This window comes from Pogona vitticeps, chromosome 5 (genome assembly GCF_051106095.1).
Source record: "Pogona vitticeps strain Pit_001003342236 chromosome 5, PviZW2.1, whole genome shotgun sequence".
NCBI lineage: Eukaryota > Metazoa > Chordata > Lepidosauria > Squamata > Agamidae > Pogona > Pogona vitticeps.
Window position 1 is genome coordinate 30231615 of NC_135787.1, and position 72089 is coordinate 30303703.

Genomic DNA, 72089 nt, shown 5'->3' on the forward strand with positions numbered 1-72089 from the left:
AGAGAGCACTCTTGTAGCCAGAGAATCGGTTTGGAACCATTATCCTCCTCTGATTTCCTCAGGTAAAGGATTGCAGGCCCAGTGGCCCTTTCCCATTTTATTCAAAAAGGAACAAACAAAAAGGTTCACACACTGAAGTGCTTTTCAGGCAGGCTTTGCTTGAGGAAAGTTGGCTTTTGTATGCTTGTTTCTGATTGTATTTATAACAAATCAGTGAGGGCCTGAATAAATAAATTTACCTGAACTACGAGAGTGGGGGCAGCACTTGCCTTTAGCCAGTGTAAATAGACCTCTCAGCCCTAAAATCTGTTTACAGTGTTGGAATTTTGACATATATGAAGCATATTTTTAAATGGCCTTATAATTCCTTGTTTCAGTGGGCCTAGCTCCTTACATACCAATTGAAGGTACTGTATCTCCACTTCCTCCCTATGAGTTCATGAAGGATATTTGTCAGCTATCCAACAACAGATTATATATAAACAATGCCTAATAATGTATATACAGCAGGATTCCCCCCCCCCCTTCTATATTGTTCGAAGAGGCCTTCAGAAACATCTTACTCCTTTGACAGATGGACAGGATAGAAATGTAACTAATAAAATAAACATATGACTAAACTATTTGAAAAACAAAACATGTATGAACAGAATTGATCATCAGAGTAAAGGAAGTGAGAAATGTAACAACAGAGACTTGAAGGAGAATCTAAGCGTGGTAATAAGGAACCTCACACAGCCTTTAATTTAGACCTCATTAGGTCCTTTTTTGGGCAGTTGTTAATGATGGCATTAAGAAAGACAGGAAAAAAAAATAAGTAATTTAATCCTCTCCTAGTTCTCTTGGTGTAATCTCAGACAGGATGAAGAACTGGCTGCAAGCTGGCTTTTTATGGCTGATCTGAGGAAATTACACAGGATTTCTGAATACATGTCCAGGCATCAGAGATTATAGAGGAGATGGTGCTGAGAAAAAATCCAGATTGTTAGGGATTTTGATTGCATAAGGTCCCTTTTCTCAAGAGAGTTTTAAAGAAGGCCCACTAAGCTTCAGCTCATTTTACCTCAGGAAAGAATTATATATATATAATATACGTACACACATATATATACCTAGTTATTTCTCTTATTCTGATGATGGTTTGTGCTTTAAAGGTTTCGCGTTTCCCTGTAATATCTTTTCTAGCTGTATTGAGGAACCTGTTTTTGAATTAAAAAGAAAAAAAGTTTCTGGTAACATTATACGTATACTATCAGGTCACTTCTGGGTTATGGCAACCCTGTGAACTAATCCCTCCACCACAAAAAGTTCCTATCATTAACAGTCCCTCTCAGCTGTTCCAAAATCAAGGTTGTGAGTTCCTTTATTGAGTCAGTCCATCTCATCCGGTCTTCATCTTGCCTTAACTTTTTCCAGCATTATTGTCCTTTCCAGTGTGATAGAGTATGATAGCCTCCATTTTGTCATTTTTGCTTTTAGAGAAAGTTTTGGTATGAATTTAAGCTAAAGCACTCTTATTTTGAATTCAATAGAATTTTTAAAAATATGAATCCAGAAAGTGTAGTTAGTTTTAGAAGTGGCATGGGAACCTGTAATTGCACAGGTGTAGTAATCACTCATGTTTACAATTTAGTTCAAGGCCAGCTGCAGCTGCTTAGGCATATTGACTGAAACCTGTATCTTTATCAGTTAAAACCAGTAGTTTTCTTGCCACGATCAGACTGAAATGCTTGATTTACAATTTAAGTAACTCTAAGTCTTAAGGCAAAGTCCTAGGCAGGATATATGTGACTCAATGTTTAGCATTTTTAGGAGAGGTAGCCTGTTAGTCTGTGCTAGCATATCAGGCAAAAACAAAAGACAAATAAAAAATAAAGAAGACAAAAATGTTGACTCACCTTAAAGACTAACTCCTGTATTTTAATGTGATCATGGACAAGTCCACTTCCTCAATGTTTAGTATTGTTTTCTATGAAGTTTGTGCAAGATCACACATATGAAATAGGGAGCGATAGGAAGTGTTAGTTTATACAGGTGACAATACGCTTTTATATTTTATGTGTGTGACAATGTGTATGTATTTGATGTTATGGGCAGAATGAGTTAGGCTGCAGTCCAGTGCATAATTACCTGGGAATAAATCTCGTTAAACTCAAAAAGGTTACAAATTGGATAGACGTTGATGAGATTGTACTGTTAACGGTCTCTATTTTGTTGCTTCTTACAAGACAGATGGATTTGACAGGAAAGTAAGGGAACTAAGAGTTGAAAAACAGCCAACAGTGTACTGATGACACCCAGCTCCATCTGGTTTTTAAAATCTTCTAGGAGGCCCTTCTCTCAGGCTCTTGCCCAATCATAATTTATAGTTTTGAGGTAAGTTTGGTGGTAGATGCATGCCTCCAGTAGTAAAGATCCTTGGGCAGGCTTCTTTGCAAGAAATGTGGTCTCCTTTTCAACTGAAATAGAACTTACAGAATATTTAGCTGATAGAACAGACTTAATTGAACTAATCCATAAATGTTACTGACTTGTTGATTCATCGAAGGCTGTGCTTTTTCTATGTTCTTTCCTGCAACTATAGCCTAGGAGATGGCAACTGGCAGTGATAACAGTGCCTTGTGGATTGATTGCAGTTCGATTCCATGCTCTGAAGTGGAGCAGCTAATGCCAAGCCAAAATCTAGTGACAGAACAGTCACGGGCCACTTCTTCCTCCCTCAGTGCTTCAGAATGGCCATTGAAACGTTATGGCAGATTCATGCCTGGAGGACTGGGCCCTACCTCAGGTTCCTGGAAGGTAAGCTTAGTTTACAGAGCCTTGAGGAAGCTGGCAATGGGGCATTGAATTGCCACAAGATTTGTCTTATCCAAGAAGTAAACTTGCTTGCATAAGAGTTCTTCAAAGCTCAGTATTAGAGATAGGGTATTCGTATTCATATACGAATATGAATATCCCCACATGGGTGGCATTAACGAGATCCTCACCGAGCCGACGCGGACATGGATGGCGTGATTTTACCAATTGCTCTGTAGCATGTGATCCACTCACCACTCCTGGCAGGAGGCGGGAGGACAAGCGTTGTTAGGTTGAAGAGTGGCGAGCGGATAGTGCACTGCAGAGCCATTGGTAGAATCGCGCCATCCGCATCCGTGGTGGATCGGTGAGTGGACCATCCAACCCAATGGAGCTGGACCCTCATTAATACCATCTGTGTGGTGATATTCGTATACGAATACCCCCATCTCTACTCAGGATAAAACTGATTTTATTTTAAAATTCAGTCCTCCCTCCCAATTGTCATCTTTCTATAATAATATATGCTGTCAAGCCAATTCCAATTTGTGGTGAGCCTTCCCATGGTTTTCTAGTTAGAAAATACACAAAAGTAGCTTACCATTCTTTTCTTCTGAGCGCACCCTGGGACTCTGAAGCTTATCAAATTGTACACAGGCTGGCTGTTTTCCTAGGAGACACCTAAAGCACTGAGCTATCCAGCTAGCTGTCCTTCATGCAGGGAGAAGATTAAAATAAACTATTTGGTTTAAATCTCTCCTGCTTATGTTCAATAGTTACAGTCTGAATCATGAGTTATAAGTCATTATTTAAGTGCAGAAACAAAACTCATCTAAACACCACAAAGTGGCCACAGTCCTACAGTATAAGCACTGTGATGTACATTGCAACACCTAATGGATGCTAATTAATGAATTACCACTTGTATGCCTTATCACTCACCAGGTCATGCAATTAGTATGTGACAGGTTACAAAAGGAGTGGCTCAAGTGGTAATTCACTGCTACAGTTTATACTTACCAACATAAACAACTAACAGGATTCTGGCCTATGGGTAGGATGTCACTCATGATCTGGGCTGTGGAACACGCATGAGTTTCTTTAAACATGTGTTCAGTTTTTGAACAGTGCAAGGCTATTTTTACTGTTTGCCTATAGCAGATGTAAATAGTTGTAATAACTGAATAGGAGAAGGGCTGCATAACATTCCTTTCTTACCCATAATAAGGAATGCAGTTGTTATGGACAATATCTCATTGAATACTACACATGTAGAACTCCACCTGTCGAAGCTGCCATGGTGATCTGATGAGCTGCTGGGCACATCCATTCATGTCCTGATTGCATGGCTGATTTATGCCATTATGGCATACAGATTATGCAAGAAACAATTACTGACTTATTCCATCATGGCAGTTTTCACAAAGTTCCATGGGCAGAAATATTTAACAGGGCACTGGCCTACAATTATAATAGGCATCAACAAACTGTACTTTTTTATATATTCATTACTGAGTTTTAATGAAAGATGATTATGGATTTGCCATCTGTAAAGTTTTTTTTATATATTATTGCTATAATATATTATTGCTATAATATTCCTTAAATGGATTTCTCTCTCTCTTTTAATTACAAAAAAAGGTTTTGGAGTCAGATAAAGAATCTGGCTTTCTTGTTCTCACCATAGTTATTTCAGGCCATTTCTTCATTTCCAGAGGAAAGGAAGTGCTGGTATGTGTTCATTTTCATACATTTTATGTGTTTTGAACAATACTATCTCTCTATCTCTCTTTATAAATTTGGTCTTGTTTACTGAAAAAAATGATAAAGTGATTATCTAGGTACTGCTTAAATTTATAGTGGTTCATAAGGAATGTGGTAGACATTTTTCAGTTTGTGCAGTTAAACAATCCATCAGTCAGCTGCCAGTGGGCTATAAGATGTTGAGGAATTGCTGTTGTGCTGTCAGGGGAACACCTAACACCCTGTGGAGGAGATCCAAGTAGGTTAGTTAAAAGCAGGTGTACCAACAGCCTCAGTAGGGGGTGAAAAGGGGCCTTCTGGGGATAGGTTGGGGATGTCTTGCATTCACTAGGGGGGGAAAAACTACCCTAGCCCAGAAACTGGCAGAGTGATTTTCTATCCCATTGACAGCAATGTGATACAGCAATGCAGATAAACGTAAAACAGAATTGGTGCAGGGGTAACACATTTACTAGGCCCTGCTGCTTCGTGCCAGCCACAGAAGAAGCTGAGGCTCTCTTCCTTCCTGCTATTAAGTTTTACAAGGCATGTTTATCCTTATATTGAACCTGTGGAATGGAAAAACACTATGTGAGCTCCAGGGTTCCTTTACCCCACCCTGCCCCTTTGGGGAAATGTGTATGCTTTGGGTGCCCCTTCCCCAACCCCCAAGACACTACCAGCACACTAATGCTGGGAACATTTCCTGTGAGTATACTGGGAGCTTCTCTCAAAGCATAAATGCCACTCCACTGGGAGAATTTGGAAAGTTACTTTCAAAAAGAATGAGTGTAATTAGATGATGAAAGTATACATTATTCAGTAGCAGTAGCACTAGCATGTCATAATATGCTCACCATGTCATAACGTTTTTTTCTCATGAAAAGTAACTTTCCAAGGTCCCTCTAGGAGTAGACTTCCTTTCTGCTAGCAGAGAGGCACTTCAGCAGCATCCTGTAATCTGTCAGCAGCCAGCCTAAACATCAGAATGCAGCAATGAATAATCTTCAATATAAACTTCTAATACTCATCATTGTTCAGGCCACATGGCTTTTATTATGAACTCTTATATATTGTTTCAACATTGTTATTGTTACTGTTCCTATGTATAATTTACCAAATATGATATGTCTTATTTCCATAGGGAAATGAAATAAAGATTCTCCAGTTTTGGCAATTCAGATCTAGTTCTCAGTTAGCAAGCAATTTTTTAAGAATCCAGTTTGTTAGCAAGCATATATCTGAGCTTTTTTATACCAAAGTATTATATAAAATATTCTATGAATCAGTACCAGTTATGAAGTGTATATAAGAAATAGAAGAGTTAACTATTTAGGACAGTCATTTGCTTATTTTACATTTGCAGTCACAATTTTTTAAATGGTCAATATATATAATAAATAATGTTACTGGAACTTTAAAAACTATAAATACAAAAATACTTTCAAATCACTCAAATGACCTCCAAGGACAACAAATCCATGGAACTTGGGCAGTTGACTCACTAAATCCTCATTGATTCAGTGGGTCTGCTATAATGCAACTTCCTACATCAAACAACAGGATTCCAGCCACTGTAGTTTTACCTAGTGATATGGCAGTGAAGTGAATTAAGAGGATTCAAATTTTTGTGTTGTATTATTTTTTCTGAGGTTCACTTAAATTATGTATGCTCTACTTCACAGATTTTTCAGTAGATACATTAAACAGTGTTTTTGCCTTTGTTTCAGGAAGGTTTTTCGTTAATTGATGCTTCTCAGTGGTTGAAGATAGTAAGAAATGCAGATAGTATGCTATTCGGTTCAAAGGCAAAGGTATGCTGTTTCAACAACAAATACTTTTCTGCAAGCATACTTTTCTTTATATTTCTGTTTGCAGACTTACTAAAACAGGTGACCAGATGGATTTTTCTACTTCATTTTGCCCTTGAATTCTTTTCGTACACTAAACCATGGGTAGTTCAAGGCATGCATGTGCCTTTCCTATATCTAGAAGGTCTAAATATCTGGTATAGAGTGCAAATGAAAGAAATAATTTCAGTCTGTTTCCTCTTATGAAAATATAGAGCAGTACTTTCTCACCACTCATAATACTTGGCAAGTTGTACACATATCAGGGAACTAATGTTGTATACTTGGATTAACAAAACCACGTTTCTCAAAAATTCTACATATCTTGCTGAATATATCTTGAGGAAATACAGGTAGATGACATGCAGAATGTTGTTTTTGTTCGTAAGTTTTTAGAAGTCTCTAATTTTTAATTTTGCATTGCTGTTTCTATAACTCTTATCTCACTGGAAAAAAGTTTAAAACAAATATGGAAATAATCATGATATACCTTGCAACAGGAGTTAGTTAACAAGCTTATGTTGCTTTTGAGGTGGCAAATTACAAGTGAAATGGTATTTTAATACAGTGGCTAATTTAATACACTGTAGGTTACTTAAATGTCCACAAGTCGACTTGCAAACACTGCCATGCCTGACTAGGTGCTGGGCTCAAACAATTAATTTTTCTTGGACATTGTAAACATCCAACAGGATTCTGGTCACTCTTTTGCAGCTTGCCAAAGAGTTCATATCTGTCATCTGGTGATTATGTGCATTTTTACTCAGTAATATGCATTTTCAAGGAGAAAGGTGGGGTAAAAATATTTTAAATAAATAAATATATAATAAATAAATTTCTCAAATTTTAAAATATTTACTGAGACCCTTATTTCCATGTATTTAAAGGACTCACTGAGAAAGCATACTAGCTGCAAGAATTATAGGACAAAGTTTGGTAATTTAGCATTGTAAAATGCACTAGAGTAGGCCCATTGAATCAAGGAGGACTTGGTGAGTCAACTCCTTCATGTTCCATTAATTCAAATAGGCATACTCTCACTGCAACTTAGTAAGCTTCAGTTAGATTGGGCCTATTTGAATAAATGGAATTTACAGAGGAGTTGATTTGTTAAATCCCCATTGATTTGCTATGCTAGGCAACAGGATTTTGGCCAGCAACTCATACCATATTTTTGTTCATATACTTGCATAGTAAGGAATATTCTCTCTGACAAAATGAACATGTCAGCCAAATCAGCCCAAAATGTCTAACAATGGTCTTAAAAGCTACATTGATATGAAGGGGAAGAGCAGCTCCTTTCCTATGTCTCAGACAGTCTCACGGTTAGATCTGAAAGACATTAATCACAGTTTAATCTCTAAAAAATGAATGTGAAATATTAATCACCCTGCCTTACACAAATATATGATCTCAGTTCTCTGGAAAACCAAATGATTTACAGATATTTTGAAAAGGGGGTATGCATATGCTGAGAAACACCACATTTTACAGAAGTACAAAACACTTTAGGAAGATAACTGAAGTGGGAAGGATACATAAAGCAGAACAGTGTGCATACTTGGTGATCACAGAATTCCAAGGAGAGGGTCAGGAAATATTGGAAGAGACAGAATGGAGTATGTTGGAGAAGGTTCTAGCTAACTAGAACAATGAAGAGGAACGTCCAGGACTACATCGTTTTGTTGCAACTCTCATTTGCTATTAATTTATCACATATTTATTACAGTGGGATCTAAGTATCACTAACTTTTTCTGCATCTAATCCATTATTATTTGTTACAATTTCTCATCTGTACCTTATTGCCAATGATCCAGAGTGATCATCTGGATCTCTTGTGAAACAGAGTGGTCAGTAGAACTCTTGTGAAAATTCTACAGCAGGCCAAGGTGATCCTATAACACCAGAATGTATATGTAAATGTGCATTACATTATCTGGCTTTCTGGGGAATGCATTTAATCTATTGAAAAAAGAATTTGCATAAAAAGTGAGCGTAACAAGTATTAGACATGCAAGTTATTTCTAGCATCTGTTCAGAATCTGTTAGAAAAGATAGCTGCATAATATCACAGCTGTTGAAATATATGCGGGGTAACAATTTTTAAAACGTACAGTATGTGTGATATATAAGTGTGACTTTAAAAAGGCATGTAAAATAAACATGGAACATTTAGCATAAATCAAACTAAATGAAAGTTAAATATCATTTTTTGTTTGTGGTTTTGAAACAGGACAAACACCGTATGTTTCGTGTTCAGTTTATGGGAGACTCCAAATCACAGGCAGAGGAGCACTGCCATAACTGTGTGCAGAAGCTTGCTGATTATGTTCCTGTTCAAGTAATAGATCCAGCAAGACAGGAGCCATCTCAGAGTCACCGCCTACTTCCTGATGATGAAGCACAGATGCCAGATGCTGAGCAAAATACAGCAATGCCACATACTGTAAGCTGATGTCATATTAGAGGGTACATTGTCAAGGAAGAGGGAAGAGTAATGCTCCAACATTGATTCACAGTTATAAAATAAGATTCAGCTGTTGGTCCAATAGGCTTCTATTTGCAGACTCAGCAGGAAGAACCATCTTTTGCTTTGCCTCAGGAAACAAAATATCTAGGTTTTGATCTGACCTGAATGCAGTAACATTTCATTTTCACGTCATCACCCTTGCATGTATAATTTTATAAAAAATGTTCAAATATTAGTCAGTGCTAACATTCATATATTTGGACTGACAGTTCTACACAGAGTTTATGCTTAGCAGCATTCAATGCCATAAATACATGCTTACTAGATATATATGGGTAAATACTAATAGCTTCATTTTGTTGTCCATCAGCATTCACTAGTGTACTTCTGAAATTCAGGATATTTGCTAAAGCATGTTTGGAATTAGCTTTCATATCCATATCAACATTTATCAACCATAATATGTAACTTGCCTAAGCTTATTGCATATACTATATCTGGGTGAATGGAAAAGTCTTTTCAGATCATCACTTAGGATACACTCCATATTTAGACAGCCTAGTTGGAGTAATATACATTCTTCATGGTCTCTGTGAATCACACAGGCAAAGGCAGGAAAGAGCCACTCTGATAATATCATTTGAGGAGAATCTTCCCTTTATCTGTCCTTTTCCGCTCTTGCTGTTCCTCCATTATGACTGAGTATACTAGTGATTCTTACACATGTACACACAAGCTGACACTTCTATTTCCAAGCCATAGAACAAGAGATATTGTTTTAGATGACGACACTTTGGAGCAGTGGTGTCGAACTGTGGCCCTCCAGATGTTCTTGGCCTTCAACTCCCAGAAATCCTGGCCAGCAGAGGTGGTGGTGAAGGCTTCTGGGAGTTGAAGTCCAAGAACATCTGGAGGGCCACAGTTCGACACCACTGCTTTGGAGCATTCAAGCAGAGAAAAATAATCCTTTCAATTCATACTTTGCATTCGTTGTATTGTCTTGGCTTTTTAAAAAGAATTTATATTTATATCTTACAGGTTACAGTTCTTCCACCACCACAAGGAAGAGTATCTGTGGCAAAGCTAGCACAGGTAAATAGCTAGCATGAGGGAGTTTATGTGTGTGGAACAGAAAGTTTGGCATGTTCTGTATAAAAGTAGTATTTTTAAGAAACAATACACTTTTTTTACTCTCAAGGTATTATTGGTGCATTAAGTGATGAACTTAGATCTGTGAAGTGTAATTGAAGCAATATTTCCGAATAACAAACATAGAGCCAAACACATTCCTTTTCTAAACACATTGGTTCCCATGTACTGTTCTTTTGCCATGTCAGCTCAATGTCACTTTCCAAATAGCTACTTTAAGGTCCATAACAAGGTCCTTTGGTAGGTTGGCTATTGTAGAAGGAAGAAGGAGTTACATAGGAAGATAGCAGAAACTGGCTATATAAATAAGTTCCAGTGTATATCTAAGACCTTCAGTAGAGCTCTAGACTTCTTATACTAATAATCATGTACTGTCAAGTCAATTCTGACATGGCAACCATTTTCAGGGTTTTCCAGGTAGAGAATACACAGAAGTGGTTTACCATTCCCTTCTTCTGGAGGTGCCCTGGGACTGTGCAGCTTGCCCAAGGCACACAGGCTGACTGTACTTGCAGGAGGCAAAGTCAATCAAACTCCCAACCTCTGACTCCACAGCCTAAACCACTGAACCATCCAGCCTGCTAGACCTAGCACATTATGTATAATAACAACTCAGCTTTCTGTAACATCTTGTGAATATAAAGTAGTTATATTCCTTGACTCTGACCTCTGTCCCTTAAAAACATCATAACATTCTTTTGATAGTCAAGTCTGTCTATCACCTGAGCTAGAACATGCTAGTTAACAACTTGATAATAATATGCTAATGAAGTATTGTCAGTTTGGCTGTGACTACATGGACAAATACCATGGGATTTGCTCCACTTACAAAATAGCTGAATTCAAAATATTTTTTTACTGACTACATAATGCAATGGCTGATTTGAATTGATCCAGCCCTTTTTGCTCCCAAAGTGGCTTCCCCCTCCCTCTGTTGCTGGGTGGTTTCTACTTTTTCAAGCCAGACCAATTCATAAGAGCTTTTCCCTGTGTAAAGATGGGAGGATGTGTCTATAAGTAGTGTTACTTACATATGTGAGATTAGTGCTAGATCACCCTATCATCTTACCTCTGGGTCATAATTTACACCCTATAAAATAATGCAGAGGTGAGATCAGAGGAAGGAAGGGAAGAAGCTGGTCTCTGGATTGGAATGTGAATTGCATCACATCCAGTATGAATGCTGAACTGCTAAATCAGTCTACAGCTCCTGTGTGAGCACTGATTTCAAATGTATTATAGGCTGTAAATCAAATTGCATTCAGAAATTAAATTTCCAGTGTAGCCACACCCCAAGTCTGTTATTTGCAATCCCAGCTAGCTATGAATCAAATAGCCATGGGATTAAATACAGATGACATGTATTTGGATTCTATGTTTGAAGAGTTAGTTTTGATCCACAAAAGCTCACACTTCAATAAAACTGTTGGCTTTTAAAGTGTTACAATATTTTCCCTTTCCCCCCGTTTTCTTTTGCCAACATGTTGAGACAGACTAGCACAGCTACTTCTTTGGATTCTAAAAATATTAGTCTGTTAAATATGCCATGACGTCTAGAAAGAAACTGACCTACCTGTTTACTCCTGCAGTATGTATTGACATCAAATATTGAACTTCCTCTTGCATATGGACACTCTGGGTGGAATGCTGAAGATTTAAGCAGTTTCATTCGCTTGTGTCTGTTGGATCAAAGCTTTCCAGCTTTTGTCGGAGAAGTAGAGAAGCAGCTGAAAAAAATTGCAGATAGTTAGGAAGCAAAGTATTAAAATGGAAATAATAGTATTACAAATAAATAATTTCAGTATAGATCATTGAAAACAGAGTCCCCAAATCATTATTTTTCTTAAAGATGAATCTGCCTTTTATATATTGTCATGCTTACAAAAGTATATACAAATTAATGTATACAGAGAAAGAACTCATATAATGTGTGATAAATCTAGTGTTAGTTCCAGCTAGCAGGCCCACTGAAATAAATGGGATTTGCTTAAGTCCTTTTGCTTTCAGTGGATCTATTTCAACATTGGACTAACATTGGAGTGATACATTTTTCTTTACATCTACATGAAAAACAAAATCAATTGCATACAATAATATGCTGCAGTATTGAAATAATTCAGAAGAAGAAAGTAGATAGTAGAATTTTGACTGATGTGAATGTACAAAAATGAGCACATGAGAAGACAATTTTGGAAACCTATGAGTTAACCAAGAAATCAACATTTTTAATTTTAATATTTATATAAATATTTATAAAACTACACATTTTACTGCAGTTCCTTATCATAAATCAAAATCATACCAACTGTAAAGTGAAAATATTTGAGGTGAAAGAGTGTGCCTGCCTGAAAATAATGCATCTTAGGACTTTTTGCTGAAGCAGGAATTAGGCTTGCTTTATAAATGACAAAACAGAGAATTTGGGATGAAGAATAAATATAAAGATGGTCCAGTATGATAAAAATATAAACAACTGATAAATAGAACTATTGCTGCAATTCCCTTGCCTCATCACTTGTCCTTCCTGTCTCCTGCAATTGTCCACTTTAATTTATTTTCCTCTCTCATGTGTGTGGGTTCCTTCCTGTGCCCTGGTAACCAGCCAGACTCATTCTACTCTGTTCTACCTGATCATTTGCATGTGAGGCTAATGATGAGGAGAAGGAGCTAGTGATGAGGAGAAATACAGGAGATGAGAAAGAGAAGTAGAAATCCATGGCTTTGAAAGCTAGAGAAGAACAATTGAGAATAAAATATTGGTTCTTTTATTTATTTATTTTATTGGATTTCTACCCTGCCCATCTAGACCAAAGGTCTACTCTGGGCGGCATTACAAATTTAAAAACAGTTAAACCAATAAACATGCACTATAAATCCAAGATGGTAAGGTGTAAATTTAAGATACAGTGGGAGGGAAAGCCTGTCCAAATAGCCAGGTCTTCAGTTTGCTTCTGAAGACACCCAGAGAGGGAGCCAGGTGGATTCCATGGGCAAGTTGTTCCAGAGGTAAGGGGCCACTGCCGAGAAGGCCCGGTTCCTTGTTCTTTCTTTGTGGACCTCCCTCGGTGTTAGGCCCCTCAGCCGCGTGGCCTGGCTGGAATGAGTGACTCTGGCGGAACTGGGTGGGAGAAGGAGCTCTGCCAGATATCGAGGTCCTAAACCATTTAGGGCTTTATATGTAATCGTACGAACTTTGAAATCAACGCAGAAATGAATGGGCGGCCAATGGAAGGTGGCCAGCATGCGGAAAATGTGTTGGTAACCTTTCACCCCTGTAAGAAGTCTAGCCACCGCATTTTGTACCATCTGAAGTTTCCGCGTCAGTCTCAAAGGCAGCCCCACGTAGAGTGCATTACAGTAGTCTAATCTTGAGGCTACGAACACATGGACCAAAGTGGTGAGCGTCCCCACATCAAGATATGGAGCTGGGCAATCCGCAGGTGGAAATGTGCAGAATGGACAACTGACAACACCTGGGTCTCCATCGTGAGCACCAGGTCCAGATGTACATCCAAGCTGCAACTTCACTCATGGTGGTAAGAGTCACCCTCCCTCCTAAGGAGAGGGAGTTTCTCAGACCACTGATGTCTGGGACACCCACCCGAAGGACCTCTGTCTTGCCCAGATTCAGCCTCATTCCGTTCACCTGCATCCATTGCTGAACAGCCCCAGGCAGTGCTCAAGGGACAAAACAGCATCCACTGTTGTTGGAAAAAAGGAGATGTAGAGCTGAGTATCATCAGCGTACTGATGACACAAAGCCCCTCAACCCCTGATGACCCCTCCTAGCAGCCTCATATACATATTAAATAGCATTGGAGAGATAATCGAGTCCTGTGGAACCCCACAATTGAGGTTCCATGGGGCTGAGAAACTCTCTGCAATCTGCACTCTCTGGGGACGGTCCTCCAAGAAGGAACAGAGCCAGGCTAGAGCCAGGCCACCGATTCCCAACTCAGAGAGCCTCCCCAGGAGAATAACGTGGTCAACAGTATCAAAGGCAGCTGAGATATCAAGGAGGACCAGCAGAGACATTTTGCCCCTGTTGCCTACATCAGCAAGTCATCAAACAGGGTGACCTATGCTGTTTCCGTGCCGTGGTGTGGCCTGAAGCACGACTGGAGTGGATCCAGGGCATTGATTTCATCCAGAAGAGCCTGCAGCTGATCGGCCACCACCTTCTCGACTACCTTGCTGAGGAAAAACATTGGCAACGGGCCTATAATTACCAATATCATCTGCCGCCAAGCTCAGTTTCTTCCTAATGGGCCTAATAAGTGTCTTCTTGAGGGCAAGGGGAACCTTGCTCTCCTGGAGAGACCCATTAATTATTTCTGCAGCCCATTCAGATGTTATAGGCCTGGCTGCTTTGATTAGCCAGACTGGGCAAGGGTCAAGGGAGGAGGTGGTGGCACGACAGCGGTCAAGCACTTTGTCCACCATGTCTGATGTCACAGCCTGAAAGTGGTTAAGTCTCATTGGGCAAGACGGGGAGCTGGACGTCTCAGCCCAATCCACTGTTTTCAAAGAGAAGGCAAGATCCCAGTAGATGGCCTCCACTTCTGATTTATAAAAGGTTGCAAATAGGTCAGGTGAGATGCTAGTAAGAGGCCAGTCACTATGACCAACTCTGGCTAGATCGCAAACTATATGGAAACGATGGTTGTTGTGGGTTTTTCAGGCTCTTTGGCCATGTTCTGAAGGTTGTTCTTCCTAACATTTCGCCAGTCTCTGTGGCTGGCATCTTCAGAGGCTGGTTGGAGGCTTCGCTTATCCAGACAGCAAAGTAAGATCGACTAGCAGCCTTCACCTTAGATTAGTAGAGGTTAGTCACGATCCTGACACCTATTTGATAATTTTTGTCGGGTTCCGCCTCCATATGTGCTCTAGCCTTCTTCTATTATGCTTCATTGATCACAGCTCTGGATTAAACCAGGGCGAAGGGCAATCTCTGCGCCGGAGAGGGCATTTAGGTTCGATCGTGTCAACAGCCCTGGTGGCGGCCGCCAGCCACCTATCAACCAGAGCATTGACAGGAGCGCCAGTCAAATCGGCCGGAATCCCTCTCATGTTGTCCTGCAATCCTATAGGATCCAGTAACCTTCGAGGGTGAGCCATTAAAACAGGTCGGTGCAGGGGAGGAGGGCCACTGCAAGGTTGCATTTAATTAGGCAATGATCCGACCATGACAAGGGGACAGTCACTAGGTCAGTCACCATCGGAACACACTCACTCTGCTCAGTGGAAAACACCAGGTCCAGTGTGTGGCCACCCATGTGGGTAGGGCCTTGACATGTTGGGACATGTCCAAGGGGGCCATGGCCTCCAAGAACTCAAGAGCTAGACCAGAAACTTCCGCCTCTGCATGCACGTTGAACTCGCCCAAGACCAAAAGCCTTGGGGACCCCAACAGTGCCATGGAGACAAAGTCTACCAGCTCTGGTAATGAAATGGCTGGGTTGTGGGGAACGTGTTAACCCAGCAACATCCCTATACCATTCCTGGCCCCAAGTGACACGTGGAGGGCCTCTAGACCCGGCATCACCAGAGAGAGCACCTAGCAACCTGAAGGGTGTTTTTGTAGACAGTGGCTACTCCTCCACCCCGCCTCTGCAGTCTACCCTGATGTTGGACTGCATAACCGGGAGGGCGGGCAAGAGTCAGGAGAATGCCCCCTTCCCTGCCCATCCATGTTTTGGTAATGCATGCCAGATCTGCATCCTCCTCCAGAATCAGATCTTGTATAATCTGAGACTTATTTGATACAACAACACCAGGTTTAGAGCCCTGGTCCCAGTGTTGATAATGAATTCGGAGCCAGCTAAAGCAGAGCAAAGTAACCATGATGGGTCCGGCAATGACAATGTACAAGATCTGCAACAACGAAGCCCTGAATGCTTCAGCCTGGTCTCAGTGTCAGCAAACACTGCACAGAGCAGGGGTGTGTGGAAACAAGCAGCAAGGCAGAAAAGACTCCAAAAACATGGGGAAGCTCCAACAAGAAGGACACTGGGCGGCTCCAGTGGGAAGCAACGGCCAGGCAAGTAAGCAGAGCCAGTTAGACAGAAAAGTACAAAAAGCTCACTATATTCCAGCCTGACTGCCCGTTTTCCTCAAGGGCAACAGCTGCAACGACATTGTTATTCTTTTCTCCAATGTTGTTGTTCTTTCTTGCTGGTGATAGCAGCTGTGTCAAGGAGGGAGGCAAGTAACAAAGAAAAAACAAAGCAAAAGACAAGAGACCAAAAAGAAAAGGGAAAAGCCAACGCAGCAGGAGGAAAAAAACACACTTGCTATCCGGTCGCCATCTTGGATTCCCATTCCAATTTTCATCCCTGCCTCTCTCTGAGAAGCTGGAAGTGTACCTAAAGGATTCTGTTTTTTAAAAACAACTCTTCTAGTTTGTGTAATCTGCTAACATTAAGCATTATGCATTCCAGATAAAACATACCACACATCAGAACACAGTGCTGTAGTATAGATTGGGTAGAAACCTAGGTTAAATTTGAGCCAGGCTCACCAAAACATATTTTTGGAATGTGTGCCTGTGCAATAGTTCATCTCCAAAATGTGAAAATAACATGGACGTATTTGTAGAGTATCTGCAGAGTGTCATTCTCATCACTACTCACAGCTAGCTGCCACACATCTAGAGTTGGTGGAGATGAGCACAGTCTGCCAGAACACATGCTCCAACTGGAACCTATCATTAGAAATTAAAAATAGCCAGTAGCATTTATTTATTTATTTATTTATTTATTTATTTATTTATTTATTTATTTATTTATTTATTTATTTATTTATTTATTTGATTTATATCCCTCCCATCTGGTCTATTCGACCACTCTCCAAGGTGGGTGAAATGCTTGAGTGCCAGTCTGCAAAATCAACCCTTTTAAGAATAGAAAACATGCTAACATGCTTATGAAATGTAATATTTGCAGGTTGCCTTACAACTTACAAAGTTAAGAAGAGAGTTTGATTAGAACACCAGCTGTTTCAACTACTGTATTTGGAAACCATTCATTCATTTGCTTTAAGCTGTTTCCAAAAGATACAACTAATATCCAGGGTCATGTTCTCATTCATAAGAAATCTTCCCAAATCATAGTATGATCATTAGCAGGGATCTCAAATCATCTGGACACTCATATACTTATCTGCCATTCCTGTCTTGCTCTGTCTTTACCCAGTCCCAACAGTCGGTGCTTTTAGTTGTCAAATATTCTTTGAGCATTTGAGGTGTGATTTGTAACAGACAGGCTGCTGTATCTTGAAAGTCTCTTTCTGAAAAAAGAGATTGTGTCCTTTACATGAAACAGAACGTGCTTCAACTAGAACTCTTGAAGAAACACTCCAGATGAACTTCCATAAGAGAGCTAAATTCCAGGCTTTCTTGGTGGAGTGATTTGCCTGGCTTAGGTAGTTCTAAAATATACCACAAGAGGATTTTTAAGAGATCTGTGAGAGATGGTTTATCTGTGTTCTGACAGTTTCAGGCATGTATATTCATCATTTGAGGACTGCAGTATATCATGAAGTCATGACCTGCATCTGTGAAACAACTAGATGAGATCAAATGTTGTGGACCAAGCTTTCAAATCACCTGACATCACCTCAAACACAATCATTTTCAATAGAGGAAGTTTGCATATATAGCTGTGAATTGCCAAGTGATGAGAGATCAAGTGATGTATGTCAATGTATGAATCTCCCTAAGCTCTGGAATTTGGGCTTGAACTCTTTTCATTTCCATAATTCTGATGTGTTTTGGTCTCTCTGTTCATGGGCCCAGCCTCTCTGATTTAAAAACAGCTTATCTGCCTGAACTGCCAGCTAGCCTGCTTGTAGAGACTTTACATCCCCAGAAGCATTTTATATGTCCGGCATTCAAAATCTCTAAGCCAAGTGCTTGAATCATTGTTTGCTTTATGTTGCGAAAACTGATATTTCTTACAATTTCCTCCTTGGGGTGGATTCCAACTTTCAACTCTCTGACCAGTCATTTGTCTTTCTAAAAATATATATAACAATATCATTATTTAATTCTAGCTAAAGGGCAGTTTTCTATTTTAGATGCCATCTATATCTTACCCAAAATATTTTTTTGCCAATAGAAATTGCATTCCAAATGTTATTCAATCCACTAAGAGTAAATAATGAAAAAGGAAAGGATAAGAAGTTGCATTTTAAAAAAATCAAATCTCCATCTGATTAAAGATAAAATGGCTTCTGTATTGACAATCACCAGTGCAGGTTAGAATTTATATACAGTGGTGCCTTGCAAGACAAATGTAATTCATTCTGCGAGAAGCGCTGTCTTGCAAAAAAATCGTCTTGCGAGGTTCCCATAGGGAACCTTGCAAGACAAATGAGATTTATTTGTCTTGCAAGGCATCGGTCCCGGGGGGGGGGGACTGTCTTGCGAAGCATGGCCATAGAAGAAACTGTCTTGCGAGGCACCATAGCGATCGGAAAAACCAATTGTCTTGCAGGGTTTTTGTCCCGCGTGGCATTCGTCTTGCGAGGCACCACTGTATATTGATTCACATACATTGAAATTGTGAAAATATCTAAACTATTGGTCTTCTGTTGTTTTTAAACATACCCTAATGGGCTGTAGTAACTCTGCAGCAAAGAAATCAGAAGACTGATGTGTGGAAGGGCAGCTATGAAAGAACGACAAAATATCAATAAGGATAAGAAGGCATCATGGGCGCCATGGCCCAGAACATTCTGTTTAAGATGGGGGAAAAATAGTCTCTGCCTTGAAGAGAGTTATAATCAAAAAGACAGATGTAGGAAAAGCAGGAAACACATTCTGCCAAGGGATGCCAAAGCAGTGGATTCTGTATGTACTTGGAAGATATATTTAGAATTTCTATTTTTAGAATAAATTATAAATATGTTCTTGATCACTGCTCCCAAAAGTGCTGAAAGGTTAAACTTTCAAGCCAATCTAGTGTAAATGTTCTTCTTTTCCTTCCAGTTTGCCGATAGAGAGTTTAATGAGATTTGTCTATGGGGACAGTTAGGGAACCTGGGTAGAATTAGATCAATGGAAACTATTAAATTTAAGTAAACAAAAAAATACAGTCTTTGGAAATACAGGCTAGTCCTTCATCCAGGATTGTCTTCAAATATATTTGGGTATTATTTTAGCAGCATAAAACTTGAAACTTGATTGCACTAGGGCATTGTATTTTAATTTGTATATTTATTTAATAAATACTTCCACATTATGTCTGGATGAATTTCAGATTGTTTTATTGCACCTATGGAACTGACAAACAACTTTGTAATTTCCACAAAGTACAAGTATTAGTTTTCTTTTTCCTTACATGAGGTGTATGTGTGAGAGAGGCTCCATTGATCTATTGGATATAATAGAGATTTACTTTTGGGTGATAACAGCTCCAGTTTCTGGTATAGAATTAAAAAGGTGGAGAATATTGCTAATAAGAGGTACACATATATTTAATTCATCATACAATACATGGAAGAGTTATAGCTGCTTTATAATTTTATGAGGGGAAATGAATTTAGTATTGAAATTGTGAAGTGAATGAAGTTGTATGTTGTGGCCTACATCCAACATTGTATGAATGGAAACCTGCTAGTATGCCAAAATTTTGTATTCATCTCTTCTCTACCTCCCTGCAGCCCTCCATAATCCTAAAATCCTGCTCTGAAGGGTTTCCCAGAAGGGTATATGGAGGGCATACGGAGTGCCGCAAGAGAAGGAAACTTGACAAAAACAGATCTTTCAGTGGATCAACCACTTGATATCCCACCCTGTCGATAAAACTTAAAATTATACTTCAATGTGTCTTCTTGCAACATACAAAAATACTTTTGCTGGTAAGACAAGTATTTTATTTATTTATTTATTTATTTATTTATTTATTTATTTATTTATTTATTTATTTATTTATTTATTTATTTATTTATTTATTTATTTAATTTTTATACCTGCCATATGGAAAAATCCACTCCGGGCGGTTTAAAATCATATGCATCAGAGCCAGGATATGGCATAGTAGCCACAACCTTTCACCTTTAATGTTTGCAAACCATCAGAACAGATCCTGGAACTGTACTTACAACCATGTAGCAGAATTCTTCAGGCAACTATACAGTATAATAAATTTGTGAGGGATATATAAATGTGTGTCTGATATGTCTACTATAATGCATAATTTTTTCAAAGCAGTGAGCAGATAACAAGTATACACATCAATAATACCACACCTCAAAAACATTACTTATCAATCAGTAATAAATCAGTGCAATAAAAAGAATAAAAAAATTAAAATCAAATGATCTCTATAAAATGAACAAACCACAGAACATACAATGGCCTCTTAATCTTTTTTGCTTTTGCTTTTTATTATAAACTCACGATTTTAAATTTTATATTTTAAGTGCTTCATGCATGATCAGTAATAAATAATAATAATAGTAATAATAACAACAATAACAATCAAATAACAAGTTATAGATTTGCTTTAATGTGCCCATTATGCAACTAATCCTACACACACAATGTGGTGATGAGAATTACTGATTTAAACAGAGAATGTTAGCAAACCAGTGCGCTTCATTGAAGCTTGAGTCAAATTTGATACATAAAAGTTTGGTTGGGTTACCTGTGTTTATTCAGTGCGAAAGCTGAAAAAACAAATGGCAGTAACATGTTCTGAAAACACGAAACAAGTGTTTTTGCAAATAATTTTAAGCCTGTTTTCATAGATCTAGATTGGAAATTTAAAAGAAATGAGAGATATGTAAGTACATGCTGATGTGTTCTCTTGAAATCGGAGGGACTTAGAAATACTTAACTTTGGCTTCATCATACCTAATAATTTTTAAATGAGACTTTCAGTATTATATGGCAATCTTTTTTAAAACACTTTTTAATATAATGTGCTTGAAGATGTGTTGGGTTTAACAGGCATAATAAAATACGTTTTATTCTACATTAATCATATTGAAAGGAAACTTGAGATGGTGCACTATGAAATCAATAGTTTTTTAAAAATTGCACATTAGAAGAAGAAAAAAAGCTGTTAGGGCTAGATTTTAATTTTCATTATTTTTCACAGCTTCAATATATTTTTCATACAAACTTCTGTTACTTAAAATTGGCTTATATTCTTTTGCCATTAATTTCTGAAACTAGAAATTATTTTCAGTGTAGTAGAGTGCATTAACTTTACAAACCTTTGCAAAAATTATTGCATGTTACAGGGATTATCCAATTATTGACTGTAGGTAGGTCTAATGCAATAAACATTATTCTCCAAGAAGCCACTAATCAGCAAACCATACAGGTTTGGCTGTTATTTATGACTCATGTCCTGCAATTTTATGGTAATAGGCTGCAGGAAGCAATCATTTTATTATTCTTGTCCCCAAATAATACTTCACATATTATTTATAACTGTCATCCTGTATATAGAAGAGTGTATAATGTAACAAGAAAGAAAGAAAGAAAGAAAGAAAGATCAACTATGCTAGTCTTGGGAAATTATTGCAAATACATATTTTTGTGTGAATAGGTAATAAAGATATTTCATAGATCATCTTCTCCCATCTCAGCCTGCTTCTGCATTAATGTAATCAGAGGAAACTCTTCTCTAAGAGAACTGTAGCTATCAGCTACAAAAGAGGGTGAATTTTCTGTAGTGATACCTTAATTCAAATGCTCAAGTTCAAACTTTTATTTGTACAGACAATTTTTAAAAATCATCAGTTGAGATCCTGTTGCTTAGTATAGTAAGCACTAGAGTAGGTCCACTGGATCTGTAGGGAATTGATGAATCAACTGCTCCACAAGTTCCATTTACTGAAATCCATTTTGCACAACTGTGCTGTGTAAATGGTGATGATGCCATCACTAAGCTCAATTAATCTTTATTTTAATTTACTTTAAAACTTCCCACCCCTCTCCTTTCAGGTTTCAAGATTCCCTAGTGATCCCTTTTGCCCTAGTTAAGTGTTTGAGGGTTTTTGGGATGGGAAAGAGCCTTTAAAATTGGAAAATTGCATCTGGATCACTAGTAGTGGTGCCAGTTGGCCAGCAGGACACCACTGCTGGTGATTTTTTCCAATTTTAAAGGGATCCCCCTGTCCCAAGGCTCCAAAAGGCTTCCCCAGGGCAAAAAAGATCTTTAGGGAGTCTTGAAAACTGAAGGATGCATGGAAAGTTGTAAGGTAAATTGCAATAAAGATTGGTGCTGGATGATTATAAAATCACCATTTATGTGATATAGTTGTGCCAGTTGGATTTCAGCCACTGATTTAAATGGTCTTGCTTACACCAAGATAAGTCACAGCTAGAGTAGGCCCATTTGAATCAATGAAACTTACTGAAGAATTGATTCACCAAATCCCCACTGATTCAATGGACCTTTTCTAGTGCAACTTACTACATTAAGCAGCAGGATTTCAGCCACTAATTTATATTTTAAAAGGCTAAATCCGTATGCTAAAGTAAATCTGATTTAAAAGTGTATAATGCCTCTTTTATTTACTGTTTTATGTTTTATTGTTACTGTTTTATGTTTATGTTTATTTATTTATTTAACTTATATGCCGCCCACCCTACCCAAAGGTCCATTGAAAGCTGCACTTTCCCCTCTGATATGCCTAATATGATTCATCTATTTATTATAAATATGTGCTGCATCTTCATCTCACTGAGAATATCATGGTGACATTCCTAAAAATTAAACATTCAATACAATTAAAGCAGTCCACACTACCCAAAAGTCCTTTGGGTAGTGTGGGATGTTTTAATTGTATTGAATGTTTAATTTTAAGAGTGCCACCATGAAACTCTCAGTGAGATGAAAATGCAGCATTTATTTATAATAAATAGATGGATCATATTAGGCATATCAGAGGGGAAAGTGCAGCTTTCAGTTCTCCAAGGGAGATCCCCTTGGATTTATACCAGGGAAAGAAAGGCAACAGAACAGGAAGGCAACAGTCCAGGACTGAAAGAAAGAAGGTGCCTCAGGGCTGAACTATTAAGATCCAGTGTTTTTGATGCTTAAAGCCCTTTCTTCAAAGTCCATGAAGTTGCACTATTAATCCATTTAACATGAAACATCTACTCAAACTGGCAGTGATCTTAGGCAGAATTGAGCAAAAGTGAAAATTTTCCCATCTTTCATCTCACTGTTCATTTTGGATATGTAAGGGATCTCTTAATCTTCCAATTGAGTAATCCTGAAATAATGGTGTTCACACTGTCCCTCTGCTAACTGGGTTGAGTGTGTTTGGTAAGAGTGTTCTTGTGAGCGTCTCATGAGAAAAGGCATTCCCCTCAAACTGAGAGGGTTACTGGTTCTTACTCTACTCCTTTTTCCTTAGCATGTAGCAGTGTCTAACTTGTACGACATAGGTAAAAGTAAAGGTTCCCCTTGACAGTTTGTCCAGTCGTGTCCAACTCTAGGGGGTGGTGCTCATCTCCGTTTCCAACCCATAGAGCTAGTGTTTGTCTGAAGACAATCTTCCGTGGTCACATGGCCAGCGGGACTAGACACAGAATGCTGTTACCTTCCCACTGTGGTGGTACCTATTTATCTATTTGCATTTTGCATTTTGCATGCTTTCAAACCGCTAGGTTGGCGGGAGCTGGGACAAGCACGTGGATTCAATCTTACGACTGCAGGTCTTCTGACCTTGCAGCACAGAGGCTTCTGCGGTTTAACCTGCAGCGCCACCACGTCCCTGTACCCAACTCATTTTCATTATAAAATATGTTTTCGACATTTAAAAAAATGGGGATTTCATTTTTTATGGTTGCCATTTTAAAAAGGCTATTTTGGTTTACTGTTCAAGGTTTCTGTACATTTTAATTCTCCTGTCAATACTTGACTTTATTTTTACTATAATTTTCTGTTTTTCCATCTTGAGCACTACTAACCATTACTAATTACTGTTGTTTATAATTGTTTTAATTGTTTTTAGCTGTTTTAGCTTATAATGTTTGATGGAACCCTCCCGGAGAAGACTTTGTCTAAAAGGGTGGGATAGAAATCAATCAATCAAATAACCAACCAAACAAAAACACCAAAACCCTTGCAAATGTGCACTTTTCTGAAGCAAATTTCACTTTGCATCACAGTGAGCCCTGGGAAGTGTGATATGGATATATCCATTAGAGAATCCTGATTCCAATTCAATTATTTTGCAGTCCCATATAATTAAATAGCTAAATATATTTTCTTAGAACTGAGACAGTTTTAATGATCACTAAGAATGAGAAAACAATGTGACCTGTGGGGAAACTCAGAAGAGTTTAAAGTTTGTATGTTGGGACATTAATTATTTATATTATATTGAGAGATTTCAGGGCATGGTGCAGGCAATAGAATGGCTTGAAGATTATTTTTAAAACCAAAATAATTCCACAATGTAAACAACCTAGGGAAATCCCCAGTCTAGGTGCCAACGTCAGGTCACTAGATCCAAAAAGCTTGGGTGAAGAGCAAAGTTGTAACTCCCCACGAAAAGAAAAGTAGTGTTGGGTGCCAGCTGGGCTTCAAAAGGGAGGGGTTTTTGTAACTTCAGAGCTACAGAAAAGGAAGCCCTTGCAGGGTTTTCGTTTTGCTTATAAATATTTTACTTATTTAGGATATTTATTTGTAGCCAGGAATATAACGTTTTTGCTTTAACAATAGGAATGCAGGAATTTCAGTCGTGACTATTTTTAAAAGTATTTCAGTATTTGAGCTAATAATAAGTGTGGGTTACTAATTACAAAGCAAGACTCCACTTCTATGAAAAGAAACCAGAAAGCTATTTTTAAAAGGTGTACCTTAATAATTGTTCAGCAGATGGCACTAGTGCACTACACTACAGAGTATTTGTAATAACCTTGGATTTTGAAGAAGTTGGTAAAGCTTAGCAAATGAGATTAGAATGTACCAATGTAAGTGAGAATATGAAGTTCCAGAAATATTTGTTTTACACTTTGCAGCGATAGAAAATTTTAATGGACTCTCAGTTCATTCTGTACTGTTGAAAAATACAGTGAATGGCTTGGGGGGGAAAAGTACGATCATGTAGGTGGTGAATGTTAAATATGTACTAGTGAAGCTACCTTTCCTTATACTAGCTATTTGCTTCTAATTCAATATAAAAACAAAAACATAAACTGTTGTACAGAGTTATATTTTCTAATACATTGCCCTATAACTTTCTCTCACTTTCTATAAACTATTGGTTGAGAGACTGAGCTATGGATGATGAAAATGCTGTTTCAGTCTTATTTTCATCATGAACTCAATAGATGACCTTGTCCCTCCATCAGAGGCTCATCAACATCTGGGCTTGGTAAATTTGCTTTTTTGCACTGCAACTCCTAGAATCAAATTTAGTTCCCTTTAAAACTGGGAATCAGATTAGCTTTACTAATTTTAGTGTATGGAATGTTACAACAGCGTCCATAGCTATCAATCTGTTTCTGGGCACAATTCAAAGTGCTGGTTTTAACTCATGAAACCCTAAACAACTTGGGTCAAGATTATTTGCAGGACTGCATCTCTCCACACCAGCCTCCATAGGCTTTAAGATCTTCGGGGGAGGTTTGTTTCTGAGTCCCACCAACCCCAAAGGTATGCTTTGCCAGACACAGGAGAGGGTATTTTCAGAGTTTCCTTGGCTATGAAACTCTTTTCCACCAGAGACCAGGCTAACCCCTTTCTTTCTCTTCTGCTGGAAGGCAAAGACTTTTCTCTTCAGGCAGGCTTTTAATATGTGAACTGCTGCTGAGGAATGGATTTTAAGGGAAGAATTGTTCTTTCATCTGTTTAAAATGTGTTTTTCTTAACTTTTTTAAATAATATGATTTTTATATTTGTAACTGATTTAATTTTTGTTTTTTAAAACCATTTCTCAGCTGCCTTGAGTCCCTTTACAGAAGATGAGGGTAGAAAAGAAGGGGAGGAGTATAACACTAAATATGTATAGGAGAGAATGAACTCCATATCTTGTCAGTTTAAGCTCTGATTACATTTGATAGATGATACCCAAAGACTATGATCTGTATTTTGATATAAATGACATTTTTTTCTGCTCACAAAACACCCTCAATAAATGATTATATCTAATTTTATTCTAGGCTACACAAACCATTATAATCTAAACCAAATCCCTTATGAATACACGGTGGAAGTGAAGAACAGTTTTAAGGAATTAGATTTGTGGGACAGAGTGCATGAAGAACTACAGTATGGATGGAGGCTCGTAACATTGTACGGAAGGCAGCAACAAAAACCATCCCAAAGAAAAGGAAATGCAAGAAAGCAACGTGGCAGTCCAACGAGGCTTTACAAATAGCAAAGAAGAGAAACAAAATGCAAGGGAGATAGGGAAAATTACAGAAAATTGAGTACAGACTTCCAAAGAATAGCAAGAGGGCCTTCTTAAATGAACAATGCAAAGAAATAGAGGAAAATAATAGAGATCTGTTCAAGAAAACTGGAGATATTAAATGAATCTTTTGTGCAAAGATAGACATGATAAAGGACAAAAATGGGAGGGACCTCACAGAAGCATAAGACATCAAGAAGAGGTGGCAAGAATACACAGAGGAATTATACCAGAAATACCTGGATGTCCTGGACAACCCAGATAGTGTGGTTGCTGACCTTGAGCCAGACATCCTGGAGAGTGAAGTCAAGTGGGCCTTAAAAAGCCTGACTAACAACAAGGCCAGTGGAGGTGATGGCATTCTAGTTAAACTATTTAAAATCTTAAAAGATGACACTGTTAAGGTGCTACACTCAATGTGCCAGCAAGTTTGGAAAACTCAGCAGTGGAAAAGATCAGTCTACATCCCAATCCAAAAGAAGGGCAGTGCCCAAGAATGCTCCAACTGCCATACAATTGCACTCATTTCACATGCTAGCAAGGTTATGCTCAAAATCCTCCAAGGTAGGCTTCAGCAGTATGTGGACTGAGAATACCCAGAAGTACAAGCTGGATTTCGAAGGGGCAGAGGAACTAGAGACCAGATTGCTAACAATGGGCTGGATTATGGAGAAAGCCAGAGAGTTCCAGAAAAACATCTACTACTGCTTCATTGACTACGCAAAAGCCTTTGTCTATGTGGACCACAACAAACCATGGCAAGTTCTTAAGTATGAGTGCCTGATCACCTTATCCATCTCCTGAGAAATCTATATGTGGGACAGGAAGCAACAGTTAGAACTGGATATGGAACAACTGATTGGTTCAAAATTGGGAAAGGAGTACGACAAGGCTGTATATTGTCTCCCTGTGCAGAATACATCATACGAAAGACTGGACTGGATGAATCCCAAACCAGAATTAAGATTGCCGGAAGAAATATCAACCTCAGATATGCAGATGATACCACTCTGATGGCAGAAAGTGAGGAGGAATTAAAGAACCTCTTAATGAGGGTGAAAGAGGAGAGCACAAAAATGGTCTGAAGCTCAACATCAAAAAAACTAAGATTTTTAAAATATTTGTTATGTTTTATGTTGTAAGCCGCCTAGAGTGGTCAAAATGACCAGATAGGCAGGGTATAAATAAAATAAATAAATAAAATAAAAATAAGATCATGGCCACTGGTCTCATCACCTCCTGGCAAATAGAAGGGGAAGATATAGAGGCAGTGACAGATTTTACTTTCTTGGGCTCCATGATCATTGCAGATGGAGACAGCAGCCACAGAATTAAAAGACGCCTGCTTCTTGGGAGGAAAGTGATGACAAACCTCGACAGCATAGACATCAGCTTGCCGACAAAAGTCCACATAGTCAAAGCTATGGCTTTTCCAGTAGCGATGTATGGAAGTGAGAGCTGGACCATAAAGAAGGCTAATCGCTGAAGAATTGATGCTTTTGGTGCTGGAGGCAACTCTTGAGAGTCCCCTGGACTGCAAAGAGAACAAACCTATCCATTCTGAAGCAAATCAACCCTGAGTGGTCACTTGAAGGACAAATCCTGAATCTGAGGCTCCAGTACTTTGGCCATTTCATGAGAAGAGAAGACTCCCTGGAAAAGACCTTGATGTTCGGAAAGTGTGAGGGCAAGAGGAGAAGGGGACAACAGAGGAGGAGATGGTTGGACAGTGTCATCGAAGCGACCAACATGAATTTGACCCAACTCCGGGAGGCGGTGGAAGACAGGAGGGCCTGGCATGCTCTGGTCCATGATGTCATGAAGAGTTGGACACAACTTAACAGCTAAACAACAACACACAAGAACCATATAATCTTTTTTCTCTTTTTATATAGCAAATATGTGAAAGCTTGGTTGTGCCAGAACCAAGTTTTTCTGTAGAAAAGCATTCAAAGACTTGAGTTGGGATATCTCCTCCTTTGTAATGCATGTGCTCCTTTGGTTTCTATTCTGATGTCTGTTCTTTTGTAGCCAGAAAGAACTTTGCCATTACAGTTTCCAAGCTATTTTCAATTCTACTATGAAACCCCATGCCAAAAGGATTAAAGACAACTGTGAAGCCAATCCAGAAAAGAACAAATAACAGCTTGCTCTGTTGTCCAAATAAATGAGATCAGCACAGCCTGCATGTGAGGATGTAAACATTTAGTTTACCTCACTTGTCCTGTGATGCTCATCCCAGATGAAGAGGATTGAGAGAGACTGTCCTCACTAGATCAACCTCATGGTTAATGCATGTTGATTTTTCAGCAGTGTTTGTGATTAGTGTTTAGATAACCTTGGTTTTTGTGAATAGCGATACAAACTTATTTTCCAAAAATAGTTGGATACTGAATTGAGTTGTGTTATTTTAAGACCTGAACTGGGAAAAGAGCACTTTTTTCATTAAACTTTTTTTTTTGCATCCCCTGCCCCTATGCTTGCTCCCCAGAGCCATGGCCAGAGAGACTGATTGGATTGATTGATTACATTTCTGTCCCTTCCCTTTTCCAAGAAAACCTGATGCTCCACTGAGCTAAGTAACATAGTGAAAAACAAGTTCAAAACATATGAAATGCAAATTAGAAACAATTATGACAGTGGCCAGAGGTCTGTTGCTTATGCAACTGCACACAGGCAGTTCTGCAAGTGGCATGAGCAGTTTTGCAGACCAGTTGCCATGCACCCAGCTGCTGTCTGGTTGCACAATCAATTGCATGTCAAACAGCCCAATAAATATGATAGTCTCTTGTAAGAATGCCTTTATGCATGTAGAAAACCTCAATAGGACTCTGGCCTAGAAAACAGTAAAATTGTTGCATCATAATTAATAATCAAAATAGTTTAAAAGCCAGTTTGAAGAGATGTGGAGAAAGTGCATTCCATAGTCTGGGAACAACAAAAGCAAAAAGCCTCTTCCATATATTCATCAAGCAGTTTCCACGGGCAAGAGAATGCTTAAAAAGATCTTAGCATTCATACAGGTTAATAAAGAGATAACCTCACCAGCCTTCCAAAAATTGCTGTCATGGCTCTTGTACTATTCTCATGATCATGACATAGAATATTGGCTTGTTTCTTTTCTTGTGTCAGTGGTTTACCTTAGAGATAGCAAGGGTCTGTTACTGCCAGATGCCCAAATACAGTATTTTTGGTTTAACATTCCAAGAATCCTTGGCTGTTGACTGTGCTGATTGGGGCTACTGTGAGTTTCAAGTCCAGCAATACCTGGACAACTAAGTTAGAGAAATAGTGGCCTAGATAAGGCAAATTATGTACAGTTAGGTATTGATAACTACTCTGTATGTTCTATTTTGAGAGTTAAGCTACATTCTGCTACAAGCACACATGCCTGTTGTGTTCTAATCACTTTATTAATCTGGTATAGGAGTGGGTTGGGAAACCCTGTGGGGGTTAAGGGTAGACTGCAATCCTCCGTACTCCAACTAGGTTCCCAATCCAGATCAGGATTCAGGACTAGAGATGGGCATGAAGTACTTCTTGCCTTTTTGTAATAAGTCATCTATGTGGCAGCACAGCTCCAGTGTGTTCCCTTCCCCTAACTCCCTTGTCGGCACCTCCGCTCACCAGCTGGGTGTGCCTTTCTCCTTCCCTCCCCATTGCATGATCTTCCATTCTGGGCAGGAGTCTGGACTTCCCTTCTCCACCTCTTCCAGCAGCTGGCCACTCAAAGGCAGTGCTGCAAGAATCCCTGCCCCACCTCCTCGTTTGAGTGGCCAGCTGATGGAGAGGATGGGAAAAGGAAGTCCAGACTCCTGCCCAGACTGAAGATTCTGCAATGGGAAGGGAAGGCACAGCATCGGTGAATGGAGGTGCCGACGAGGGCAGTTGGGGAAGGAAATGGACAGCAGTTGTGCTGCTGCACAGACGACATGATGAAGAAACATGAAGTACAGTACTTCATACCCATCTCTATTCAAAATTATTGCATTTATGTATTACCATTTGTAATATATGTCCCAGTCCCAGTATTTGTAATGGGAGGAATGGCTAAGTAGCAGTGCACATGTTGCCTATGCAGAGTTATCTCAGGTTCAATTCTGGACTGACGTCTCCAGTTAAAAATATCAAGTCACAAGCAATAAGAATGTCTACTAGTTAGAGGAGACAATTCTGGGCTGTGTGGAGAAACAGAATAACTAGATTAGAGAGGTTTTTTACTTATTCATTTTCGTATAAGATACTTGTAATCCTTGATCATGAAAGGAAAGTGGACCACACAATGCTAATTTATTCATAATAGTTCTGATCCTACTGGATAGAACCCTTTCTATGCCAACATTACAGAACTGCTAAACCGACAGCTTCCCATTCCTGCCTCATATACATTAGTCATTCTTTACCTGCAGGCCTTTAAAAATATGTATGCAAGATTTTAGGTCAGTTTTACTTCTAATGAGGAATAACTTTGTACAACCTGTCAACACAGTGGCTAATTAGCATCAATCTTATTAGCACTTTTCTGACTTTTCCCCTTTCTGACAAGGGGACAGTTTAGTTTTTACTTTTTTCCCCAAGCCTCATAGAATGGCCAGGAGTGGTCTATTGAGAGTCATTGGGGTATGTTACATTTTGCAAAATCACTGCAGACATGGTGGCCATACTCTTGATTGGAAGTAGGGGAAGGATTAAAAATAACTCTACCCTCCCTTGTTATGGTCCAAATTGAGAATGGCGTGGAGTCCTTACAATTTCTTGAAAGGAACGAAAGAAGAGAAGAACTGCTAGCTGTGTCTTTTAAAAAGTTTCAGTTTTGGCTCTAGGTCAACCAACAATGAATGTATCAAAATGAAGCAGGTGATAGGATAAAGCACATGAAACATCATCAGAATTACGCCTGCAGCTGGTAACTCACACCAGAATAAAAAGATTATAAGATACTAAGAGACAAACATGGCACCAGTAGTTTCTTCTCATTAAATGTAAACAGCAGAAATCTTAACATTATTGGTCTAAATCTAGTTGCTACTTTACCTACTGTGTGATCTAGCAAAAGACTCAGCTGGACCAGACCCACTGAATCAATGGAGTTACATAAATGTTAACTTACCATTCAATAATTGTGTCAGTGGATCTACTGTTAAGTCAGATGTAAACTGTTTAAACTCCCAGACTTGGGCTTAGTCTCTAATCTAGATAGGCATTTGGAGAAAAAATGAAGAAAAATGCAGCCACTAACAACAATTTTAAAGTTACATCTGGTTTGGCCTTCTGGCTGCAGTTCTCTCTAGCAAGGGTGGCTGTTGTTTTTAATAGATGGCAAGTGCTGGAGTTGGGTTGTCTAAGCCACCCTTTTTCCAAGTATGAGAGGTCAGCACAGTATGTGGGTCCAGCTAAATCTGTCAGCAACAACACGGAGCAGGCAAAGGCACAGTCAGGCAGTTCGAGTTGTCAGAGGTTCCAGAAATCCTGATAGGCAGTGCAGGTAGTAGGCAACAGCTGAATTTCCATCTAAGCAAAGGCTTAGCTGTCAATATGGCATGCTTGCTATAGCTTCTTAAAAATGCTGGTAGCTGGAGCACTGGATTCTTGTTCTACACCAGCCTTCTCTAGCACACGATCTTCTTCCCACTTTGAAGATGACTCCTCATGTTGAGGCATAATAATAACCGATTTTGATAGGCTTTTGAGGCCACATGAGGTATCAGGTATGCAGCTGACTGAGGGCATACATAAGAATATAAAAACATAAACAGATCTTGCAGCTCGACTGTCCTTAAGGCACATGGGGGTGTTTCTTCTCATATATCCTCTTTTCCCCATGCTCTAGGATGTTTAGGAGATGATAATTCAGCTGCGCTCAGAGGCAGTGTAGGAATGGCTCTCCTTGCCTGCCTTGTGTAATGATGGGAGCAAGGTTGTGTAGAAATGTATTAGTGCCCCAGGGGCAATTTTGGGTGGTCACAAGAAATATCTTGGGGTATGCATGTGTCCTCAAAACCCTGTGTTGGCACAAGCTCTTGCTTGAGAAAAGCACTCAGTGGAGCTTTCTTCTGAGTAGAGATGCATAGGATTGGACTGAAGCAGCAGCTGTATCGCATGTATATGTCATGGACTGAATCCCAAAGAAACAAGGCAAAGCAAAGCAAAGCGTGCTGCTTATATACTGCCCCATAGTGCTTCAAGCACTCTCTGGGCGGTTTACAAGTTAATTATACAGGGTACACATTGCCTCCCCCCCCCCAGCAACCTGGGTACTCATTTTACTGACCTTGGAAGGAAAGAAGACTGAGTCAACCTTGAGCCGGCTACCTGGGATTTGAACCCCAGGTCGTGAGCACAGTTTTGGCTGCAGTACAGCGGTTTTAGCACTGCTCCACGAGGCTCTTTATCACTCAAGTATCACCTCACTGCAAGCCTCATAACCTCTGTGGAAATACTTTAAAGCCGTGAGTTATCAAGAGTTGTGTGACAGAGTGGTGTATTCATGTGTGAACTGGCATAAACCTAGATGATCACATGAAAAATTAATCTGCAGCTTTTACATACTCATGCCTCTTTTGTACATCTTTTCATTATGCAGATGGCAGCAGCTGTCAGTCAGTAAGGAAGTCAAATGTAATAAGGTTGTTACACTTGTACTGTATATGTATAGGCCTCTAGTTATGGTTGCTTTAATCTAGCTGGTATTGGGGCTGGGGCTGAGTGAGTTTTGTATTATTCCACTTCAAGCTGAAAGAGATGTTTAATAACATATTTTAGCTGTTAAAAGCATTGTTCCCCAGTGGAATGCATGCAGAGTCCTCTGCAGGGGGCCATGGAGATAAATCAATACAGCAAGATGGGAAACAGAATGTCACTGGTTATGATTCAATTGTAGCAGTGCCTGAGGCTGTTTCACTTTATAGTGTTTGTGGAGCGATGATCAGAAATTGCACATGAAGTGAAACTTCACTTACTTAATGCAGTTTTATTTATCTCTTGGAGGCTGAGAAAATGGGGAGGGGGTTTAAACTTAAAGGGGTGTTAATTTCTTAGCCAGGGATGGTTGCCATTTTACCAGAAGCCCATGTGTAGGAGATTATCTCCTCTCTAAGCACATCACATGGATCAAGGAGGGATCTGGACTGATTTTCTAAGTAACAGGACTAAAACCTTTTTATGTTTCTCCTTTGCAAATGGAATATTATTAACAGAATCAACAATATTACATTATACAAAATTATATATAGTGTGCTGTACATGATTATAAGAAATAAGAACATTGTTATCATGTGGGCTATTGGTTTTAGCTTATTCTTGCCAGATCACTTCCATTTTATCTTTGTTTTCTCTTGTTCCAGATGGCAAGTAGTTCCATCTGTCAGTCTGTGTTCTTGTCGAGTGGAAGCCCTACTTCAGCCTGGAGGTGTCTGCTATCCTGAATCTTTGTGCTACCGATGACCTGCAGAAGCCATCAAAAGTCTGATCTCCTCATTTTGGGGTAATCCACTGATGAGGATTCATCTCCCCTTATCTGTTCATCTCAACAGGTTAAAGATAGCCAATAACTCTCTTCCTCTTCCTCCATTCTTTCTTCTGGCTTATCCTAACTACCACCAGCACTAAATCATTAGCCCACCTTCCTTTTCTTTGGGTTAGCCTTCCAACTTTGTTTGTACAACCTAAGGTCAAATTGATACCTGTGTTATCTTTTTTAAACTTATTTTTATTTTTCATCTTTCCACAGTCAGTCTGTAATAAAACTTCAAATAAAACTTCTGATTAAGACCTGACATGTCAATTCTCTTTTTTTCCTTCTTGGAAACTTTATGCTGATGCTACAGTAGATTCTAGACCAAAGCTCCTAAATTACCCATGCTGTGCTCCTTTTAATTTGGAAAATGTGTTGGTATCTGACCCAGCTCTGGTGGGTTGACAGTAGTTTGTTTAATGGGGCGAATGCAGTCAGTGACTAAAGGAAGAAGAGGTTCCCTAGCACCAAACTAAAGAAGCCCACTCATAAATTGTCGTAGTGAGATTAAAGATGGGTGAGAGATTTATTTTTGTTTGGTTTTGATAAAAATATTACGATTTACAAAATTCTTTTTCTTTCTAATGGGAAGAACTTACCGGAGACCAGCTATTTAACATCTAGTACATGAGGCCGCTGGGTGGGGTCATCAGGAGGTGTGGAGCTCGGTGTCATCAGTACGCTGATGATACTCAGCTCTACATCTCCTTTCCACCTTCTGCAGGAGATGCCGTTCTGTCCCTTCAGTGCTGCCTGGGGACCGTACTGAAATGGATGCAGGAGAACGGGCTGAGGCTGAACCCGGACAAGACGGAGGTACTGAGGGTGGGCCCTCCCACAGTTGGGGATTTGGGAAACTCCCTCTTTTTTGAGGGAGTGACCCTGCCTGCCAAGGACGGGGTTCGCAGCTTGGGGATCCATCTGGACCCGGCGCTCACCATGGAATCACAGGTGGCGTCGGTAGTCCATTCCGCCGTTTTTCACCTTAGGCGGATAGCCCAGCTGCGGCCCTACCTTGATTTGGGGGCGCTCACCATCTTGGTACATGCGCTCGTAATCTCAAGATTAGACCACTGTAATGCGCTCTACGTGGGGCTTCCTTTGAGGCTGCTGCGGAAACTACAGGTGGTGCAGAATGCGGCAGCCAGATTACTTAGTGGAGTGAGGAAATTCCAACATATCTCACCCACTCTGGCCGCATTGCATTGGCTGCCCATACGATTCCGCATCGACTTCAAAGTGCTGTCGCTTACGTACAAAGCCCTAAACGGTTTAGGGCCTCGATATCTGGCGGAACGCCTACTCCCACCAAGTTCTACCCGTGTCACTCGTGCAAGTCAGGAGGTGAGGTTGAGGAGCCTAACGCCGAGGGAGGTCCGGAAGGAGAAGACAAGAAATCGGGCCTTCTCGGCGGTGGCTCCTCGCCTCTGGAACAATGTCCCTCCTGAGATCCGCGGGTCTCCCTCGCTGGGTATCTTTAAGAAACAATTGAAGACATGGATGTTTGGGCAGGCCTTTCCATCATATTCCTCTTGACCTCCTTCTTCCCTCTTTACTGTTTCTGTTTTGTACTCTATGTAATGTATTGTAGCATTTTTACTAATTAGAATTGCTTATTTATATTGTTATTGTATTTTATTGTTGTTAGCCGCCTAGAGTGGTCCTCACCGACCAGATAGGCGGGGTATAAATTAAATAAATAAATAAATAAATAAAATAAACTGCATGAAAAAAAATATTCACGGGACCGATTCATTACTCCAGGGGTTTGAATAATTAGCTCTAAAACTTCTAGGCTTGAATCCCTGTGTGTTCAACTATGCCAGTGTGGTATTTATTGGAATATCTGGTCAATTCTTTTATAGTATAATAGAGTATCAGATACAAACAGCAACTCCATAGAGAAAGCATGAGAGTTTTAGTCTCAGTAGTCCATCCCTTGTCACAGTGGCTAAAATCATTCTGGAAACATTTTAAGTGAAAAAAGAGGTACCTTTATTTACAGTTCTGACTGTAGTTACAGTCAGTAGAAAAATAGGAAAAACTCAGTCTCCATACATGGGAGAGACGTCTTCCATGTCTGGTACATGGTAGAAGGTCAAAGGAATAGAGAGAGTAACAAAGGAAGTAAAGCAAACAAGTAGGAGGAGGGAAGGAGCAAACCTGAGGCAGGAAAAACTTTAGTAATAGGTTAAAGTGGACAATTACCTTAGGTTGTGAAAAGCCTTCTACCACGGTTACCCAGTGTTCGTGCATACAAGATTGCTACTATCTCAACAGTATTGGTGCTGTGTGATATGTCTTGTCAAGTCAGAAGTGACTTATAGTGACCCTAATAGGGTCGACAGAGAAGGGGACGACAGAGGATGAGATGGTTGGACACTGTCATCAAAGCAACCAACATAAATTTGACACAACAGTGTCAAATAGTGGAAGATAGGAGGGCCTGGCATGCTCTGGTCCATGGGGTCACGAAGAGTCGGACACAACTAAACGACTAGACGATGAATAGGGTTTTCACATAAGTGGAATATTTAAAGAGTGGTTTTACTAGTTCTACATCCCCAATGAATTTCCATGGCTGAGTGGGGATTCATATCTCCTAGTCTATCTAGCCACTATGCCATACTGAGTATCTGTATTAGGATTATCACTTTTCTTCTTGGAAAAGACTCCTAACCTTTAACGTTTGTGTGGCAGCAGGCACAACAACCTCCTCAACATTTTAAAAATAGCTGCGCCTGTTTAATTTTGCCAGTGCAAATAGCTAAAACTTTATTTCAGTTCGACTGGCAACAAAAATTTATCAAGATCTGCATTTTTTAAAAAATTTGAACTTAACGAATGAATCTCTTGGAGGCTTTCACAGCTAGGATCAGATGCTTGTTGTGGGTTTTTCAACCAAACAGCCCCAAAAAACCCACACCAACCATTAATGAATGAAATTTAGATTTTAAAAAATGTGCAAGTGGCAGATTCATCATTCTCCCCACCCCACCCCCTTGTGGAGCTTGCAACTTGAACATACAGGTAGGGCTAATCATTTGTTATCAACAGCAAGTATGATACCAATTTGCATAAAATAGCAGCCATTATAAGGCCTACTACCTGTCAGAATTGAAGCATGCTCTGCCCTGTTCTTCCTGTGAAGAGGAACATCTTCAAAAGGCTGGCTGCATGAGCAGCTCATATATACCTGTTCTTTTGCACAAGCCCATACTCAGCACATTGATACTAAGAGGCAGTACAGGCCAACACTGGGTGAATTTCTGTTGCTTGGCACAGTAAGTTGCAACTGGAGTAGACCCACTTAATCGGGAGATTTGGCAAATCAACTTCTCTGTAAGTTTCACTGGTTCCATGAGCCTACTCTAGTTGCAGCTTACTATGCTAAGCAACATAATTTCAGCCCCTTGAAATCCTTCCTTTCATCAGACAAAAACACTTCACATGAATAATACATGAAGACTTCATATCTTTTGACGAAAAGTTGTTTGCAAACAACAACAGATTTAAGGAGTTCTTTTCTTTTCAGTCACGTAGTCCCTCTTTATAGCCTTTACATTATTTCTGCATAATTTAAATGTAGTCAAGGCAAATATTACAAATGCCCTGGATAGTTTAGGATCCTTATCATCCAGATGTGGAATAATTTTTGTGGAACAGTCTGCCACAAACAAAATCAGCCTTTCTAAACATTGTCGGTTTTGTCTTATATCTATAATGTTAATGTTCAGCCTCCAACTTTAAAGAGAATCACACAAAAATATCATTTGAGTTCACTTTCTTTTGTCTCATTTTCCCACTTTTCATTGGCAGTTGCTGGATGGTTTGAAGATAATATGTTTTGGGTTTAGTGAATAGCGATACAGAGGCTTTTTGGCTGGGCTTGGGTTTTCTGCAATTCCAGACAGACAGACGGACGGACGGACGGACGGACGGACGGACGGACGGACGGACGGACGGACGGACGGATAGATAGATAGATAGATAGATAGATAGATAGATAGATAGATAGATAGATAGATAGATAGATAGATAGATAGATAGATAGATAGATAGATAGATAGATAGATAGATAGGACACACTGTCTCCCATTGCCTGTTTTGTCCAATTATGAAATATATTTTACAGGCAAAAGCATTTGTTGCGAGCAGGTTTTCTTCTTATGAACGCTTTTCTCTATTTGCTCCCATTGTGCCTCTCTCCGTCTGCACCAAGAATACAGAACACTCTGCCACATACCCACATTAAGATATCTGACACACATGTTTCACATTTTTCCTTACCAGTAGTGAAGGAATGGCATATCAAAATAGAATGTGAAAATGACCTAGTTTTAACCTAGTTTTGTAAAATGACTTCCATGTATTTCCAAGTAATGGTTTAGAGTTACACGTGCTAAAATACATTTTTCTTTGTCTGTGCATAGAGAGAGAAAAAAGTTGATCAGTGTAGTTAAAAAGCTTTGAAAAGAACATTAGCAATCATTCCAAATTCAGAGATGCTGACAGTAACTTTATTATGTAACCACATATCACAATCTGTACTAACTCCTGGGTGTAAGCTATACCAAACACTATTGAGCTGACTTCTGAGTAGACATAGTTAGGCCATGACTGCTAGATCTCATGTAAGGGAATTAGCTTCCACAACAAGCCAGTTCAATTATTCTTAAAGTGTGTTTCCCACACGTGATGAGTGGATCACAGACCTTGCCCCACTCTGTTGTAACTTTCGACACAGAAATGTGAGAGTCTGAAGGAAAGGAGGCCATTTTGCCTATGCAGTTATCCACATGATTTTTTTGCAGAGAGAACAGCTTTCCCCTGTTGGGGACTGTTGCTTTTGCATGTTGAAAGCAGCAACAGCAGAGGAAGTCAAAGATTAACCCCTCCCATTATATGTAGCAGTTTGTAGGGTTTAAGTAGACCCCATACAGCAACTGATTTCTATGCATATTACAGTTTCTCTTTTATGTTAACAAAATCATTTATCATTTTGGCACATTATGTCAGTCTGTATACAGAGTATTACAATTATTATCTGTTGGGAATCTTTTAATTGATCAATTTCTGTGTAGCAGGGTGAAATTATTGACTTATGCAGTTCTTCCATTTCATGTTAGTTAAAATTGTCCGGGTGCTGCCAACAAACTCGGTCAGTAAACAGCACACATGTTCCATCTCTGATTATTGCTGTGCACACTTCTTATTATGCACAGCTGATCAATACATTGCAAGAGCTATAGAGTAATATTTCCCACTAACTGTGTCTACATCACTCAAGGGAGTTTTTTCACTGAAAATACTGTAGCCAAGTCCGATTTTCTTGCCTTAATTTTTCTTAGAGATCTTTGCTTGTTTATTTAAGAAGCAGAGAAACTGGAATGATTTGGAATATAAAGTAGTTTTAAAATGTAAAATAAATATGGCAGATTGTAAGAAGTATTAGAAGTTTGGGGGCTCCTTTAGCAGATATTCCTTCACAGATGATGTCTGCATTATTCATGCTCACACTAACGTCACAGGAACGAGTGTCCCATCATCATGGCCAAAGAGAGGTCAGTGGAGCTTGACTTTGCTAGGGGCAACTGGAAAGAAACAGAATGAGTTTTAATGTGGCACTAAATTAGTGGCCTTAGGGCTTCTCGGTTGTTATATTTTAATTTGTAACCTCTGGATAGATGGAACTGTTCCTGTACATATAAATCTTCCTGCTGCTCAAACAGCCATACATTGTCAGCTACATTTAGACTAATTGCTTAAGTAGATTCTGATAACTAGTTCTTTAATAGGAGTTTGGGATGCCTTTGAGATTGTGTTGATGTGGGAAAATCAATTGAGTTCTTTGTCACAAGTACAGAAAAGGACCTAAGAAGATAATATGTTTTCAGATACAACATTATGTCACTGCTGAGCTCAACTGAGTGCTTATGGCACTGGAACCTTGGGTGGTCGGTGGTTTTTCCCCCCCTGATATAAAAATGAAACTTTAATTGCATGAATAATAAATTCAGCAGAGAAAGAAAATCTAAAAGGAAAAAGGACAACCTATTCAGCATGACTACAAAAAAAAATACTTTTGACTTATTAAGTTTTGCTTGATGTGATAGACATTTGATCAGCTCAGAGAGGACAACCCTTACCTTATGTTGTTGCCCATATTTTTTCTAATGTTTAAGAACAAAATTGTTAGTGGAAGATTTCTTAAAATGGTACGTACCGTAAGACGCAGAAAAGTAATACATGGGCTGAAATTGAAGTAACAGTGGACTAAATCCAAATGTTGTTCCTAAATTAAGTAGGCCCATTTAATGAGTGGAATTTACATAGCTATAGATTTAACAAGTCCCATTCATTTAGATGAGTCTGCTTTAGTTGGAGTTAGGAATTGGATTTAGCCCAATACTTCTATCATTTTGACATGTGTAATGGTTCACATGTTTACTTCATGATGCCTTGTTTATCTGAATACTAGAGGAAATGAAGTAAAATATTCAGATGTCTAACATCAGCTAAAAACAGAACAATTATATAGTAAACACTATATTGGTAGCATTTGCCGTCCTAACAGACTAAACATTGGGAGTTGTGTAGTCTTTCCTATCAGAAATAAGAAATGTTGGGACATAAGATAGTGGAGGGAGGGGTGGGATCTCTTAATTCTGTTAAAAGCAAATACTTTAAAGATTTTGTCGATGGCCTGTAGAAAAGAATCTCTTTGAAAATATAAGCTAGACTAAAGTCTGACTATAGACAAAGAACTAGCAACATGTGTGGGCTCTTTGTGTCAAATTTCCTACTAACCTTTCTTTCCGCTAGAAGCAACCTACTGGATAGCCAGAATCTTGCCTTTGAGTGTAATGACTCTTGCCATTCAAGAATACTGTGCTGCAGGAAACTAATTGACTTTGTCTTTGCTACCTCTAGTCCCAGTGGGATCAAGCTAGCGACAATTCTTCGACTGATTTGTTTAGAGCAATTAAAAAAACAAATCTTTCCTTAACAGCTGGTAATTTGGTTCCATTACCATGTTAGACACTGAATCAGTAATTTGCTATCCAGCTGGTGGGAGTGAGTGAATGTGATGAATATTACCTCAGTTCATGATACAAAGCAGGGAAGCTTACCTCATCATTACTGTCAGGATTAATTTTCATACTCTTACCATCACTGTGCAAACTGACTGTTGTTGGCAAACTCTCTGCAACTTCAAATGCCAATTGTATTTATCATTGCCAATGATAGCTGAATCTTATAAAGTGTTTACATTTGTTAACAGTAGTTGGCTAATGCCACTTAACCGCACCCGTTTGACTGCTTCCTTGCAAAAGACATGAGACTTTAAACCTTCAGGGCATGACCCGATCATTGGGTCACCTGTACTAGGCAAAGAATGTCACTCTCAATTAATCAGATTTGCTGGTAGTCACAAACTGTCTTTTGTTCATGTGCTTGAAGAGGTTTGGAGCAGAGTGTTACTTAGAGACACTGGAACTTGTTATCTGGCATTCCATTGGTATCACTTTAGACCTAGATAATCAGTAGATAAACTCTGACACAACCCTGTGGAGGTATTAATAGGATCGTCCGCTTAGGTGGAGTAAGGCAGATAAAGAGCTTTTCATTCTGTCCATATGTAAAAGGACAAAGTTTTTTTCTGTGATGTATCCTTGGCCTAAGGCAAGAATTAGTTCTATGAACTAAATATTTATTTATTTATTTATTTAATTTATACCCCACCTATCTGGCCCACCGGACCACTCCAATAGCATGGTCACATTTCATAGACATTTCTGTAAACTTCAAAATAAGAGTTGTGCACAACTTCACTGTTCATTATTTGTCAAAAGAATAATCTACATCAGTAAATGTACATCAAAGGAATAATCTACATCAGTAGCAGAGCCTCCAACTGGTGCACAACTGTGAAGAATTCTGGAAGACTTTATTACAACTCCTATGAATCCCATATACATGAAGGCATGCACACAGAGTATTCAGGAAGAGATTAGATTAGAGAAATTACTTTCTCTGGTGTGGAATGAGCAGAATTACATTGGCAAAAAGGTTACACATATTGTTTTAAAAAATTACATTTCAATTTCAGTAATTTCACTCCAGAAATTACATTTCACATTTCTGGAGTGTCCCAGATGACATGGACAGTGGTGATTTAACCCCCAATTTTACTGTTTAAAATAGCATGAAGAATAATGTTTTCAACCTCTGCTTGTAGTCCAGTACATACATTTTATTTTGATTACTTACAACAAACCAGTGTTCACCATACTAGGTTTTGTTGCTAAATTCTCTTGCTTAATCATGCAGAAGATGAACTATTGCTTAATGACACAAAACCCAGAAAGTGCAACTACTGTTATTTGTAGTATGTGTGACATACTCAATAGTTAATACAAAGCGCCAACTCTGAATTGTCAAGCATTTTTTTAATGTTTGCATCATCTACTTTATTTAGCATTAACATAATCTTGGGAATCAGATGTAAAGCCACACTACTTTTTTTAATGGCTTCAGCATCATGAGTGGATCCTTCAAGTACTGTATCTGCAGGCCTTAATAACACACTGGTGAGAGATTGTTTTTCCCACCAGGCTTTAGATATTCAGTTTCCCCCCTTTTGTGTGTAGATGTGCACAAATAGAGGTACACTTATATATTCACACCACCAGATGTTTAAAAAAACTGCTGCGTTCAGAAGGTTTATTTGGCAGGTTTGGTTGTAGTAGATTTTTTATTTTTGAATGGTTCAGCTGACACACTGTCTCATTCTCAATCATTTTGGATGAAGTTCCTGGATGACATTACAACATCCTGTTATTAGCTGGGATTGAAGTGCCCTTAAAAATAAATAATATAATTGAACCAAAAAAATTACAATAGTAAATCAGTCACTCACATCAAATTCCATGACTTTTTCCTTTATTCTGCACTTTTAAAACCTATCTAGAGAATGTATATGTTGTATAAGCCAAATGCATTGCTATTATTTGTTTGCTCTCAAGAGGAACTGACATTTTCAGCCTATATAATTTAACCAAAGTGTTGCAAAGCTTTTCATATTTTTAGCACTGTGCTCTTTGTTGCTCTGCTGTATCTACTATGGGTTAATTCAAGCTAGGATTCACTTCTGTATGGCATATGATTAATTTAAAAATTGACATAAATTAGTCCTGTTGATCAGAGACAGCCTACTTCTGTGTTAATTCTCACACACTAGGACACATGAGGATTTTATAGTCCCATTTTTCTATAGAATCCATACAGTGTGGGCATTCTATAACATTGTCATCTGAAAAATTTAAATGAAGTTCCACCTACTTGCCATGCAGCCTTATTTCCTACAAAATTATCCCAACAAATCTATTGATTTTTGCTATTGAAATTATTTTTGGTTCAAGTCAATATAACTTATGGGGGAAGGATTCCATGCTATCTTTCTGGAGGACTATGATCTGGCAAAGCAGATGTGATATGCTCTGGTGCTCTGTAGGTACCTGTGATTAATCTGGCCACTGCATTTTAAATCTTTTAAAGATATATACCAATGGTTGTGGGTTTTTCGGGCTCTTTGGCCATGTTCTGAAGGTTGTTCTTCCTGATGTTTCGCCAGTCTCTGTGGCCGGCGTCTTCAGAGGACTGGAGTAGGAACTCAGTCCATGCTCTGAGTTCCTACTCCAGTCCTCTGAAGATGCTGGCCACAGAGACTAGCAAAACATCAGGAAGAACAACCTTGAGAGCCCGAAAAACCCAAACCATCAGATCCCAGCCGTGAAAACCTTCGAGAATACATTCTATACCAACTTCAAGGGCAGCCCTATATACAGTGTATTACAGTAGTCTGTTTTAGAGATTACCAACACATGAACCACTGTCATTAAGCATTTCTTCTCCAGGTAGCGATCACAAAACAATGGTTCATATGGGTTTTTTTCACTTTACATTGATTAGGTGCCTGCTTCGCGAACCGTTTGTTCGCAAAACGATGTTTTTTCCAGAATTGCAAAATGGCTTCCCTTCGCAAAATGGCTTCCCTCCCTTCGCAAAATGGCTGTTTTCCGGACAGAAGCTTTGGAAGTCAGCGATTTTAAACAGCTGAATGGTGGTGCCCTATGGGCGATCTTTGCTGGACAATGAGGTATTTCCCCATTGGAACGCATTAACAGATTTTCAATGCATTCCAATGGTTTTTCCCCCGCTTGACGACGATTTCGCTTAACAGCGATTTTCCTGGAACGGATTATAGTCGTCAAGCGGGGCACCACTGTACAGTGGTTTATCATCAAGACAACTTACTCTCAAAGTATCATTGCTGAGAACTGTTTGGCATTCTAAGCACTGAAGCAGATACATCTTGTTCTTTTCAATCACAGCGAAGCCATATCTAATGTAGTCTTCAACATACTACCTTTTCTTAATTGTGACCTTACTGAATGCACAAATAGATTTAATGATAAATGTTCTCAGCTATTATGAATGTTTATTTACTACTGCTAGTGTGTGTTTCCTTATAGACATCACACCACCAGCATGCCACCACTATTGGGACTAATTCTGATTCCCCAATAGTGCAAGCATTTGAATTCTCTGGACCTCCCACTCAGCCATGGTGGCAAAATAAAATAAGACAAAACATTCTGGAATTATAATTATCTCTGAAGGTGTTGGCCCCATGAATGTTGGACCTTGGCTTATTCTTAGGGAGAAACATGGCTGGTTTTGTTTTTATTAGGACTAAGTCAGATGACTCAAAAGAATAAAGACTCTTCCAAGTAGTCAGGAGGAGGTGGTAATAATGCAGTTGTTTCCCAAGGTCTAGACTTTATAACAGTTCCTGAAGTGATTAACATTAAAATGGATGGTTTTCTATTTTAAAAAAATAAAACAAACCACAAAGATATTGGAATCCCAGTTGTGGGTCTCCACCCCAGCTGCTAGTAATGTTTTTCCGACTCCTGGAAGAAGACAAAACACAATAAACATCTTTTCTGTGCTTACAAGCTGTGCTCAGATGTTCGGTCACAGTAACCTTTAGCAAAAAGCACTAAAAGTAACATTTTGTATGGGGCACATTGCTTAAAATGTCTTTTATCTATTTAACAGGGATAGTTGCTATACAGTTTGAGGCTACAGGGGAAATTCTAGAAAAGGGAGGCCTAAAATACTGCTGAAGTTGTGCATGAATAATGTCGAATTAACAAACTACACAAGCCTGAGCTGTAACATTTTGAATCAAGTTCTATTTGACATCATTTGCAGTAGTAAATGGCTAAAACTTTTCTGCTTTACCTATCATTTGTTATATGCACCAGTGTAGTTGCTGAAATCCACCAGATATAGTATAGAGTAGGCAAGTAAGTTTTTGCTTATTTTTTTTTCACAAATGACAACAATTTAAAAAATAGTTGTTGTGGGTTTTTCAGGCTCTTTGGCCGTGTTCTGAAGGTTGTTCTTCCTAACGTTTTGCCAGTCTCTGTGGCCGGCATCTTCAGAGGACAGCACTCTGTGCTCTGGTGACAGCACTCTGTGCTCAGAGAATACAGAGTGCTGTCCTCTGAAGATGCTGGCCACAGAGACTGGTGAAACGTCAGGAAGAACAATCTTCAGAACATGGCCAAAGAGCCCGAAAAACCCACAACGACCATTAAATCCCGGCTGTGAAAGCCTTTGTGAATAAATTTTTAAAAATACTTCCTGCTGGGCAAGATTCTGAGGGATTTTGTGTTTCAGAAAGTTTTTGTGCAAACAAATCACGTGAATGGATTTTATGTAAAACACACACCTCCAATATGATATTGATGATGGGAGGAAATCTGGTCTTTTCAATCAGACACAAGAGCAGAAGATCTGGTGGTAATTGCTAATTTTTTTTCCAGTGAGATGCCTAACTGTATCAAGACAACTTTTTCCCTGCATGATGCAATTGTTTGTTACAAAAATTGCCAGTGGTGGATAGGCAATTTCTTCAGCATTTGGGCATATTACTGATTTCTATATTCCTGACAAAGACCAGGTCCCTGTTTTGGAAGTACACTGTTCAGGACCATCTGCAAAGGAAATATTTTTGAACTTCAGGTGAATATTATACAGTTTATGCAATGCATGTGGTCAGATCTATTGAAATACATTGCCATCGAGAGTGGTTTAGTGAAACCAAGGTTTCCAGGGCCAAAGACTCCTTGAAAATGCTGACAGTATATGGATAGGGATGGACACAAAACACCAGTTCAGCATTCTATGCCTGTGTGCCGGACACACCTTGTTGTAAATTACCAGATATCCAACCTATCCATAGCCTCGCATTGCGACGTTAATTCGTTCCAGCAAAATCGCTGTAGAACAATAATGTCATAATGCAAAAATAAAAAGCCCATTGAAACGGATTGAAACCCCTTCAATGTGTTCCAATGGGCTGGAAACTCACCGTCCAGCGAAGATCCTCCTTAGGGCAGCTATTTTCGGTGGCTGTCTTCCGAGGAATCCATCCTTAAACACAGCGGGGAGCCATTTTATTTATCCGGTGGCCATTTTGAAACCTCCGATCAGCTGGAGGAAAATTGTTGTTTTGCGAAGAATCGGTTCCTGAAGCAAGGAACTGATCATCGCAAAGCAAAAAAACCCCATTCGAACCATCATTTTGCGATCGCAATTGCGATCGCAAAAGATCATTGTAATGCAGTTTTGTCGTAATGCGGGGCAATCGTAAAGTGAGGCACCACTGTAAATGTTCTCTTATTTTTGAACTGAAAATCCTAACACATTAGAAAACTCATGTCTTAGTAGTCAGTGGAAACATTTAGGTATGTCAGGAAGCACATCCTATTAATTCAACATTATTTGAGTTATGAGACAAGTAGTTCATGAAGAAACATTGCATAACTGGTGCTGCAATGTTAAACTCAGCTACTAGGGTTAAATTCCACTCAACGAGACATAATTCCCAGTTATTTGCATAGGATAGTTATGCAGTTTAACACAAAGTGAAAAAAGGAAAGAGTTGGGTTTCATGGATCAGTTAACAATTAAACAAGATCACATAAAGATGGGGAATGAATGATTATTTTCGCACTTTAAGGAATAAGCATACAAATAGCTGAAGCATTTGTACTACCGGAATCAATATATTCAGTACGGTCTGGGAAAAGTCTAAGGAGGTAAACAATGAAACAATGTCATTTGCACATACTTATTCAAGACGGGAAATGCAAAGCAGCCTCTTGAGAGCTATAGAAATCACATAAAACTAGATGACTGAGCAATAAAATGATGGATGAAATTCAATGTTGACAAGCGCAAAGTAATGCATATTGGAAAAAGAATGAAACTTTACTATATTCAAACAATGGTTAAATTAACTGCTGCCACTGATGAAAGAGCTTGAAGTCATTTTGCATACTGTTAGCTCCATGTAGTTCAATAGAATGAAAAATAATATTCAAAAGAGTATTCCACAATAGAGAAAGGAACAAAAAGAAGTTATTTATGCAATCTCTCTTTAAAACGCATTGACTGAAATCATGTTGCTTAGCATAGTAAGGCTCAACTAGAGGAGGCCCACTAACTCAGTGGAACTTACAGAGGAGTTCACTCACCAAATCCTCATTGATCCACTGAGCCTACATTCATTGCAACTTACTGTGATTTCAGCCAATGTGTTGCATAATGTGTATGAATTCCACTGGAGAAAATGTACAAAGCTCCATGCACATATAGCAATGATATTTCATGTTTTTACCATACCTTGAGTTGCTGAAGTGTTGTAAACATATTGCAACTTCCTTTAAAAAAAGTACTGGTTGGGAATTTGTGCAGTGTTGACAAAATGCACATCTTCTTCCCTTGTTTTTTTGTTTTGGTAATCATAGTCTCTATTTGTTGTTTATTATTTATTTTTGTTTATTAAAAGTGGTTGAAATCCTACCAGTTTTCATTGGAAGGTTTCTGTAACTTGCAGCACATTGATAAAATGGTGAGGTGTATCTTAGCTGCACAATCAGGCACATGACCAGACACACAACTGAGACATGTCTGTGACCCACTCAATTAGCTATGGCAAGTCTTACGAAATTTATAGGAACACCAGTAAGCTATAACTTACCATTTTGAGCACTGAGGGTTCTGAAATCAGTGCAGAACCACAGAAAAATAAAACATTCCAACCTCCTCGGGGGAAAAAAACCTCAGAGACTGAACAATTTAAAAACCAATTTAAAAAAAGAAATGCTTACATCAGGCAACACATTGACTATCACTTTTCAAGTGCATCTCCACAATCCTTGTGCTGAAATACTGTAATTGGGAGGTAATTAAGGCATGAATTACTGTAGCCAAATCAGTCTTCCCTTGGAAAGCATGCAGCTGGTGAAGGAGCTGATGCACAAAGGTATTCCTGACCACTGCAGCTTGATACTATTACCTATCTTTAAAATGGCAGGTTTAGTACAGAAGGCCTGGCTTGTGATCATGCTAACAGTGTGTTCTTTCATATGCAGATTTGGGAAAAGTTACCTTGTTTTGGACTACAACTCCCATGGGAAATTCTAGGAGCTCTAGTCTGAAAAAATCTTTTCCTAATTCCTCTCTCCTGCGCTTAACAACTATAAATTCAAACACCTGGCTTCAGCCATTTCTGCATGTTTGACCAGCAATATTGATATTAAAAAATGTGAGCTTTCTTTCTGAATGTCCCTTAAAGTAAATTTCACACATGAAAGATCTATTTCTGGCCTTATTTGCACTTATTTGCTGTATACATATATTTGGAAATCTATCAAATTTTGTGTCCCCCAGAGCATGAAATAACAGAGATCGGGATATTGAATGTTCCTGAGTCTGACACAAGTCCAGATGTTTTAACAAGGGGAAAATATCCTGTGAATAGGGTTTTTTTAATGGGCAAAATACATGGCCCATAAAGCAAAGGAAAATTTCATGAATGGCAACATCTTTTAAGGATACCTGTGTACCTTTGGCTTGACTGTGGAATATGTTCGAAGGTGTTCCAGATGAGCACGTACCCGAAGGTGCTATATAACACCAAAGACCTTCCCCAATCCTTTCTGAAGAGGCTTAAACCTAAACATGTTGTGCATATATTGCATTACTGTAAGGAGAGGAAGCTCTAGATTTGTTAAATTACAAAGACTTCATACATCAGGTATCTCCTTTAGAAACTTTTAATTGCATGCTGTCAGGTCAATTCTGACTCACCACTAACCTGGGGCTGTGCTTGATGAGGGCCATAAAGGCTCGGAAGCATTCTGAGGAATCAAACTCCCAGGCTGTGGCTCCATAGCCAGATACTTAACTCACAGAGCTATTTATCCAGTCTTAGGTACTTTTATTTTTCCTTAAAATGCTTTAGAAATAAATATATTATTGTGTGTTACCTGTGAAATGTCAGCATGTGGAAATTCAATTCATTGCATGTATCCAAGATGTGAGTTTGTATGCTGGACTGGCAAGGTGTATGCAGATTAAATTGAGGACAAGGATAGAAAGGAGAGGAACAGAAGAAGGCAGGTATCAGAATTCTTTGTGACAAGAATGTGTGTGTCGAGATGAAAGTGATTCTTGTATTTTGTATTAATCTTTCCTCTTCAAGGATAATATTGTAGCTGGCTTTTAATCAGAAAGAAGTATGTTCAGAAAAACACATGACCAACTAAATTGCCCACCAAAATTCACTAAATATCATTGGAATAGGGACTTTGGGAAGTGGAGAGAAGAATGAGTCAATTGCTCCAAGCATGAGAAGTAATCAAGAGAGGATACAAGTCCTTGAAGGAAGGTTTGAACTAGATACTAAGAGACTATCTTCAAGGGCAGAACTCAATCCCTGATCTCTCCAGGCAGGTCTGTGAAAGAATCTTACTTGAAACCTTGCAGCTCCAATGCCAATCAGTGGAAACACTGATTATATTAAACTAAATGGTTTGAGGGTCTGATTCAGTGTAAGACAGCCATCCTCCTATATTGGGAAAAACACATGGGCCAAAAATCTAGTAAAAATTGGTAGCAAAAACTAGAGCAGTCCCAATGAATTGGATGTACATAAGTGTTGACTCACTATTCAGCAAATTAATTCATTGAGTCTACTCTGGTTGGGATTTAGCAATCGAATTCAGGCCGGGGTTTCCACCAAAAGCTGATGCTTTGTGGTGAGTTGTTTAACTGGCTGGATGACAGTCCTGAACATTTTGTAATGGATGGAATCCTGTTCTGCAGCTCTGCCTGTGCAACAGGAATGATGTCGTTGGCACTTGGCAGATCGCCACTGATTCCTTTTGCATTTCCAGGGTGGGCAGAGCACGCATGCAATGCAATGAAGTCCTTTGTACTCCAAAATCGCAGAAAGAAGGCTTTAATGTGCAGTTCATGACATCACTGCTGCAGGCAGACCCCCAACTGGATATCAGCTAACACCGCCTGCAAAAATGAGATAAATTTTAAAATGTACAAAATAAAAAAATAGCCAGGCATATTGTTTTGCAAAATGGATGGAAAAAGTAGCTTTTACTTTCTAATTAAAAGTGTTACAGAGAAGCTGTGGGTAATTTTGCTGGAAGGGCTGTTAATGAGGATGCACAAGGCTGGCAGCCAAGGTCTATTCATCCTGCCAACTGAAGACTTCACTGTATACAGAACAACTACATATTTTATTCGAATAACAGTTATACTAACTATGCCAAAAAATAAACACAACACAAACTGGTTAATTGGAACCTGCCAAACAATTGCGTACTATAGTTAGATTATGCCTCTAGGAAAATATATTGGGGGAAAACTCTATTTATTTCCAGTGAACTAGTATCAAAGCTTGAGTTCTTTAATGGCATATTAGATTTTTAATGTATGAAATTACTGAACATTTGATTCTCTTTCAATACATCTGAACAGCAATCAGCATAAATGCCGCACGATATCCTTTCATGTTTGTATAAAACCTTACAGTAGATTGGAGAATAATGATTGCAGGTCGCACGGGGTTAGTGAAACAAGAAACTAGAATTAGTTGAAGAGTTTGTTTTACCTTCCTTTAATAAATTTATAAGGAACAGAAACATCTAATGCCTGGTTTATATTAGTATTTACATTTCTATTCTCATTATTCTGTGCTAATCTTAATAGTGATTTTGAAACAAAACAACAAAAGTATTTGGAACAACAGACAAGAAAACTAGGAAATGTGCAACTGTCCAAACAACCCTCACATGGCAGTAAGGTAAAGGTAAAGTTTCCCCTTGACAATTTTTGTCCATTCGTGTTCGACTCTAGGGGGTGGTGCTCATCCCCATTTCCAAGCCATAGAGCCAGCGATTTGTCTGAGGACAATCTTCCATGGTCACATGGCCAGTGCGACTTAGACACAGAACGCTGTTACCTTCCCACCGAGGTGGTCCCTATTTATCTACCTGCATTTGCATGCTTCGAACCACTAGGTTGGCTGGGGCTGGGACAAAGTGACGGGTGCTCACTCCGTTGCGTGGATTCGATCTTACCACTGCTTGGTCTTCTGACCCTGCAGCACAGGCTTCTGCGATTTAGCCTGCAGCGCCACCACGTCCCTCGCAGCGCCACCACGTCCCTCGCAGTGCCACCATGTCCCTCACATGGCAGTAGCCATTTTCAAAGTGCAACTGGATGATTTTGCATAATATATTTATACTTTGGTGATTGACCTCTAGGCTTCACAGAGTTGGTGATATTGTAGGTAAAGGGTAGAAATGAAGGAGGGGTAAGCCATACATCATCTGTTCCAGTTCCACCACTCTCTGTTTAGAAGGGCTATAGCTGATCTGCAGTGCCTTCTCTATTCCTGGGGGCCTTCCACATGAATTGGAACCATGATTTTCATGGCGAGGTGCTACATACAGCGAAGGCTCTCAGTGTGAGCCTGTTGCCTTCCATATGGGTTGGAGGTACTGCGAGAGGGAGCAGAATTAGCGTAATGACCCTCCTTGTGTGTTCAGTGGAACAGCATTTACTATGACAGAATCTTTTTATAGCAGAATGGGATGAGGTTAGATCTAGACGGGCATAACAATAGACCCATAAAACAAAATCAAACGATAGTATTTTGACATAGTCTGTTATTTCAATTTAAAAAGCTTACACAGGGATAATTGTGTTCAGGAGGAGGGTATTTATTACACTGGGTTGTCAAGCCATAACCAAGAGAATTATCCTTTTTCTTTACTCTTAACCCCTCCACACCATAATATATTTCTAACTTTAAGTCTCTCTGCTCCATCAACTAGGAAAAACAGGAAAACGTACTGTAAGTCTGGAGTACAAGAAAATTGTATTCCATCCTTTACACAGCTGAAACTTAGAGGGTAAAAAGAGACTGAAGTATTTTTACTATGAGTAAAGGGGATGCCTTATCTTGCTATGAGGGGCACTGAGGTACCCTTGCTTCAATCACAGGCCCTCCCTTTGTGTGCAAGCCTGCTCAGAGAAACTGGATCTTCTTTGGATCCAGAACATGACTGATTTCTATGGTCATCAAAGCAAATCTATCAGTTTCTACAGGTGTCTTAAGCCATGAAAAGTAATCACACATTTAAGAGAAAAAAGATTTTGTAATTTCCAGTATGTGAAATGGCTAAAAAAAAGTCTTAGTGGGATACTAAGTGGTTAAGCATTATTTGGGGCTAAAGCTGAAATTCTTATCTCAGATTCACACTTCAACCCTCCCCCCCCCCCTTCTTTCTAAAGTTTATTTCACTTTATGGAACATGAGAATAATGTTATTCATCTTTTCCAGTTTAAATGCTGGTTATGTTAAGTCAGAGATGGGGACCTTTGACCCACAGGTCAAAATAAGTGTTTGAAAGCATGTCAGGAACAAAATTGCTTTGACCCCATTCACTCAATCATATGCACACAAACACAACCAAACTCCTTATATAGCTGGTTTTTTTTTTAAAGCCTCCATTGATTCCAATTGCATTTTTTTTTAAAAAAAGAAACTGAACTGGAGAAAAGGTGGAGTGATATTTCTGGGGGAGAACCTGTTACCATTGGTTAGTTTATCTTCTTCCAAGCAGTGCCACCACCCTGGAAAATTTTCCCCTGTACTGCAGCTAGGCTTTTTAAAGCCTCCACTGGAGGCTATAAAACCTCATGGCAGCATGAAAGAGTGGAGGTTTCAGAAGTCTTTAATCTCTGATCAGGGATTGGAGAAAAAGGGTTTTCTCAGTAGCTGGTATGTTTGTATTTATTTATTACATTTTTATCCCACCCATCTAGTAACAGAGCACTACTCTGGGGGGCTAACATGAATAAAGAGAATAAGAATAATAACCCACCCACAACATAAACCCACAATTCATAAAAACTAACAAAAAAGGAAACTTCTAAGGCAACGGCAAATGAAGTCAAATTAGAACACATGGGTCCATGAGAGTATCAAAGGGAGAGGATGTTACCAAAGGCCTCTTTGAAAAGTGTCCAGAAGGTCAGAAATGAAGGAGTCTGGCATACATCAACAAGTAATATGTTCCACCACTGAGAAAGCCTATTTCCTGGTTGTAGTTTTCCAGGCCTCACAACTGCAGAACCCGTATAGACTGGATGGCTTGGGTAGATGATCTTAAGCAGAGAAAGTCTTCAACAGGTAGTGAGGCCCCTAATGCCATGGTAACGTTTCCCTGAAAACAAGACCTAACCTGAAAATAAAGCCCCAGTATGATTTTTTCAGGATGCTCATCATATAGGCCCTACCCCAAAAATAAGCTCCAGTTAAGTGAAACCCTGCCCTCCACCATTGTGCAGCAACCATTAGAATATGACATGACCGTATTTGAATAAATGTAGATTGTCATACATGAACAAAAAAATCCCCTGATATAAAATATAAATAATAAAATATAAAATAAGCCCTAATGCATTTTTGGAGCAAAAATTAATATAAGACCCTGTCTTATTTTTGGGGAAACACGGTAGCTAGCCTCTTACAGGCGGTGGAGTTTCCCTATCTCTTTGTTCAATAGTGTTTTTTATGAAGTTTTGCAAAGTTATCCCAGTTTATAATAAATGTTTTTGTCTACCACATCTACTCTCCATATTTCAAGAATTCTGTGTCAGCCTAAAATAACTGATTTTGACCTTTATTATTCCCCCTCCCCCAAAAAATCAGTATTTCTCATTTGTTCAGTTTTATTAATGGTCAGCTTAACATCTGTTAAAGCAAGGATGCACAAAGTACAGCCTGCTTTAATAGCTGAATTTTCTGAGGGGCTGTAGAAAATAACAGATTGATTATTTGTGACACAGAAATTAGTGGAAAGCATTGTTGTGATGTAAAATTATTAAGCATGCAGAAGACAGTGATCAGAGCACTGAGAACGAACATGGCTTCTACAAAGTATTTTTGCACATCATGAGAAATCAAGATTCACTGGAAAAGACAATAATACTGGGAAAAGTTGAAGGCAGCAGGGAAAGAGGAAGACCAAATATGGGTCAGCTTGACTCCATAAAGGAACCCACAACCTTGAATTTACAAGAGGTGGGCAAGGCTGTTGAAAACAGGACATTTTGAAGGTCACTCATTCATAAAGTCATCATAAGTTGAAGGCAACTTGAGGACATATAATTAAGTCAAATTGCAGTAACCTTTTAAAATATGTTAAGTATCAAGAAGCATGTGTAGAGTTTTGAGAAGTTTTTTTTTAACCACAGCTCTCAGATTCACTCAGCCAGCCAAGACTATGTTGGGATGGCAAGGGGAGGCAGGGAGTACCAGGACATTTGGTCCAAAAATGTAGCTTTTCCAAGTTCTGCACATACAGCAAGGGCAACTGCATGCCAAACTATTCCACTGGCAGATTCTCATAGTTCCTGTGCATTGCTATAACTAAAGCAATAATTAAGCCTATGTATATAACTGAAACAGCTGCATATTGTTTCTTTCCTTTCTGATTTTTAGATTGTAGGCTTCTCAGGGCAGGGAACTTCCCTGTTATATTTTGGAAAGCGTTGATGATTCTATTCAAGGGAACAAATACAAACAAACAAACAAACAAACAACCCACAAGGCTTTTCTTGTGCTTATTTTTTCCACAGTACGGGCAATTCCCTATGATAACAACAGCAAATCTTGAAAAACTTGCATTGATGTTGACAGTGGATGAGTTTTATAAACATTTCTGTTCCACTCTCATTTTCTTGAATGTTTCCCCTTGAGCAGCAGTTCTATTGTTTACGCCACCTTCAAGTTAGATGAACATGAACAGCAGCTTTTGTTTAGTGTAGACAGACAAGAGGACAGCTGATTTTATGGATTTTGGAGCTCACTGAACAACAAAAAAACGTATTTTTTCTTCTTTTGGCATCTTCTTCCAGCCATCTACATGTAGTCAACTAGTTGTCTTCTTATTGTTTTCTCAGCTTGCATAGCAGGGAAGATTGACCTTCCTTTAATTACATGTTGCATCTTTGTGTGTGGGGATTGTATCCATCAGAAATTTTCTTTGCCCATCTGTGTTCTAATAATAGAACAAATGGTATTTTCCATAATACAAGTAAGCCACAAAATGTAGCATTTAGTCATTATATTAAAAACCTAGTGCTGTCTTCACAACTCAGTGAAGAACTGCACAAACTGATTTATTGGTCTGATAATAGAATTGAATAGCTGAGTAACTCAATAAGCTTGTCACAATAAAGATTTTGCCGTTGGTGACTTCTTCTCCTTCTTTCAATTGAATTGAATTGTTGAGCAATTGTTGTTAACTCTCCCAAGCAAAGATTTGTGCCATTGAGAAAATTAAATGAAGGCACCTATTAGGAGTTTGCTAATATTTGATTTTTTTGAGGAGAACTTATGTGTACGAGGACTATTGGTAAAGAACTGATTTTTTCAATCCAATAAGTATAATTTTAGCTCCAAAGAGAGAAATGGAGAGATGCTACCCTTATACAGGTTTCCAGCTTGAAACTCTATAGAGTGGAAAGGGTGGTGTGTATGGAGAAGGCACACGTAAAACCAAACCTCTACATCTGTACCCAGTTGAAGTTATGCACACCTTCGCGTATTCAGCATGAAGATTTGCATAGACATTTGTAGGTGCATTCAGCTGAATGTGTCTACAAATGTTAGTCTTTGTGAACACACAAAGTCTACATGACTTCCAGATGGTGTTTAAAAATGGGGAGGCAGGTTTTACCTGCATTCCCCTATCCTCACCATCTTTGGATTCCTACACACTTTCAGTTCAATGCCTGAATAGTGTTGCTATCTACTGTAATTAGAAGAGAATTTTTCTCTTTCCTAAATATGGGCTTTTGCATATCTTTACAATGCAGCAATTGCACTTTTGAGTAAAACTTGTACTTAGCTCCAGATGACTATCACACAAAAAAAGCAAATTTGTCATTTGCGAAGCAGAGAAACTGTTAAAGGGCCTCCCCCTTTAGTGATTTGCTGACTCTACCGTCTATTTCTCTGCTCAGTATCTACTATGAAATTTATATTTACTGAGAAATAAGTCATGTAACTGCTTAATTTGCTAAACAAATGCACCTTTGAATGATGTGACTAATAAACCAACTTCATACTCGAGCAGCATCTGCTACACTTATGTATTTTCACTGCATTCTTTGGTTTAATTTTCACAGTGTGATGAAGGTGTAATAGACCTAATTAGAGCAGCCACCATGGAAGCCTTTGTATTAAGCTTTGGTGCTGTGGTATTAAAAAGAAAATAAAAGACACACAAAAAACGTCACAGAGACCTTTTTTTAAAGGAAAATGCCTAAACATTTTTTTGTGAAACTGAAGTATCTTTTCCATATTAGGGGCAGGTGGCATGCATAACTGTGACTATTTGGAAAATTTAATGGTAGCTCTGAACAAAAAGTATGGTTTCACAGAAGGTTAATATACCACAGAAGCATGGTTACAGATTTGTTTCCTTCACAAAAATCTCAGCTTGGGTCAGGCTGTAGGTAAGTATAGAAAGAGGTATTCAAACAGAGCTCACTACAAGAGCCAGGTGTCTCTAATCTCCTAATACCAGATATGTGTTTTTCAGAGGGCCCATTGAAGAGGAAACTGCTAGAATTTTCTCCTCTCTTCTTGCCTCAGTTCTTTCTGAAGGCAAAAAGAAGAGAGAGGCAATTGCAAAACCAGTGCTAGCCGATCAGGTGTTGACCTACCTCACAGAAGAAACCTCCCATTTGGATTGGCAGCTGTGTTTACCAATTGATGATCTTGTTTCTGGAACAGTACTTCCTTTCACCTATCGAACTATGCTGGCCTTCAGATGGCCACACTCAGCACTGAATCAAATGTGTTGCTTCAGTATGTATATTTTTGTTCTCCGTCTGTGGGAGATGTAGGCAAGCTGTCAAGGGTTCTTTACTTTCTTGGAAGTTCTGATGGCGGTGGGTGGGACTAGTGTCTAATTTTTATTTATTTTTATTATTTATTTTGTATTTCTTTTCATTCAAAGAGAAACTTTTAAAATTCCAAACCCCCTCTTAATGTTATGCCCATATTAGTTGACCAAACTGAAAGATTCAAAAGTGCAAGCAAGCTTTCAAGACCTCCAGGTCTTCTCATCAGGGACCTCCAGGTCTTCTCATCACTTTAATTTATGTCAGATTTAACACTCAGGACTCGGATCCATCCTTTTGAGTATTCTAAATGTTCTAATCCCAAAAGCTCAAAATAGCAGCTGGTGTGTGAAAAGGTGCATCATGACATACTCAAACATTAGGTTATAGCATTAACTTAGAGAGGCAACCAGCCTTCCACTACAGTTTCTCATTGTATGATGCTCCATATTGAATATGGAACTACACAGCCCTTAAAATAAGCTTCATGCTTATCAATATTTTCACTCGGTGGAGGAAAGATCTGCATGTGACCACTGGGAAAGAGGACAGGGAAGAAGGAACACACAGAATCTCTGAGTATGATTACATGTAGAAATTGCACTTTGGACTGCTTGTGGAATGGTCTGGAGTGATTTATTTTGTGGCAATCAAATAAGACACAAGGAATTGCACTCCCAATCTCAATTCATGTCCAAGCTGGATTTCTTTGGTCAAATTGTAGGGCTACTACATTTTGAGACTGGCCTGGGGAGGTTCCCTGACAGACAGAAGAGTCACTTTAAGGGAGATTATTCGCTGCATAGTGACCCCTTCTGGTGTGATTGGATGTGTGCCTTTCCAGTCATCTGATCACACCCTTTGTGTCAAGGGTATGCCCTATTTAAGTGTCAAATAAAATGTAGTTCCCTCCCATTGTTGTGTCTGATCAATCAAAATGCAAACTAAGTCAACTACTGATGACCAGTTCCAGAACAAAGCAAGGTAATTTGCAAGCCATGTAAAATCAGAAAGACTCACAGAGTTACAATCACGGCTTTTAACTCTTGGAAAAGTGCCACTTTCTCTATAATGTCTGGTTCAGCTTTGAACCTATGTTGACTCTTCTCATATGGTAGCATCACAGGGGGAAAAGAAGGCTTTTCTCCCTGTGATCTCATTCTCTCTGAAGCAATTAAGAGTGAAAAATTTACAGTGCCTTGTGTGCTACCTCATCAAGCCACTTGTTCGGCCAACAAAATTAATACCATAGGTGGCCCAAGGTTAGACCTGGGCCGCAGCTCACCCCAAAAAGTGCTAATTGAACCCTCCAAATATTTTCCTGCAAGAGTAAGAGAAATCTTCTCTTGCACACTCCAGCACTTTTATGCATGACAGAACCTTTATAAAATTTCTCTCTATATAGAAAAATACTGTAGGTAGAAGCCTGCTTATACTAATTGGCCTACCATAGATCGAGTTGATAGCTGGGAATCCAATAATTGATCAAGCAACTTTTGTTGGTGAAATAATTACGGCATGAGCTGATGTTGGAACTCTCCCATGAGCTGTTTATCATGAGCAAATTGCAATATATATCTGAAAGGGGAAAAAAATTGGCTCCATTCTCATATACTATACTGACCTTGATCTATAATATTTTCTTTGGAAAACATATGTCAGTTTAAGCAATTCTAAAATTTGGAAGCAAATCTGAGAAAGATGCATGCTTTTGAGCTTTGTAAAATATTGTCCCTTCCTTATGAAGTATGTTTTTCTTTCATGTCCCCTGAGACCAAGGATTGTTCCTTCCCTGGAATGAGTAAAGGCATCACAGCGTAGAGCCACATTTTAAAAAGTGTGGGCTGTCTCAGGAAAAGTCAAGTAAACATCTAAAGGCTGCAAATGAAAACCACATTTTAAGTGGGTAAGGGGTGGGGGAGAGAACCTGTAAAATAATATTTTTTTAGATAAAAGTGTGCCACAGGATCAAATAAGGGTGTGAAGTAGTTTTAATTTCCATCCTTTACCTGAAGAGTTCTGGTACAGACCGCTTTTGTTAGTTTAGTAACGAGGGTGGGAGTCGGGAGGGGAGGAAAAGCTGAACATAGAGATTAATTTACAAACTAGCTAGAAAGAATTAGTCACAGGAGACCAACCTCTGGGTGTCTGGCAGCCATCAACATTCTGTTTCATTGTGACCGAAATATTTCACAGGAATCTATTAAATTCTCTCTCTACCCCCCTCTTTCCTTGGCTTGTCTTTTTAAGTTTCACAGTTTAACCCCGCAGTGGGTCAGAATTAATTGATGTAATTTCCTTTTTAATGACTTCAAATACATTAGCTTTACAGGCCAGTAAAGATATCTATCTTTAAAAGGTAGAAAGCATGATAATTGTTCTTGTATTTTAATAATGCCGGATTTTTTTTTAAAGCTTTTAAAAACATGACTCTAACGAAACTATTTTGAAGCATATTTGGAAATATCCAGATACAGTATCTTCTTCATGGATTGCTGCCTTGTCGTGGCGAAGGGGCTTGAGTAACTCAGAGAAACTATGGGCTATGCCGTGCAGGGACACCCAAGACGGACAGGACATAGTGGAGAGTTCCGACTAAACGCAATCCACCTGGAGTAGGAAATGGCAAGCCACTCCAGTATCTTTGCCAAGAACGCCCCATGATCAGAAACAAAAGGCTAAAAGATATGACGCTGGAAGATGGGCCCCTCAGGTCGGAAGGCGTCCAACATGCTACTGAGGAAGAGCGGAGGACAAGTACAAGTAGCTCCAGAGCTAATGAAGTGGTTGGGCCAAAGCCGAAAGGACGCTCAGCTGTGGACGTGCCTGGAAGTGAAAGGAAAATCCAATGCTGCAAAGAAAAATACTGCATAGGAACCTGGAATGTAAGATCTATGAACATTGGGAAGCTGGAGGTGGTCAAACAGGAGATGGCAAGAATAAACATCGACATCCTGGGCATCAGTGAACTAAAATGGACAGGAATGGGCGAATTCAGCTCAGATGATTATCATATCTACTATTGTGGACAAGAATCCCGTAGAAGGAATGGAGTAGCCCTCATAGTCAACAAAAGAGTGGGAAAAGCTGTAATGGGATACAATCTCAAAAATGATAGAATGATGTCAATACGAATCCAAGGCAGACCATTCAACATCACAATAATCCAAGTTTATGCACCAACCAGCATTGCTGAGGAGACTGAAATTGAACAATTCTATGAAGATTTACAACACCTTCTAGAACTGACACCAAAGAAAGATGTTCTTCTCATTCTAGGGGACTGGAATGCTAAAGTAGGGAGCCAAGAGATAAAAGGAACAACAGGGAAGTTTGGCCTTGGAGTTCAGAACGAAGCAGGACAAAGGCTAATAGAGTTTTGCCAAGAGAATAAGCTGGTCATCACAAACACTCTTTTCCAACAACACAAGAGGCGACTCTATACATGGAAATCACCAGATGGGCAATATCGAAATCAGATTGATTATATTCTCTGCAGCCAAAGATGGAGAAGCTCTATACAGTCAGCAAAAACAAGACCTGGAGCTGACTGCGGTTCTGATCATCAGCTTCTCATAGCAAAATTCAAGCTTAGACTGAAGAGATTAGGAAAAACCACTGGGCCACTCAGGTATAATCTAAACCAAATCCCTTATGAATACACAGTGGAAGTAAAGAACAGATTTAAGGAACTAGATTTGGTGGACAGAGTGCCTGAAGAACTTTGGATAGAGGCTCGTAACATTGTCCAGGAGGCAGCAACGAAAACCATCCCAAAGAAAAGGAAATGCAAGAAAGCAAAGTGGCTGTCCAACGAGGCCTTAGAAATAGCAGAGAGGAGAAGGGAAGCAAAATGCAAGGGAGACAGGGAAAGTTACAGAAACTTGAATTCAGACTTCCAAAGAATAGCAAGGAGAGACAAGAGGGCCTTCTTAAATGAACAATGCAAAGAAATAGAGGAAGATAACAGAAAAGGAAAGACCAGAGATCTGTTCAGGAAAATTGGACATATTAGAGGAACATTCTGCGCAAAGATGAACATGATAAAAGACAAAAATGGGAGGGACCTAACAGAAGCAGAAGACGTCAAGAAGAGGTGGCAAGAATACACAGAGGAATTATATCAGAAAGATGTGGATATCCCGGACAACCCAGACAATGTAGTTGCTGACCTTGAGCCAGACATCCTGGAGAGCGAAGTCAAGTGGGCCTTAGAAAGCCTGGCTAACAACAAGGCCAGTGGAGGTGATGGCATTCCAGTTGAACTATTTAAAATCTTGAAAGATGATGCTGTTAAGGTGCTACATTCAATATGCCAGCAAGTTTGGAAAACTCAACAGTGGCCAGAGGATTGGAAAAGATCAGTCTACATCCCAATCCCAAAGAAAGGCAGTGCCAAAGAATGCTCCAACTACCGTACAATTGCACTCATTTCGCACGCTAGCAAGGTTATGCTCAAAATCCTACAAGGTAGGCTTCAGCAGTATGTGGACCGAGAACTCCCAGAAGTACAAGCTGGATTCCGAAGAGGCAGAGGAACTCGAGACCAAATTGCTAACTTGCGCTGGATTATGGAGAAAGCCAGAGAGTTCCAGAAAAATATCTACTTCTGCTTCATTGACTATGCAAAAGCCTTTGACTGTGTGGACCACAGCAAACTATGGCAAGTTCTTAAAGAAATGGGAGTGCCTGACCACTTTATCTGTCTCCTGAGAAACCTATATGTGGGACAGGAAGCAACAGTTAGAACTGGTCATGGAACAACTGAGTGGTTCAAAATTGGGAAAGGAGTACGGCAAGGCTGTATATTGTCCCCCAGCTTATTTAACTTATATGCAGAATACATCATGCGGAAGGCTGGACTGGAAGAAACCCAAGCCGGAATTAAGATTGCCGGAAGAAATATCAACAACCTCCGATATGCAGATGATACCACTCTGATGGCAGAAAGTGAGGAGGAATTAAAAAACCTTGTAATGAGAGTGAAAGAGGAGAGTGCAAAAAACGGTCTGAAACTCAACATCAAAAAAACTAAGATCATGGCCACTGGTCCCATCACCTCCTGGGAAACAGAAGGGGAAGATATGGAGGCAGTGTCAAATTTTATCTTCCTGGGCTCCATGATCACTGCAGATGGAGACAGCAGCCCCGAAATTAAAAGGCGCCTTCTTCTTGGGAGGAAAGCGATGACAAATCTTGACAGCATCTTGAAAAGCAGAGACATCACCTTGCCAACAAAAGTCCGAATAGTCAAAGCTATGGTTTTTCCTGTCGTGATGTACGGAAGTGAGAGCTGGACCATAAAGAAAGCAGACCGCCGAAGAATTGATGCCTTTGAATTGTGGTGCTGGAGGAGGCTCTTGAGAATCCCCTGGACTGCAAGGAGAACAAACCTATCAGTTCTAAAGGAAATCAACCCTGAGTGCTCACTGGAAGGACAGATCCTGAAGCTGAGGCTCCAGTACTTTGGCCATCTAATGAGAAGAAAAGACTCCCTGGAAAAGACCCTGATGTTGGGAAAGTGTGATGGCAAGAGGAGAAGGGGACGACCGAGGATGAGATGGCTGGACAGTGTCTGCGAAGCAACCAACATGAACCTGACACAACTCCGGGAGGCAGTAGAAGACAGGAGGGCCTGGCGTGCTCTGGTCCATGGGGTCACGAAGAGTCGGACACGACTAAACGACTAAACACACACACACAGATACAGTATATCTGTCATATTTGTTCTGAATATTGATGGAAAAAGAAATATACACAATGGGCCTTCTACAGTTTGGAAAGGAGAAATCCAGGCTTTAGATGTGTGCAAACCTCAACCTGTTGTCCATACATCCAATATGGATACATTAAACACCAGAGGGCTGTCTTTCTATACAGCTTGGAAATGACCTTTCGTTCAAAACACAAATTGCTAAAGTGTAGACAGTGAATATGGCTTGAGCAAATGTTATATAACCTATATAGCATGCAAATAATGCCATGCCAAAGAGCATTTCTGTGTCCCTCTGAGTCTTCCAGAAGCTCTTTCGAGCCCTGTTCTCACTGCCAAAAATTAAAATAAAATAAAATAAAATGCTGGAGGATGCCTCTTTTGGAGTGGTGATCTCCCTGTCTAGAACAAGGGTCTTTCAAGTGGAGGTAGTGGGGCATTTCTAGCATTTTCTCAAAATCAGAGATGATTGGCAGGGGAGATGAACAATTTTATTAGGGATAAGCTCAGAAAAGTCTCCAGAAATGGCAAAACTGGGACCCAGATCAAAGGACCTTGCCCATGCAGACTAGTATATTCCATTTTCAAACAACTACACAGGCCTACATGTGTTTCTGTTGAAAGCTCTGAGTGTTTGGAAGCTGATGTGTGGGAAACTTCTGCTTAAAGGTTGTAGCAGCATTCTGTTCTAGTGACATGCATACACTCCTGGCAGGAAGTGGCAGCTGCAAGCAGGCAGGGTAGCCCCTTATTCTGCCCTTCTGCTTAGAGGTAGAGCATAAGATCAAAGGGTTATTTTAGCCAATCCTAGTTACAATTAGGTAACTAGTATCCTATCTGTCTCTCTCACAACATACTATGCTAAGTAAATAAAAGAGCTCTCAGGGCGTTGTCAGTAGGCTCCGTTGGCTCGGACATCTGCTGTCGACTCCTTTGTTCTCTCTCTAAGGCAATTAGCCTTCCTTTGTTCCGTGATCACCCACATGATGACCTTAAGAACCAGATCCTCCTGTGTTCCTCTAAAGCACTGAGATTGTCCACACAGGTCTTTCTTTTGGCTCACTCTGATATTTGAGGTGAAGACCGTACAGCATTGCTTTTTAGTATTGGCATTCCATTTTTAAAACTCCCTTCCCCCGAAGGGATGCCTAGTGCCAAGTTCGTTTCTTTATTGAACTCTATAAAATATTTTAATTGTGACCTAGCTCTGTAAGACAGTCATTTCATCCATTTGCTAAATAACTGTTTCCTTGTTTTATGTTTGATTATCTATTTTCATTATTATTTTAATTCTTTTTTAAAGAGTTTTGTCAGATGAACAACCAAATATTAAACATATAATTAAATACATAATATGTTGCAGCTATCCAAGTAACATAGGATTGTACTACAGCTAAAAATATATATCCGATATTTCTGATAACATTGGGTTCTTGGGGAACGCTCTTTTCTCCAGGAAGTGGCCCAGGGGGTAGAAATTATCTGTCATATAAGTGGACAGCTGAGCTGTACAATATTGCTGGTGCCAAATAACAGAATAATGAGGTGTGTAACCCTATATATGCTTTGGCTCTGTACTGAAGACTGACTGAATGAATGAATGTATGTGTAGAGACTAATGGCAGAGGCCTGACTACAGCAATAAGTAGAGTTAAATGCCCTCAGGCTTGATCTCCCTCTGTGCATTTACCTAGAATGTCATCTGAATACAAGCATTGTCATGATATATACATACACAAATACATGTAAGTTGAAGATAGAAAATTTAGATAAAATATAAAATCACATTATGTTTAAGTAATTGATCATACCTTATTTTCCAAAGAAGTCTGTGACGCATGTATTTTTGACAGTTTAAGGTTGCAATCTTATACACACTGTACAACTGGATGGCTGAAAGTGCATTGCTGAGTATAGTAAGTCACAAATGGAGCAGGCCCACTGAATTAATGGAATTTATGGAAGAGTGGATTCACCAAATCCGCACATTCTGGTTCCACTTACTACACTAAGCAACAAGATTTCATCCAGTGTATCTAAGTAGATGTATACATGCTGAGTGTTGCAATGGCAAATTTTCAAGTCCAGAACTGATGGGAAAGAGTACAGAGGGTGATGCTTGTCTTCCTAGAATCCCCTAAATGTATGTATTAATTTATGCATAAAGATAGATTGTGCTGTAGTGTTATGATCCATGCAGGTACATTGTGCCAACATACCGTGATGGAGTTTTGTCCCCAAAAGAAAAATTACTGCAGATAACCCGTGCATAGGATGCCTCCAAGGCATGTCTAAGAACATAAACCAGTTCTAGCAGTTTCAGTCTTATCAAGAAGAAGGTCTTCTGTGAAACTGAAGGGTCTTAATTGCCTAGTCAGGACCAAACCGCTTCTTGATATTTTGCCTTACAACAGAAACAGCTCACAACATTTTATAATATAACAATATTTTGTTATTTTTGAGAAGATTCACCCTCCCCAACATCTGTGAGGATTGCAGCTAAATTCAGAAGGATCAGGAAAGCCCAAGGTTGGTGGTGGCAGATGTGACCATTGCTGCAGATTATCCAAAAGTACTATCATTTGGCTTTCACCAGCTTTACTCACCAATGACAGGATTATGCAATACATATCATGCATGGAACAAGACATACTTTCACATTCGTATTTTTTTTCAGTTTTCCAAAATGTTATTATCTTTATCATACTTTCAACCATATTTTCATCAATATAGTGGGAGTGGCGTAACGAGCAATGGAAGATTGTTCCAATTAAAGTTCTCCTACTATGATTTCAGGTTGCACACAAGGAGACAAAGTCATAAACAACCTGAAATCATACTAGGAATCCTTAATTACTGGCAATTGCTGATAGTGGTGACATAATTCCTGCTGAAGCGGTGGAGCGAAAAAATGGGACATTGGTGATAAAGTTTGATCCTGCTCTCTCCCAATGGTATGCACACATCACGAAGGGTTACAGCCTTGTTTGATCTGAAGCCAGCAAAGGATTAGAATTAAAGCAGATCTGAACAATTTTCAAATTCTCCCCCAAGATTTTGTTACCTGAAAATTATAGATCTGTTGATTTATAAGCACTTTACTTTCTGATTTTTATACAAGATTAGTACAAAGAATTGTTATGCAGTCTTCATTTTTGTCTGTTTTAGCATACATCTCGTCAAACTTCTGTTTTGTGTCTACAGCATTTTGTGAGTTTGGGTTGTGTGAGGATTTTTTTTTTGGCATGTGCATAAAGCTTCATTTTTTATTTTTTTTATTTACTTTTTTTGTATATGCAGAAAGCTCTGATGGCTCTTGCTGTAACGATACCTCTTTTATGATACTCCCAAACTTAATTTGCACAACAAAATATCTTTTTATGTGTTGGCACATATTATGTTGAGCATTATGAAAATGAAGAACCCAAAAAGAAGGAGGTGCAATCATGCTTGGTTTTCTTTTTAGTGACTTTAAAAGTCAGTCAATCATCTGTCTGGAAGAACTGCTGGTTTGTTTTCCCTTAGTTTTTTTTCTATACTCAATATAGCAGAATAGGCCAATTCATGCTTTCACTTTTCCCTTTGCAAAGACCCCATGTTGGGACGTCTTGCTTAAAGGAGAAAGTCTGTAATCTGGCAAAGCATTTGTGCAACACCTGTGGAAGAAAACAATGTCAAAACAAGATCACAATTTGGTTATTTTCTTTCTTTTTTTACTTCAAAGTGTCTCCTTTAGAAGATCCCTTATTACAGTGATAAGGAAAGCAGTGGGGAAAAGAGTGGTAACCTTCATGGAGGTTAGCTAATTAGTTTAATTGTTCAGATTGGGGGCAGAAACTATGTACTATTGATAGCTCCTGATTAGTGCTGAAAGCACTTTATTATTGAAGAGATATGCTTCAGGTAGTCTTTCCTTGAATCCCATCTCTATGCAACATAATGAAGAACATGGACAACCACCTCCAAGCTCACATGTCACTTCTGTCACTTATATTTTTGTTTTCTTGTTTGTCACTTATTCTTATTATAATTTTGTTTAATATTTGTAAAAGATATATAATACTGCATTTTTAAAAACACATAATGTTCTATTAATTTTCTTAAAAAAATAGAATCTGAAATAGAATAGAGTCTCAAACTTCAGTTGTGAAAACTGTTTTCAAATCAGAGAAAGCTAATTTGCAAATATTTGCAGGTAGGCAAAGCTCCTGTTGTATGCATAGATGCTTTCAGCAGTTAGGGAATTCCTTCTTCTCAATGCAGGCTGTCTATAATATCTGTTTCTGCCCTTGCATTACTCAACCGCTAAGCAGAGACTGGTCATAATATTATTTTAGTTTATTTTTTTAAACGAATATGCCAAAATTAACAGTTTTCCTGATGTTCAGGATGCAAAAAAAGTACTGAGTATGTTTATGTGTGTATCTTTTTAGTGAATGTGGAAAAACCTGAAACCAGTAGATCTGTCCATTCTGACCCAGGGCTCCGAGTACTTAGTTCTTAAATGTCTGCATTGAATATCCATGTATTTCCACGCTTTAGTAAAGAATAACTGCATCCACCTTTTCATGTTTTTCCCTGTGAGAGGCTCCTTTTAAGTCCTACATGACAGGTAAGCATAACATTGTCATTTTCATTCTAGGATGGTCCAGTGATGGAAACATTTCATTTCCACTGAACTCTGCAGTATTACCAACTAATACTAACAGTTAAAAGCATAAGTACAGTACTTGTTGGATCCAGCGGCAAGCTTATCAATTCACATTTTCTGCTTCAAGCCATGGCCACATGATTTTATAAACTAACAATGGGGGGGGGGGGAAGTACCAGTAAATAAATACAAAATATAATCCAAAATGGAGTCAACCAATGTTTATTAAAGAATCCTCAGAAATTTTGTGTCACATTTGCTTCTCCAGGGTGGGTGCAGGATGGGTGGTTTATGGACTGAGCTGGGGTGTGTATGTTACCTCCACAGTTAGGTGCAGGTCTCCTCTGTTCTGGTTGCAGGTCACCTCTATTTTGGAACTCGCTGACAAACAAGTAGTGATCCAAGGCCCATCATGTATTAATAGCATGTTTCTGATCCAGTCTGTTCCAAAATTAAATATAAGCCTTGTCATAGAAAATGCTCCCTAAACTTGTGTGTCTACACAAGAAGGATCCTTGTTAGTGTCGGTAGGATTGGAGCCTTAAAATAGTACTGATTTAGTCAAATTTAATGTCAAACAAACTTTAAAATACTGTAAGAGCACATTCCATAAAGAAGATCTCAAAAGTACTCAATGTATCAATTTAGAAAAGGAGTGAGCACAATGCAAACCGTAAACAGCACAAGACTCCAGAAAAAGTCCTTAATGGACCCTCACATTCCTCCTCCAAATCTTTAATTTTTTGAAAAATGGAAATTTTCTTTAAAAGTCAAGGTATATGGGATGGTTTTGCCATGTACAGTATTGATAACCCCCCAGCCCAACTTTAGAGCATAGTTGAAACTCAAATATAGTAAACAAAGCCCAACGTGAGGCAACAGTTTGTATGTTAGATATTTGTGATCCATTGAATGAGTATGTGACTTGTTAAATATATTAAATTGAAGCTGCACTATTTTAATTATTGTGCAGTGGCTTTCTCTTTGAAGGAAAGAAAAGGAAAGAAAGGGATTTTGAACAGACAAATATAGAGTGATATATGAAAGGGCCAAAGGTGAATATATACAAAGCAGGCAGGCTGCATGTTTATCTGGAAAGTACACAATAACAGCATTAATAGGCTGGATGGGCTTCAGAGCTACAGAACAAAGGCTGCAACTAATTTTAAAGTGATGTAAAAGAAAATATGACAGTGCCATATTATTTTTAATATATAATTGGGGCTGCAAAACCTAATAAAAAAGATGTGATGGGATGCGGGTGCGGAAAGGAACCCTTCTTGACTTAACCAAGAATTTTTCAAGTCTTGAAAACTTTCACGAAGTGTCAAGGCATATGATCACATCTTGTGCATTCAAGGATTTCACTTCATATAGAATTATGAAAAGCTTCCAGATAATGCAAAGACATGAAGTATAAACAAATGGAAGCCAAACTGGGTTAAGCGCTGTGTATACACACACATACACTTTATACTGAATTCATCTTAGCACTGTTGTCATCTTCTTAGAGGATTTTAATATAAATCCTTTAGCTTATCATACAAAGTGAAAAGAATATAAAAAGACTTTTTCCCAAGCTTCTCTTTGTAACAATCACCTGCTACTGCCTATTAACATTATTATTGTTCCAGAAACAACTTTGAATGTAATTGTGCCCTTCTGCAGAACTTGCTGAACTGCAGTTCTTAAACCTTGATGTATTCTTAAGTACTGTATTCATATGTTTTGTGGATCCTAGCAATTTAAAATACTGGCTTTTCAACAGAACCCTAGTCAGAGATTGATCCTCCCTGCTTGATGAATATTTCCAATTTCAGTTTAATTTTATATATAAAATTAAAAAGCAAAGCATGCTGCTTATATATGCACCATAGCACTTAAAGCACTCTCTTGGTGGTTTACAAGTTAATTATGCAGGCTACACATTTCTCCCCCCAGCGAGGTAGGTACTCATTTACCAATCTCAGAAGGATAGAAGGCTGAGTCAATCTTGAGCCAGCTACTTGGGACAGAACCCCAGTTCGTGAGCACAGTTTTGGTTACAGTACAGCAGTTTGACCACCACAGGTAAAGGTAAAGGTAAAGGTAAAGGTTCCCCTTGACAATTTTTGTCCAGTCGTGTTCGACTCTAGGGGGCGGTGCTCATCCCTGTTTCCAAGCCATAGAGTCAGTGTTTGTCCGAAGACAATCTTCCGTGGTCACATGGCCAGTGCGACTTAGACACGGAACGCTGTTACCTTCCCACCGAGGTGGTCCCTATTGATCTACTTGCATTTGCATGCTTTTGAACCGCTAGGTTGGCGGGAGCTGGGACAAGCGATGGGCGCTCACTCCGTCGTGTGGATTTGATCTTACGACTGCTTGGTCTTGGTTTAGCCCGCAGCGCCACCACGTCCCTTTTGACCACCACAGGACTTTATTTAAAGTATTTTTAGGCTGCTTTTAAGGATGGAAGTCTACTCAGGTCAGTTGGCTGCCAAGATAAAATGGACAATAGAATGTACACTAAATTTTAAAGTAATGAATGTCAAAGGGAAAATATTAAATATCCATCCCCTAAAAATACTTATATCCAGCTCAAGCTTGCAGGTAAAATCATGAATAATCTTATTAAATACAACTAAAGAAAAACCTATAGGATATGTGTGTATCTGTATCTCAGACAAACACCTGTTTTTTATTTTGTTTTGCAGGGAGTGACCTTCCCCTCAATGTCCCATCTATTGGTTTTAGGTCGTCTAGTGCAGTTAATGAACGACACCTAAAAATTGGCAACTTGAAGGGAATCATTATGAGAGTCCCATACCTGTCTCACTCAGTTTGGTGATTACAAATCCATGTCAGAATCAAGTGGACCAAATTCTGGTCATCTTGCTCTCAGGCCAGTGGTGGGAGAGTGACCACTGTCCCAAGACAAGTTGAGCAACAGCACAGTTTGGGCAGAGTTTTCCTGGGAGCTTTGGTTCTTGTTCTGCATTGCTGCACAGTAACCCAAACCTGGCAGATTCAAGAGCACCAAGCTGATTCCAAAGTATCTCTCACAAGCATCAAGTCAGAAGATGGAGATTGATTAACGTACAATGCTTGATAGCTGTGTCAAGTGACTTCCACTCTTGCAACAAACTGTCTTCTTCCTCTCCCCTATTTGTCCCTAACACTTCCCCATCTGACCTGGAGAACTGCCTGACCCTGAAAAACAGAAGTAAAAAGCATGTGAGGGGCAGATTTGCTGTTCTGCGTCTAGCATCTGTTGCATTGCTGGCTGAATAGCATTAGATACAATCCAAAGACTAAACCAAGAAACCTTAATGTGAATGATAGCTATTGTGAACTTTCCATTCCCATGACCCTTCGCTGTGGTGTTGTACATAATGTCCGAAGAGCTTTAATAGCAGCTATAAATTTAAATGTTGGCGGTTTCTTCAAAAATAACAATTTTTGTCCCTTATCTGGAAAGTGTTTGAGATTTTTGTGCTAAGTATTGTTTAATGTCAGGATCCCCCTTTGCTATGGATCTTGAAGCCTTAATGTTGGTGGTAAGTCTGTTTCAAACAGTCTCAGTCTTATAATATAGTACTTGTTGGTCCAGATAGGCGGGATATAAATCAAACAAATAAATAAACAAACAAACAAACAAACAAACAAACAAACAAATAAATAAATAAATAAATAAATAAATAAATAAATAAAATTTTAATTTTGAAAGGGAAAATTGACCTTTTGGAAGATCAATACATCAGTCCCTGCAGCCCAGATTCTTTCCAAATTTTTTTTAAAAAGCAGATGGCACTAACAATTCTTAGGTTAATCTTAAAATTGCAGAGCTGGATAGAACCCTATGGATCATCAGGTTTAGCCTGTGTCAAAGAGGCAAAGTGGGGAATCAAACTGGCTCCACAGCCAGTTACCTAAATAACATCTCTTTCAATTTGTATGAGCTATTTTAAATAATGCAATGGGTGACATTTAATCATCATCATCATCATAGAATTGCAAGAAAACTGCTTGTTTTGGCAGGTGGGGGAACAATTTTATGTTAAAAAAAAAACATAACTCAAAAACCCATTTCCCAAACTCCCCAAATTTGGCACTGAACAAGGGCAGATGGTCTTCTACAACTGTTCCAGATTTGGTGCTGATTAAAAAACCGGTTTCAGTGTTATAATTTTTTTGTCTGGGCTGCTTTCATTTTTAGAGTTGCCTTGTAAAAAGTTGATTTGCTCTGCTGCACAGCTATTGTACTGCTATCAATAAGCAACAGTCACCAGCTATTACCACATACCCATCCTTTTGGGGGAAAGTATCCTTAGTGTAATGATGGACAGCTACAATCCTAGGTGAAAATATTTCTTGTTAATGAAAATGTGAGGCCGAAAGCTTTTAAATTAAAAGGTATTTTAAAAAAAAGACCAATGATTACAAAGCAAAATTTAAATGTGAGATC

General features: G+C 39.1%; 1 protein-coding gene across 2 annotated transcripts; it reads left to right on the top strand.

Moving 5' to 3' along the window:
• Positions 1-2161: 2161 nt before the first annotated feature.
• REC114 (REC114 meiotic recombination protein) lies at positions 2162-34163 on the top strand. Of its 2 annotated transcripts, none has more exons than XM_073001710.2 (7): positions 2162-2376; positions 2585-2799; positions 4438-4527; positions 6270-6353; positions 8624-8836; positions 9899-9952; positions 33739-34163. In XM_073001710.2, exons 2-7 carry the CDS (start codon positions 2593-2595, stop codon positions 33817-33819), a joined length of 729 nt encoding a protein of 242 aa, XP_072857811.2. In that variant the 5' UTR covers positions 2162-2376; positions 2585-2592; the 3' UTR covers positions 33820-34163. The 2 variants fall into 2 exon arrangements, with proteins under 2 accessions (XP_072857811.2, XP_072857810.2); XM_073001709.2 differs by lacking the exon at positions 33739-34163 and adding an exon at positions 11599-11892 and having other exon boundaries at positions 2167-2376.
• Positions 34164-72089: the final 37926 nt, after the last annotated feature.

What these genes read in the sequence shown, in the direction of transcription:
- REC114 (XM_073001709.2), top strand. Translation starts at nt 2,593, where the DNA reads ATGGCAACTGGCAGTGATAACAGTGCCTTGTGGATTGATTGCAGTTCG. An exon ending in CTACCTCAGGTTCCTGGAAG is followed by an intron (nt 2,800 to 4,437) that starts GTAAGCTTAGTT and finishes TTACAAAAAAAG; the next exon opens with GTTTTGGAGTCAGATAAAGA. An exon ending in CCAGAGGAAAGGAAGTGCTG is followed by an intron (nt 4,528 to 6,269) that starts GTATGTGTTCAT and finishes CCTTTGTTTCAG; the next exon opens with GAAGGTTTTTCGTTAATTGA.